Below are 69351 nucleotides of genomic sequence, written 5' to 3' on the forward strand. Positions count from 1 at the left end.
TCGCTGGAGGCAATGAACTAGCTGAGCCGGTCTGGGCCGTGGACACCTGCCTCACTGCTGGGCAGCCCTCCCCTCAGCAGCACAAAGCCTGGACTGCACCGGCCAAGAAATCAACCTTCCTTTCACCTCTCACTGTGAAAATTCACGGTGGACCTACAAGGGAGGTGAACAAGAAAAAGGCACGCCCCCGACAAGTTTAAAATGAGAAGCCAGCGGCTGGGTCCCCACCGGCCCTGAGGAACATCCAGCCGCCAGCGGTGGGACCCTGGGCTGACAGGAGAGCGCCACGGGACACAGGAACACTCCTCACGACTGCGCCCGCGACGGGCTCCATAGCGCCAGCACCTCCAGGGCGCAGGCGCGGGCCCCGCCGCCCCATCGACGGCGTCTCCCTGAGAGCTCTGCGGCGGCGCTGACCTGGCCGGGGCCACTCTACCCCGCCTCTCCCAAGCGCCGAGCGGGCGGTCGAGTGAACCGTGGCTCAATTGGCCCCTGAGGCTGCCTGGGCAGGTGAGCCCTCTCCTGCAGCTCCCTTAAGTTAGCGGGTGAGGGCCGCCTTGAAATCCGTTTTGACCAGGGCAGTGATTCTCAAAACTTGTCTCTGGAGGCAGTTAGATTTTCGGGCCCACCCCGACACTCAAAAGCAAGGGGTCTCGCGTGACTCGGAGGTCTGCACTTAAGCTTCCCGAGGAATTTTGACCCCGGTAGCCTGCCGGTCTACGCGTCGCACCCGATATAAGCTTGATTTCCACTAACGGACCTAACGATCTCGCCCCTAAGGTTTCTGGGATCTCGGGCTCGCGCGACGGTCCCGTCTCCCTACCCCAATTGGCCCCTCCTTCGTCCCGCCCTCACAGGCAAATATTTCCTTCTGACTGGTCAGCGGTAAGTGCGTGGCTAAACCTGACCCAATGGGCGCTAGAGTTCTCAGAACGTAATCCGGCAGTTGGTCCTGAGCAGTTCCGATTGGTTGTTGACGCCTAACGCGCGTTGAGACTTCCGGCGTGTGTGCCGAGCGCGGAGTCCAGTGAGGTGAAAGGCGTGGAGCTCAGGTCCTGTTCTAGGGCGGTCTTGGCGGGGGCGGGCCAAGGGGCGGTGCGGCGGCGCCTGCGAGCAACTGAGGCTCAGGCGCAGGAACCGTTTGCGCCCGGGTTGGAGCCAGCTTTCTCGGCCAGGGTTTGGAGCCCCGGGCCACCTGGCTGTTGCCGACTCCAGCCATCCTTGCGCTGGGCCCGAGGCGTCTTCTTTGGCGTGCGCAGCTGGTTTCGCGGCCAAGGCGGTCTGGGGGCCTGAAGATGGCGTCGGGTCCGGGTTTCCAGGACCGGGAAGGGCTCCTGATAGTGAAACTGGAGGAGGACAGCGCCTGGAGCCAGGAGCTGCCCCAGCCAGACCCAGGTCCCAGCCCGGAGGCCTCTCACCTGCGCTTCAGACGGTTCCGCTTTCAAGAGGCCGCTGGGCCCCGGGAAGCCCTCAGCCGGCTCCAGGAGCTTTGCCACGGGTGGCTCCAGCCGGAGATGCGCACCAAGGAGCAGATCTTGGAGCTGTTGGTGCTGGAGCAGTTCCTGACCATCCTGCCCCAGGAGATCCAGAGCAGGGTGCAGGAGCTGCACCCGGAGAGCGGCGAGGAAGCGGTGACTCTCGTTGAGGATATGCAGAAAGAACTTGGAAGACTGAGACAGAAGGTAAGATAAAGACCTGTTTTATATGCGGTTTGTTTGGCCCCAGTTGCCCATACGAGTTTACTTGGTTGCCCTGAGTAGATCTTAGATGGGCAAGAAGACTTTTTGTAGATTAGTGAGGAACTCTCATTCTCCAGATTTGCCCCCAGTTGACAGACAGTGAAGAGTGCCCTGTTTCCACCTGGAGCAGTGTCTCTTGAGTTAGAGTAAGACCAGGAGTTAGCTTGCCAGGTTCAGATCCTCCCTCTGCTTCACACTAGCTTTGGGACTTTGGGCAAGTTACTTAATTTCTTCTGGCCTCAGATTTGCTGCTGGTAAAATGAGAATGTTAAAATACTTCTCTAAGGTTGTTTTGAGGATGAGAGAGAGAGCAGCGTGTAGTTTGATCACGCTCTTGGCTTAGAGTTAGTGCTTAATAGCTGTTAGCTATTGTTACATTACAGTCTGCAGTCTAATCTTTACAAAGCTGAGTGGCAGTTAATAGTGGAATTTTAAAAGTTTGCAACTGAAGCTCTGAGGCCATATGCCCCAGGGCCACCCAGATTTACCTTATCCAGTAGTGAGGAGTGGATGCATCTAGAAGAAGTGGGTGAAAGTGAGAGTGAGGTGGGTCAGGAGCTGAGTGGGGAAGGTGTGCCCTGGGAGTGAAATGCCCCCGAACCCCACCCCTCACACACGTTTTCTCAGGTGTACACAGGATCAATAAAGTTTGGTTTTAGTGTAACTTATTCTTCTCTCGCTGGGTCTAAAGGGTTTGCCAGTGGTTCTCTGTTGAAGGCTTGCCCTCAGAATTCTGTATTAATGTCCCTTCCTTTTGGGCCCTGTTGTGATGATGAGTGATGTGGGTTGGTTCCCAGGTCACAAACCGTGGGCGGGGAACAGAAGTGCTTTTGGAGGAGCCTTTGCCTCTGGAAACAGCACAAGAGTCACCGAGCTTCAAGCTGGAGCCCATGGAGACTGAGCGAAGCCCTGGCCGCAGGCTGCAGGAGCTGCTAGGCCCCGGCCCCAAAAGGGACCCTCAGACTGTAAAGGAGAGGGGTGAGGAACAGTTATCTGGGCAAGTGGGAGGGAGGAGGGGCTTTGGGGTTGCCCCTGACACTGGCAGGATGCAGCCTCACTGCCAAGGAGGGAGTGTTTCTAACCTGAGGGTCCCCAGATAAGAGTAACAGAGCTAGAAGTGGTTTGGATTCCTCTTGGGGTGGGTGAAGGGAGGGGGATCTCTTAGGAAGTCTTTTTGTATGCAGAAGAGAGACTTTTAGAGCTCAGTGAATGAGGCTTGAATGCTTGGGCCAGCAGGAAAGACTGCTGGTACTCTGTTGTTTTGGATGCCGCTGTATTATCCCTCCGTTGCCTTCTGTTCAGTTTTGGGTTCTCCTAGCAGAGTCTGGGTGTCAGACCACAGTGGACACTGTGTTGTGATAATCCTTGGGTTGCCAAGATTTAAGAATGCCATTCTCATCATCATTTCTGTCACCTTCAGCATTATCTGCTCCCTGGCTTTCTCTCTTTCCTCCCGAAGGAAACATGGAAGACAAGGAGCTGACTGGGCCCCAGGTGATGTGGAAGTTCTCATTGTCTCCCCCCAGTTGTTCTTGTGGGAGTGGGGTCCTTTTGCCACTTAGAGAGGATCCTTACCACCTCACCACATGCACCTCCCCTCCTTCTTTGTCTCCTCCACACTTCACTTGTAGGCCTAACACCCTTCTTCCCCATGAAATGACTCCTTGGCACCCCTGGGTTTTGCCCTTTAACCTGTGACTCTGCTTGAATTGTTCTTGGTGCCTTAGGGCCTAAAGGTGATCTTGTGCTATTTCAGTTGCCTGAGAGCTTAGAGGACGTGGCTATGTACATCTCCCAGGAGGAGTGGGGGCGTCAGCATCCTAGTAAGAGGGCCCTCTCCCGGGACACGGTGCAGGAGAGTTATGAGAATGTGGACTCACTGGGTAAGGACTTCTTTTCCAAGGATGAAGACTGAGCCATTTCTGACCAGGGTCCTGTCCCTTAGCCACTTGTCTCCTGTGTGTTAAATTCTGAGTTTGGCCAGGAGACCTGCTTTTGCCTAAAGTCCCTTGGACTAAGATCAGTTAAATATTTGTCAAGTGCCACAGTTGGCACACTTAAGGGCCCCAGCTGTCAGAGATGAGGGCAGGGAGTCTGAGCTATGATGAACTTACCAGGGCAGAACAAGTCAAATCCAGTGATGCTCACCACCACCCCCATCCCCACTTCCCACGCATCACCCACAGAATACTGTGGGGCTCTAAGTTCCTGATGCCTTGAAATTTTAAAATGCCTATTCTTCCAACCGCACTTATGTTTTCTGTGCTCCATTAGTATTTCTGGGCTCTTCCACAGAAACACAGGTTTCGGGGCATTGGCATCAACATTCTAGCTTAGTGACTGTCCCAGTCCTTGAACATTGAGGAAGGGGGAAAGCTTTGTAGAAATTTGGAAATGATATATATTTAAAGTGAGTGTAACTAATTTAAACATAAATTAAGGTGCGTCTTCATGTTGAACTATTATGCAGAGAGAAAAAATGAGGTCTGTAAAACAGGGCCAAAAACTGATTGTTGGATTAAGTGGAGAGTGTGTGGGCATTGAATAATTCCTTCATCTTTTCTGCATGTGTAGAAATTCTCATAATAAAAACTTGAAGAAATCTTGAAAAAAAAAAAAAAAAACAGGACTGTGTATGTTACCATTGTAGCTATCTTGATGCATACCTGGTAGAAAAGAAGTTTGGTTGCCTGCACAGGGGCCTTCTCCAGGGTCTCTGTCATTGTGCTGTGGCTTGGCATCCTAAGTTGAGCACAGTTCTTTCAGTGAGTGCTAAATAAGAAGAGTTCAGATCACGAGTTCTTGGGACTAACCTTTTTAAAAGTCCATGTTTGATGGAGTTGGAGTGAGCATAACACAGGATGGCTCTTTTGGGTTTTAATCTCAGAGTCCCAAGTCCTTTTCTGATTGTCCATCATATTACATTTTTTCGTTCTGGAATTGTCCCAGCTTAGTTTCATAAGGGTCAAGGCTCTTTCACAGTATTTGATTCCTCAAGAAACTGACCACTCTGACCATGTGCATTTGAGTGTTGTTTTAAATACAAAAGTTTTACATTGTCATTGCAAAAAGTCCCAACTACCACACAAGTGTACGAAGAAAAAAGCCATAGTCTCCCTCATCTAATTTCTTTCTCTGGAGGTAACAGTGGGAATAGTTTAGTGTATGTTCCAAGTAATTGCTGTCAGACTTACTGCACCTTCCGTATCCATCCACTGAAGGCAGGGAGCAAGACTATCTTTGTTTCTCTTGTCTGGTTGAGGAAAGTGGTGACATAGAAATCCTTTTCTTTCATTGTGGTCAGAGTCTCAGGTTCCCAGTCAGGAGGCCCTGAGCACCCAGGTGGAACATGGAGGAAAGCCCTGGCACCCCAGTGTCCAGACTTGCAAGGAGGGTCTGAGCTCCAGGACCCCGGCTCCAGGTAAGAAAAGCAGCTGAGCAGCCTGCCCAGCCAGTCTCCAGCTGTTGGGAATAAGGTATTTGAGGGTCTTGGTGTAAGGCTAGCCTGTCCCCACTGCCCACTTCATCCCAGTGATGGCAGGTGAGGTTCCTAGGGTGCAGAGTGTAAAAAGGCATTCATTCCTGGGTTCACTTGGCCACTTTTGTCCCAGTCTTGCTCCATCCCACACTTTTCCCAAAGGACAGAAGCCAGGGGCTCAGTTGGAGAGGGAGGTCAGGGCCCCCACAAGGGAGTTCAAGGCAGGTTTGAGCTTTCATTCCTGAGTGATGTCCCCACGCCTCATATGGCTTCCTGTCTAGAGTGAGTTACCAAAATGGGGAAGATGGGAAACTGAGGAAGGGCGAGGCCTTCTGGACTTTTGACCTACAGGCAGTATCATGCATGGGATTTCCTTTTCTCCTGCATAGACATAACATGGGGGTTTGATTTCTCTTGCTCTTCCAGGGGAAGAGAAATCTGAGAACCAGGAAGAGTGTGCTCAGTCTGTTTCCCCTGAGAGCATCCACCGTCAGGCGCTGCTGCCTGGCCAGGCCAGAGGGGAGGTACCCTGGAGTCCTGAGCAGGGAAGGCCTCGGGACAGGGCAGAAAAGCTTTGGGAGCCTCCCACAGAGGATCGAATGGAACAGTCCTTAGTGGGGGCCACAAGTTGCAAAAAGCTGGGACGACCAACAGAACTGCAGCCGAAGAAGCTCCACTTATGTCCTTTGTGCGGCAAAAATTTCTCTAACAACTCGAACCTGATTAGGCACCAGAGAATACATGCAGCAGAAAGACTGTGCATGGGTGTGGAGTGTGCTGAAATCTTTGGTGGGAATCCACACTTTTTATCGCTACACAGAGCACACCTGGGAGAGGAAGCCCATAAGTGCCTTGAGTGTGGAAAAAGCTTCAGTCAGAATACCCACCTGACTCGCCACCAGCGAACCCACACAGGTGAGAAGCCCTATCAGTGTAATGTGTGTGGAAAGAGCTTCTCTTGCAACTCCAACCTCCACAGGCACCAGAGAACGCACACAGGCGAAAAGCCCTACAAGTGCCCTGAGTGCGGGGAGATCTTCGCTCACAGTTCCAACCTCCTCAGGCACCAGAGAATTCACACGGGAGAGAGACCTTATAAGTGTGCCGAGTGTGGGAAAAGTTTCTCTCGCAGTTCACACCTTGTTATTCACGAAAGAACTCATGAGAAAGAGAGGCTGTACCCCTTCTCTGAGTGTGGGGAAGCAGTGAGGGACAGCACGTTCTGTCTTACAAATCCTGGGACCCACCCCAAAGCAGAGAAGAAACTCTTCCAGTGTTTGACTTGTGGGAAAAGCTTCCGGCAGGGCATGCACCTCACCAGACACCAGAGAACACACACAGGAGAGAAACCATATAAATGTAACCTCTGTGGGGAAAACTTTTCTCATAGATCCAACTTAATCAGGCACCAGAGAATTCACACGGGAGAGAAACCCTATACCTGTCACGAATGTGGGGACAGTTTCTCTCACAGCTCCAATCGGATTCGTCATCTGAGAACCCACACGGGAGAGAAACCTTATAAATGTTCTGAATGTGGAGAAAGCTTTTCCCGGAGTTCACGCCTTATGAGTCATCAGAGAACTCACACTGGATAGAAACGATGGGATTTCTTTTGGGCCCAGAAAAGGTGGCCTGTTTAGAGGGACCTGTTATTCAGAGTTCATATTCCTTACCCATCGAGTAATTACCCTGCCCCCGCAGGGCAGGGTCCTTCTGAGGGAAGTACAGAAGCAGCAAAGGATTAGCATAAAACTGAAAAGGAATTCTGTTGGAATTAGTGAGAATAGCAAGTCTTTGAGGCTACCCACTCAGGGTGGAATTCTCTGTGAAGTACTTCCTGTCCCAGGACATTATCCCCCTCGGCATATTTAGCCAGCTTGTGACATATTTAGCCAGCTTGTGACATGGGTGCCTTATTCTGTCCTGTGTCCATCCCAACAACTTTGGGAATCCATGGACTTACTGCTTCCTCACTTGGAACATTCATCAGGAATATTTGGGCTCCTGAGGCCCTTGAGAGCAAAGAAGAGTGATCAGGTCTCCTGGGAAAGCAGGAGACACCAAGATACTGGTGGTGAGTTGCAGCTCTTCTGAAAGCCTGGCTGGGAAGCTCATAGGCAGTCCCGGGCACCCACGGTCAATGGCCTGACCATATTGGTCATTGGCAGGTCCTCACCTCAAACAAAAAGGAACAAGAGACCTAAGGGAAATAGTAAGACAGAATTTGCAGGTCTGCCTGGAAATAGGCAGAGGAAACTATATAAGTCTGAATTAGTTTACCCTTTGCAGAGATCAAGTCTTCAGAAGGTTCACGGAAGATGGGTTCCCTGGGAGACTTTGAAAACATGGATCCTGGGGAATTAGGAATCATGCCCACCCTTGTTGAAAATGGGGTTGGATGTTAATAAATATCTTCAGGAAACATGAACGTGTGACTCATCATTGAGGGCCTTTGTCTTGTCTGCCATGTTGATCTGTCTTTGTCCACTTTGGGAGGAGGACCTGCTTTCTCTTTGTGGTCTTAACTTGTTGCTAAGGAAGGTTCTGAAAAAGGTGACAACAGGCGGAGGGAGGGAGGGTGGGTGTGGCCCTGGCTGGCTCCAGGCTGAGGTGGCTATATGGAAACAAGGGTCAAGCCCAGTGGCTGCTTCGGGTGATGTCATAAAGGTGTCCTTTAAATTTGTGTGTGTGTTTTTTCCTTCTCTAGTGTACAGCAGTGAACATGCCTTTTGATTGTTTAGAATGTTTGCTTTCTTGGCAAAGTAAAGATTTGGCTCTTCAAAAACAAGTTATTTTGGTCTAGGAAATGGTTGCCAGGAAAAAATGGTCCCGGTATGACTGAGTTATTGCCCATGAGTGGAGACAGACTTTGGAGAAGGCAATGGCAACCCACTCCAGTACTCTTGCCTGGAAAATCCCATGGGCACAGTCCATGTGGTCGCTAAGATTTGGACACGACTGAGCAACTTCACTTCCACTTTTCACTTTCATGCATTGGAGAAGGAAATGGCAACCCACTCCAGTGTTCTTGCCTGGAGAATCCCAGGGACGGCAGAGCCTGGTGGGCTGCCGTCTGTGGGGTTGCACAGAGTCAGACACGACTGAAGTGACTTAGCAGCTGCAGCAGCAGCAGGAGAGAGACTTGAGGGAGAGGGCAAAATTATTAGGGAAAAGCATTACATTTTACAATGGGGAATCAGGAATAGGAATTCAGGAGTGTGTTTCTGTGGAAAAGAGGATACCAGAAAGATTCTAAGAGTGGGAAATGCCGATGCCAGGAAAACATTGCAGGTTTTGACCCTGGAGGAAGATACCAAATTAGCTGTTCTTCAGGAGGAAAAGATGAAATATTCCATTGGCAACAGACTATTAAATATAGCACTGTTAAGTGAGGGAGGTACCCCTGCATGCTTCTCACCCTTTCTTATATCTGTCTTTCATTTCTTTCCCCTTGAGAGCAGTGGTAGTGTGGGGCTTGGGCACCGGGGGAGGGAGGTGAGGATTTGAAAGAGATTCATATGGGATGGAAGGTGGTGGGAGCAGGTCAGGCTGCTGTGGCTGTCAATGCCATGAAATGGGTGGCTGGTATAAAGTTGATGTTACTAAGCACTCTGGTTAAGACGGTAACTTATGTGGGTTGTGAACCTCATAAAAATGGAAAGCACTAGTTTAAAACCCCACTTACCCCTGAAGCCCCATAATATCACCCATACAGATCTCATGATGTGCTCTAACTGGCATTGCTCCTACTTGGGAGTACTACAGCCAGAGCAAGAGGCCCCTCATGTGTTCACCCCTGGCACAAGAAGGCTTTCCAAGAGGAGACTTCACCGAGTCCGCAGTCCAGCTCCCCTTCTGACAAACTCTCATGCAGAGCATGAGATGGTGTCACAAAGTATTGCATGTAAGACACTTAGCACAGAGCCTGGTATATAAAATACTCATCTGTTTGTGCTACTTGTGGACATATAAAACTGGGAAATTGCTTTTCTTCTAAATACCTGGAACTGAGATCAATGTAAGACCAAGCCGGAGAATTCCCTGGCGGTCCAGTGGTTAGGACTCAGTGCTTTCACTGCAGTGGCCCGGGTTCAAACCTTGATTGGGGAACTAAGATCCTGCAAGCCACTCGGGTGCAGCTTGGGGGAAAAAAAGACCACGCTGGCAGGAATATTCAGGTGGTAGTCTACTGTTACAGGCAGGATTGATGCCTATAGTCGTATTTTTTTTTTTTTGAAGTCATATTTGAAAAAGCAGGTCAGAGGTCCTTACAGTAGGGTTCCATGAAGGCATTGCAAGGGAAGGTTAAGTATATATACTTTCACGTTACTCCTTCTTTTACCCCACTAGTCGTCTTGGGAAAGAAACCAGAAGAGATCCCAGCTGGCTTTTTTCTCAAAAAGAAACTAACACTGGGGGCAATAAGACCCCTGCCCTCGCAGTCCAGATGGGTACAAAGGAGGCCTGGGAGATGCGGACTAACCCTGAGCAACAGTCTCATACCCTTGTAGCAAAAGTAGTGCCTGAAATCAGCAGAAAGGCTCCTGGTACCATGCATAAGCAATGTGAAAAAGCCTGGCACAGGCCATCTAGAAGCATTAGGTGTGACAATGGGGATAAAGCCCCATAACACCAGAGACCGGACAGAGTGATAAAACAGCACTAAGTTGTTTAGTTTTTATTTCCAGGAAGAGCCATCAGCAATCACTGAGTTTTTACCCCATTTATGAAAGAACCTATCTTCCCTGGTGGCTCAGACGGTAAATCGTCTGCCTACAATGCAGGAGATCTGGGTTCAATCCCTGGGTCAGGAAGATCTCCTGGAGAAGTAAATGGCAACCCACTCCAGTATTCTTGCCTGGAAAATCCCATGGATGGAAGAGCCTGGTAGGCTACAGTCCATGGGGTCGCAAAGAGTCGGACTCGACTGAGCTACTTCACTTTCACTTTATGAAAGAACACGTTTCAGTGCAGTTAGGAGACAGAATGGTCTAGGGAAATTCAACGACAAAATGGTTAATGAAAAATGACTCAGGCCTACCCCCACCCCCCCACAACATCTCTGACAAACAAGTGAATGTCCTTAATTCATCACTGAAACACTTTGAGCATCCCAGAAACTTCTGTGTTAAGAAACCAAAACTGGTGGCTCACCAGGATCCAAACCTGCTTCAGGGAGATGGTGAGATTTCCCCAGGTGGAAAGGATGAGAAGAGAAAATTCTAAGTTTCTGAAATGTAGGCAACGGTAACCCACTCCAGTATTTATGCCTGGAAAGTTCCAGGGACAGAAGGTGTTGAGCCTGGCGGGTTACATCCATGGAGTCTCACAGAGTCGACGCGACTGCGCACGCTGCACACCGTACGCAGGCACGCCAGGGTGTGTTTAGGACCTAAAGAGGAAACTGTCTGTCTCTCCATCCCAACTTCCCCTCTAGGTAGGAAAACGTTCTAAATCCTGGGTGTGGTTCCCCATCAGAGGGTGAAGCTTCTCTTGAGGCTGTTTCCCAGTCTCTTGGGAGGGGATCCAGGTTAAGTCTGGGAACCCTGCCACAGCCACTGGAACAAGAGCGAGGAGCCTGGGTTTCTCTGAGGACCTCTCGTCTTCAAGATTTCTAGAAGCCAAAACGTCAGTCCTTTCTCGGGTTTAGGCAAAAAAACGAGGCTGCGGGTCCCACAGCTTAGCATCTGGCGGCATCTGGGAGCGGGCGCAGCGCGCCTAGGACCACCTGAGCCTCACTAGCATGGTCCCTTCGAGGATGGCTCCCAAGCCGGCCGCAGAGGAGCAAGAACAGCGGGGTGTGTGTTGGGGGGGCGGTGCTCGACGGCCGCGTCCCAGCAAACCTTTCCCCCTCCTCGAGGGCCTGGGGCCGCCTTGCGCAGCCAGCCCGCACCTGCCGCACTCCGCGCGCAGGCCCCCCAGGTCCTTGCCGGGCCGCGCCCCTTCTCAGGCCCGCCCTCCGCGCAGGCCTGGTCCCGGCCGCCGCGGACCTCGCCCAGTCTTCGGCTCCGACTCCTGGTCCAAGGCCGGGAAGGCCGAGCAGCACAGTTTTCCTCTCCTTCCACCGCAAGCAGTTACTGGCGGCGCGACTACACTCTCCGAAGCTTCCTCGTCCGCAGGTGCGCGCGCTAACCCGCAGTCCGACCCTCTCTCGTGGGCCAGCAGGAGGCGCGCTGGTACGGGTGGGCAGGTCTCGGGCGGGGAAGGGTGGGCCTAGCGGCCCACGGCTCACTGGGAGCACCTCTTCAATTTTGTTTTAGTTCGCTGTCTCTGGCCACTGGATGGGGAACTGATGGGAGAGGAGACCAAGAAGACAGCTGCAGAGTGTGATGCAACCTGGACTAGGAAAGGGGCAGTAAGGAGGGAGAAGTGGAGACGAGGTCAGACCTTCAGGATGCAGAGCCTACAGGACTTCACGTGGGTTCCGGCCGAACTCTTAAACTCTTCGGATGACCTCCAGGGCATTGAAAATCTGTCCCTGGTTTGTCTTTGCTCCTGTCTCCACTAGTCGCCCCTACCGCAACCATCCAGGGACCTCGATGCTTCCCAGGGACATACATTCTGACACCACAGAGCCTGTGCTCACTTCCCCTTTGCCTAGACTGCCTTTTCCCCTGCTTCCCCCACACTTTAAAGGCCAGCTCAGAAGTCACACTTGCCCGTTCCCTATTGTCCAAGCACTCATAAAGCCCTCTGTGAACTCATTTGGGCTCTCACATACCCAACTGTGGCTTGTTCCTATTCCTAAATACCCAGCACAACAACGTGAAATTTGCACAATCAATGAATATTGTTTTTTCGCGGGGGGAGTGGGGGTTGCTATTCGCAGGATTTGTGGGGTCTCAAATGCCGACCAGGGATTGAACCTGGGTTGTAGCAGTGAAAGTCTGGAATGCTAACCACTAGGCCACCACGGAACTCCCTCAATGAATACTTTTGAAAAGGGTATGACTGCAGGTCATATATTCTGAGACTTTATGAACACTGCGGTAAAAATGGATGTTAATGCAATGAACTTGAGAGCTATCCAGTATGCTCATCTGACATTCCCCCTCAACTTCTTCCACCATCCATTCTACCCTAGGGATTGAAAGATATCTCAACAAATGCTAATTTGTAAATAACAAAAATGTTAATAAAATATAAAACTGTATTTACAATGTAACTTACCTATTTTAAAGATACATGTAATATACTAAAGTGTTGAGAGTCCATCATTAGTCAATAATATTTGAGTGCTTTTATCTTTTTTATGTTATCTTTTAGAATTGGCATGTTACTTCCACAATAAGAGAAAAACAAACACTAAGTAGGTGGTAACCCATTTACAGGAGCAGTGTGTCATACCATTAAATTGAAGAGTCTGTCCTTACCTTCTTAAATAACTAGTCAGCATAAATATAGCTGCTTTGTTATATGCTATGAATATATTTAGATTTTAATGCTTTCCCCACATCCATTCCACCCATAATCTGGGACAGTAATTCCTTATTAAAGCCTTTGCCTTAAGTAGAAATGGATTAAATAACGTATTTATACATAAAAAACCCCAAATTTATTCCTTTCAAATTGTTTATTTTATAAACAATATAAATGGGCATTGCTATGCAAAGTGAGGTCAGTTGATAAAAACAATGACAATCCACAACAGGTCTAGTTCATGTATCATCACAAAACTGCAGAAATCTTTAAACACAACATCTAATTATTACAACCAGAAGTTGAAGGAATACTGAAGGAATACTTAATATTATGAGGCCTCGGTTTCAAAAAGCTACCAGTTCTAGAATGGATTCTATTCTGGAACTGTTTCTTGATTATTTCTTGTTGCATCTCTTTCAGTGTAAAATGGAACCTTTGAAACTCAGGTGTGACATCGACAAAGTCAAGTAGGTAGTCCAAACTCTTTCCTACAGCAGATAACTTAAATTCATCAGCCTCCTCTTCAGCTCCTTTTTGAACAACTTTCTTTGTAATTCCACCTTTTGCTTCTGGGGGGCTACTCTTTTCTTCTTCACCCACATTGAACCATACCCTATTGTCATCCAGCTTGGTTTCCAACTCCCTACATTTCTCAAGAATTTCTCTATAATCCCCATCTTCTAAGCCTTGAAGATCATATTCATGTTCCTTTTTGTAAAGAAGATTTTCCCATGCATTTGCTATCGTTATTTGCTTTACTTCATCCCAACTCTTTGCCCAGTTAAAAACTGCTCTTTTTAGGCTGTAGACTTTAATCTTGGAAACTACTTTTTCTCTTTTTTCTTGTTCATCATCACTTTCTTCAAAAATTACAAGACTTTCCTCAAGTTGCTTCCACCTGTAAAGTCGTTTGCAGCTCAAGATCACGCCTTGATTCATTGGTTGAATTAAGGTTGAAGTGTTATGGGGAAAGAACATGCATTTTATTCGACCATCCTCACTGGTTAGTAATTCAGTAGAAGGGTGAACTGGAGAACTATCCAGAAGTAACAAGGCCCTGACATCCTCCTCTTGGAATCTTAGAACATTAAGTTGGAAGTGCCTGACCTCAGGAACAAAGTTTTGAAAAAACCATTCTGAAAACAATTCTCTGGTGAACCAAACATCTTTACTAGGTTTGTATATCACAGGTAATGTACATGTGTCCTCTTTTACACTTTTGGGCAGCTTTGATTTTCCAATAATGATTGACTTCAACTTATGAGTACCATCTGCGTTTGCACATAAAAGAGCAGACAATTGTTCTTTGTTTATTTTCCTCCCTGGCAGGCAAATATCTTTTCTGCTTGCCTGAGTATTTTCTGGCATTGACTTCCAAAAGAGGTCAGTCTCATCCCCACTGTACAGCTGAGCAAGACACAACTTCTCTTCTTTGATAAGCATGGACAGTTTTTGTCGAAATGACTCAACATTTTCCGAAGCTGAACTTAGGACTTGTTCCGCACATACTTTTCGGTTCCCAATTGCATGCCTATTTCGAAACCTAAAAAGCCAACCAGTGCTAGCTTTGAACTCTGTTCGCCCAAAACACTGTGCGAATCTCTCGGCAGCAGCCTGAAGCTCCACACCTCTCACAGGGACACCAGCAGAGCATTTCTGTTGGTACCACATGTAGACAGCGTTGTCCACATCGCCATATTTGGCTCCAGTTGTTCTCTTTCTCTTCTCAGCCCCTACTAATGGCACATCCTGCTTCAGTACAAAGTCCAAAATCAATTTCTTATTCTTTTTAATGTCATAAAATGTTGACTTACTGATTCCAAATTCATCCATTACAGTTTTAAGAGATCTTCCAGCTTCAATCCTATTTAGAACCTTCATTTTCTCCTCCAAATTCAGTGTTGTATATTTCCCTCTCTTATTCATACTGAATTTGGTTTCAAACAATCGATAGGGGTAAAAAGAAAGAAGCCTTACTTAATTAGAAAAAAAATGAAAAAAAAAAAACCCATCCCTTCCAAAAACTAGCACAAACTCCCAGAAGGCACAGGCGTTTATACTGAAGGGTACACATACCCCTAAAAGGGATAAAGGCTCATGTAGTTAGTGCTGGTCTAGAGGTAAAGGTCTGAACTCAGAGTTATCACTGCTAACGTCCTGTCTAGCTGTTGCTACTGCAAGACATGGATGATCAATCTTCAGAACCCTGCTTCTGAATGCTGCTGCTTCTCTTCCTCTCTCCTTACAGTAGCACCCGTCAGGAATAACAGGAATACCTGCATACTCTTCCTAACTGAATATAGGAAAAGACACAAAAGGAAGAAAAAAGTGAGATGCGCTCACAAGAACAGACTTGATAAATAAGTAAGATAAATCTCAATAAAAAGTAGTGCTTCAGAAGGGAGTATGAAAGCCTAAAAGGCAAGGACAGAATAATATTGTGTAACAGAAGCAGTGTGGCTTCTCTCCTGAAACAAGCTGATTTTCCTCACTGCCAGAAAGGAAAGCAGTAATCATATTGCTCTACCTGGCTCTACCCAGTGTTCACTGGGCAGCAGTCCGTCCACCTGGATAAAGACTAAGCCACCCTGACAGTGAGATGTCTGGAGAGTTGGAATTCAGGAACGGTAGTATAGAATCTTTAGGCGAAGAAGAAAGTTAGTAGGTTCTGTTGTCCATATGAATGAAATCCAACATTTACTGCATTCAATACAGCATTCCCAAAGACTAAGCTTTAACTTGAGTGTTTCTTATGTTTACCAAAGTAATCTGTTAAGTTTATAAATAATGTGTGTTATTGGCACTTTTCCACTCTCAGATATTCTTCCTTGTATACATTTTGTGTATTTTCAAGTGTTATTTATAACTAAAATTCTTCCATATTTGGGATATTGTCAAGTTTCAGCATCATGGCAGTTCTTAGAGATGAGCCCAAAAGTTTTATAAAAATTTTACAATAGTAAAAAATTTAAAAGATCTGTCCTTGAGATTGTTTTCCTAAATTTACATTGAGTGTTCAGTAACAAATTTTCTCCATTTGAGATTTCATTTGATTTCTCTTCAGCATAGATTTTACTTAATTTGACCCAAGACTCAGTTTTTCCACAGCTTGAAGAAATTTAAACGGTTTCTCTATTGATGATTCGTATCTCTGTTTCCCATAAATCCTTTCTGTTCGCAAACTCTTCTATAGCTCTGCACCCTCAAATATTCAAGTCCTCCTGGTGTTGCCCAAAGCCATTCATTCCATGTCTTTAGAAATGTCCTACTCTAGGTTAATTTCATGGTTCTCCTTCCAGATACACAACCTCATGGGAAGTAACAAAACTGCCACTTTTATCCATTCCAGGTGCTATGAAGAAAGAAAAGTATGTCAGAGAAATGAGAAAAAAGATTGGTATTTCAGTTATTTTTCTTCTCTTTTAGGGCAAAGCCTGACTGACCTTCATTCATTTCTTGACTACACAGGATTCTCAAAAGCCTCTCACCTAGAAGAACCCAGACCACTAGTTTTCCTCTAACATTTGTTGCAAGAAATGTCAACTGCTTTACAGAGTACTAAGAGGCTCAAGAAAGAATAAAAAAATGAATAGGGTGTGAAGCCAATGACAAGCTAAGCTCAAGCAACCTTCTAAAAAAAGGCAGCTCTAACTAAGGCGATTACTATTAACCAAAAAAGGAAAGAGTGTTTGTTAGCCAACACCACCACCATTAAACCCAGCCAAAACATTCAGCCTGCTATGGCAGTTGTATGATGTCTCAGAATAAACTGCATGCTTTCATTGCTTTCCAGCTGTACATTCATCATTTCTCAAACTGTGCCCAGGCAGAGAAAGGTGAAATCAAAAGGGAAGATTTTCAGGGGACTTTAGTGGGTTCCTCAGCAAGAATAAGGAACTGTGGCCCTTATCCTTAACATTCAAACAACAACAGTCATCAGGGGCCCTCATTCACAATTCAGTATTTTGTGCTTTCTTTCCTTTTCTTCTTTTCAGAGGGTCTCTTTTTCCACTTTCTCCTCCCTGTATTCAGTAACCAGCTCCCTACCCATGTTATGACTCAGGCCTGCCAGTGACACTCAGGGGCACAGCTGGCAGAATTCCATTTATTCAGTTTAACAAATTCCAATTTTATGTTCTGCTTGGTCCAGATGATGAGGATCTCAATGCTCTGAGTTACATGTGGCAGACTTCTTGCCCAGTGGTTCTGAGAAACTGGAAACAGCAACTACTTTGAAGAGACTAAGTCACAACTTGAAGTTCTAAGGAAACGAACCAGCTTTGAAACATATTCAAGTGACTTAGACAGATACTTTTTTTTTGGCCATGTTGCATAGTTTGTGGGATCTTAGTTCCCCAACCAGGGACTGAACCCATGCCCTCAACAGTGGACACAAGGAGCCCTAACCACTGGACCACCAGGAAATTCCCAGCAGATACTATTATCGCTTCTGTTTAATCCTTTTCTCGCACTCAAAAAGAATCAAGATCTATGCCTTGGAGTGTAACACCAGTGTACCTAAAAGCAAAAGCAGCATAATGACCTGGTAATGGGCTCTTATTTTTGTTCCCACCTTAAACTTAGCTCCAGATGAGCTGCCCTGGAAAGGACCTCCCTCAAAAACCCTCAAATGATACTCTTTATTACTTTATTTTATTAAATGCAATCTCTTCCATTCCAGGCTTTTACTCTAAATATACCCCAATTACATTGAGTAAAAAAAGAAAAGAAACAACTAAAGATTTTCTCACATGCTCATCTCTGAAGCTTTCAAGACTGCTCTTACCTTTCTCCCTGCCTGGAATATGGCCCCACTCTCTGCTGCAGGGCAAATCCCTCAAGGACTTCTGTAACTTTTCCCTACCCCCAAATCAACTTTCACTTCCTTGGAACTCCCACAGCGTTCAGCTTATGTGTTACTCTTTCCAACCTGTGTTACCAATATTTGTGAAATTGCCTCAGTCCTTTTCCCAGATTTCTTGAATCAAAGGCACCGTCCTACCGACTCTGTAACACTGGCTACATGTGGTAAACTTGACTAGACTAGGCTGATACTATGAAAACAGACAATTGAAAGAGGACAACCTGATATACTCAGATTCCTATAAATATGACTCAGTAAATATTTATGGAATGCCTACATTACCCAGGAAACTCTAAAAGACATAAATAAAGAAGGTTGCCATCCTCCGGGGAGTGCGCTGTGGTGGAAAAAAACATAAGACAGGAAAAAGGACCCTAAATTCCATTGGAACACCCCCATTGGTGAATTACCTGACGTTGAACAAGTCACTCTTTAGCTCTCAATTCTCTGTCAAGGAGCTCTACGAAAGGAACACTACTGCACAAGGATAAACCTACCTCACAAGAAAAAACAGAATTGTGTGAGCACGCACGCCCTGAAACGGGTACACATCCCCCAGGGGCCGTTGATCCTGACCGGGACAAAACGGGCTTGTACTGGCGGAGACGCCACGAGCCCCGGGACCGCAGCTCCGACACGGCCCGCTAAGCCGCGGGAAGGTGGCGGGCCCCACGCGCGGAAGGGGACCCTCAAAGACGGACCCGGGTCACTAGGCTCCGCCGGCAGCCCGAACGCGACACAGGGACGACCTGGACGCACGGGCCTCACAGAGCTGGGACGAGAGACAGCGACACCCGAGCGTCAAGTCGCGCGCTGGGCCTTCTAGGCTGGACGGACTTGGAGACTCGGCGGTCAGTAACCCTTTCTTGCTGCCAAGGCTGAATTCTGAGCCGAAGGAGGTACCCCGGCACCGCCTGGACCCGCAGCGCTAGCGCCCCAAGCGGGGCTACGAGGGCCCCTCCCCGGAAGGGCGTCACTTCTACTTCCGGTTGGAGTGCTGATCTTGGCGCCAGGCGGACAGCAGGAGAGGTAGAGTGGCTGGGTGGGCATAAGTGGTTCCAGGCCTGAGCCCCAGGACCCGCCTCTGAGTGGCGTGGAGCCGGCGGTTGTGCTCCACAGAGCGGCGGTTAGACGCTTGGCGGCTTGCGGTTGCACCCCGGGAAGAGGGAACGGCTTCCACGAAGCCAAGCTGTCTGAGGTAACCTGGAAGCGACTTCCCCTTCGGCGCCGGCTCCGGAGCCGCCGAGAGACGCCTGTCACTGCTCGCGGCCGCTGCAAGGCAGCTGGGGCCGTTTCGGAGCCTGTCGGCCAGACCACCCCGGGCGAGGCCCGACGTCAGGCTCCTGAGGCCGCTCTGCACCCTTGCGCGGGTGGCGCCCGGGCCCGCGCGGCTGAAACCCGCTCGGACACTGCCTGCAGGCCCAGTGCTCGCGGACGCGCCCCGAGTCGTGTCCACTTTCCCGCCTCCGCCGGCGTTTCTTTTACTGGCTGATGTGACCGCGGGAGAAACGAGAGTCCTCGCCTCAGAGATGAGCCTCTGTGATGCAAAAGTTCGTTAAGTGTCCCCCGTGCCCCCTGAGCCGAGTGGGCATAGAGAGCCGGCCTTTTGTAGGCGTCCGGCTTCCTGGGCAGAATTTCTGTGCCATTTCTGCTGGGTCACCTCAGGGAAATTGAGATACACGAGGCCTCGCTCAGAGGTCTAAATGACCCTTGGAAAAGCTGAAAGTAATCATCACCAACTCACATGCTCTCCTTTTTTATCTGCTTGACATTTGGATAAACATTTTGTGAACAAGGGTCACCTGTAATTTTTCCTAGATCAAAATACACGTATAAATCTTCTGTATAGTTTTCTTTACACATCTTGGAAAGAAATGCCAAGATGAATGTTTTCAGTTAGTTGGTTTCTTGTGGGGAGCCTTTTTTTTTTTTTTGCTTTACTTTGGGGAATATGAGATCTGAATTCTCTGAACAGGGATCAAACCCTTGCCCCCTGCACTGGAAGTGCGGTTTCTTAATCACTGGACCCACAGGAGACTCCCTTGGGAGATGCTTTTTTCAAGAAAATAAGGCTCCAATTTTCCTAATTACTTTCCTTCTACTCTGGTCTCATAGTTTCAGCTCTCCTGGCAGTAATCACAATGGAAAGTAGCACCTCAAATGGTCCAGGAAGTGAAGGTTTCCATCTCAAAAGGATGAAGGGTAATACAAGTGTACCCACTTACCAAAGACAGAAGACTAGGATGATATGTTGACATTTTAAGAGAAACTCAAGAATATTCTCCTAATCTTTCCTTGACATGGAGAGGATGGCATAAGAAGTGCATGAGTTAAATATTTGGATAATCCCAAAACTCGTGGGAGCCAGTGGGTACTAGGTTTTTCACCTGCTAACCTTTCCTGATTTTTTTTTTTTTTGGAGGAGAAGTGACTTATTGGAATTTGTCTTTAGTAAGCTGTCTGTGTTCAGTTGGTTAATAGAAAAGGAGCAAAACACAGTCCTGGCAGTTGATTTTTAAAGTTCATTTTTCTTATAATAAGTAGCAAGTAATGAAGTTCATGTGACAATATCTTACTGACATGAGCTTGTTTCTGCTCTCAGTGCCTTAGGAAGAAGATCCTTTTATTGATTTTATTCAAAACCAGATCGGGCCTCAGTTGTGAGAGGTAGCCACTGGTGGGGTGTCTAATACAGGAGCAGAATTGTTCCTGGAGAAGAATGATGACAGTAGATCTGAAGGTGACTGACTTCTTGAACCCTCAGATCAGAGCTCTTTGGGAGACCAAGGGACCTGTGGCAGAGAACGCCAGTCAGCATAAGAAACATGCCCCACAGACGGACAGTCTCAGTCCTGAGAGGTCTCACCAGCTTTTCCGGAACTTCCTCTATCATGAAGCAGCTGGACCCCGGGAGGTGGTTGACCAGCTTCAAGAATTATGTCGTCGGTGGCTGAGGCCAGATATCCATTCAAAAGAGCAGATCTTGGAACTTGTGGTGCTAGAGCAGTTCCTGACCATTCTGCCCGGGGACACCCGGACTCTCATAAAGAAGCACCATCCACAGAGCATCGAGGAGGCTGTGGTCCTCGTAGAACACTTGCAAAGGGAAACTGGCCAAACAAGGAATGGGGTGAGGAGAAAGATTCTTGATGTGCAGTGAGATAGAGTGAAGGTGGATATATTGGGGCAGTTAATTGGGAGAAAAAATGGATTAGGCCACTATTGTAGTGCTCCTTTAGCACTTGTGAAGCAGGACCTGAAAGCACAGACCTGCAGCCTTAGTCAGCCCATAGGATTCAGAGATCCTGGCAGAGACTTCCCTGGCCTTAGGGACAGAGTTGAGTTTTGCTCTTTTTGGAGCCAGGGTGTGTTGAGGGTAATGAGCCTCGTCTGGCTTGGCCAAGGAGATGGACCTTAAATTCTTAGAAACATACAAAAAGCACTAAGGAGCTGGAGAGTTCAGGGCAGATCAGAAAAGAAAGGACTCTGAGAGACCAAAAGAGAGCGAAGATATGACAGAGAAGGAAAAAAATCACAAACAACTAGGGGACGACTGCCCAGGAAGGGGAAAAAGTAGAAAGAACACAAAGAAAGATTTGAAATCCCAGCAGAGTAGCTGAGAGAAGAAAGACTCTGAGGGATAGTGTCCTCTACCATAGGCGAGAGCCTCCACTGCCCTCTCTCAGTGGTTGCTCCTGGCTCTGCTCTGAGTGGGGATCCAGGACGTGCCCTTGGGCAGGTGACAGCTCACCAGCTGGCCTCAGGCCCACTGTGAATACCTGGAGGGCACATTTTTTTTATCAAAATCATTTGGGGATAGGACAGAGCCATTACTCTTACCCGCTTTTTTCTCCGTTTCATCCCCATTGTCTGTGAGAATCTTCCCAGACTATGTGGAAAATCTGGTTGACAGGACAACTTTTAAATTCAATTCCTTAATCTTTTGAGAGAATTAGAAGACAGGAGACCACTAAGGCAAGGATCTAAGTTGGGAGAGAAAGCCTGTCAAGGCAGCACGAGAACAGGTGGCCTGTGCAAGCCTGTTAGTGGGCCGAACTGGGCTGAGTTCAGAGGGTGGGACTGCTGTCTTGGAGAGCTGGCAGTAACCACACCCTTTACTGGTTTTTCCCAATTTTCCCGAGTTTATGGATCTTTCTTGTGGAAAATTGGTGGCTGGTATCTCTAGGTCTTTGTGTCATTTCCTTCAGTGTCTCCCTCTTTCCCCACAGTCTGCACTCTGCTTTTTCTTCCCTCTCCCATCAAGCCCAAACCAAAAGTCAGTTCTGTGGTAACAAGTATGGGGGTTATTTCTAGGTTGCAGTCCAGGAGCTGGGAAAGGAGGCAGTGCTCTTGGGAGAAGCAGCAGAGGCCCCAGGCTTCCAGCTGAAGCCAGCAGAGTCCCAGCCAGTGGGCATGTCCCTGGAGGAAGAAGTTTGGAATATACAGCAGGGTCTACAAGAGCCACTGAGCAGGAATACCCACCAAGAACCTGAGCCCGTATGTGAGAGGGGTAAGGATCTTCATGTTACTTTTCTCCTGGAGGTGGGATATAATTTAAGCCAGAATGTGTGAGTACTTTCTGGTTACCCAGCCCTGTGGATCTACTAATGCAGCTACATTAGCAATTAGGATGCCCCCAGGTGGCGGGAGAATAGGTCAGGTGGGGTTGAGGGTGGAGTGTTGGCCTAAGATACAGAAATCTCCCAACTGCAGAACCCTGGTAGTAACACCAGCAATTGTTTTTAGAAAGGTAAAGATGGTCTGGCTCACCTCATCCTGAAAATACAGAAGAAATCTGAATCAGAATGGGTGGTTAGTGACAGAATGTTAATAACAGAATGTGTATACTACTGTGTACCAAGGAAAAAGTAATAAATGATTTAAAAACAATCTTCTACTGTACACTGGAGTCCTTGAATACTTCATTTGCAAATATGTTTAAACTTTCCCAAGGTGAACAATTTATGTCATCAGAGGAAAGTAATAAAAAGAGTTTTCTTTTGTTAATTTTGCTTGTGGAAACTGCGGCACAGCCTTGTAGAGGCTGGTAGATACTTGGTTCTCATTAACAAGGAGAAAGCCATTTCTGGGCACCACATGCTTATAAGGCATCTCATCAGTCCTGAAAAAATCGGGGTCTTCTGTCTTTTAGAACTGAATATAGTGTATTAGAAACATAAGCAAGAAATATTTACTGTGGCTCCATTTCACCCACAGTGGTGCCTGCTCACCGGATCCTAGCCTTTCCTGAGCAGACAGACACCAAAGACTGGACAGTGGCACCTGAGCTTGTCTTGCCTGAGTCCCAGGTGAGCTGTGCTTTCGAGATTCTTGGCCTACCTCTCCCTGCTGCCCATGACCCACCCTGCCCAGCAGATGCTCAGAGGACTTAACCCAGATTTTCTCAGGACTTTGGGCACCTGTTTGCTGATTCCTTGCCTACTTCCTTTCTACCATCTCACTTAAAATTAATTCATGTGCTGTTAGTTCCTTTAGTGACTGGCTTACCATGCAGTTCATGGCTCAGAAGGTTGGGCCGCTTTTGAAGGGGCAAGTACCTGGCTAAAGTCCATTCTCTTCTTTAGAGCTTGTTGACATTTGAAGAAGTGGCCATGTATTTTTCCCAGGAAGAATGGGAGTTACTGGATCCCACTCAGAAGGCCCTCTACAATGATGTAATGCAAGAAAACTATGAGACTGTCATCTCTCTAGGTAAAGTTTCTTTTTCCCCTTCCCTTTGCACAGCAGTGGACTAATCTGTCCTGTTTTGGGGGTACTGAGAATGCACCCTTGTGAGAGACTGTTCTAGTAGCTGACTGGTTCTCAGCTAGATGGTGTGGGCAGGGAAAAGTTACACCAGATCACCAGCAAGCTTTTAACACGTGTACATTCTCATTCCTTATCCTAAATCTTGATCCTTCTCTTTTTCCCTCAAAATTGCTCTTCTATTATCTTTCCTTCACCCATTATTTTAGGCTAGAAACTTGTGGTCATCCTTTGCACCAATCTATTCTAACCCTCATAGTACTAATGCATCACTAGCTCTCTTGGCTCCACTTTACCATGTGGCCTGAGTCCAACCAAGTCTCAGCTTCCTGTGCTTTAGCATTGTGGTGTAAGCAGTGGCAATCTCTAATAAGGTCCACCTCCATACTTGGCACCCCCTGCCAGCATTCCTCCCTGCCTGCAGTCTGTTCTCCACACAGCAGCCAGAATCCTATAAAAAACCAGTTCATATCAGAACATGGCTCGACGTCAAAGCCTTACCATGATTTTTCACACATTCAAAATAAATCCAAACTTCTTATAGAGGCACCCAAGAACCCCCAAGTTCTGGCCCCTCTTCACTTTCCTCCCATCTGCCACTCCTGCCCTGCTCAGTCCTTTTTAGCCACACTGGTCTTCTTGCTGTTTCTTGAACTCACCAAACTCATTCTGACCTTTGGATTTTCTGTACCTGGCACACTGGACTCAGTACTGCATTGTACAACACCTCTAATTTTTGTCCACCTCTGAAGAATTCATGTCATGTAAAGAAAAAAACAAGATTTCCTTTTCTTAACTTCACTCATGAAAATTGAAGAGTCAACTGGGAAACCTGTCTTAGGGGCTAGCAGATGCTTGTTTAAAATGAGATGGCTATTTCTCAGTACCATGTAACACTTGTAAAGTTTTATCTCAACTGAAAGAATCAGGATCTTCTATACTTTTGAATTAAGCCTAGGATGTTCAAAGATGGGAGGGAGAGAAATTTTCTTGTTCTTCCACAGCTGTGCCTGCTCACCAGCTCCTAGCCTTTCCTGAGCAGACAGATACCAGTGAGTGGACAGTGGCACCTGAGCTCATTCTGCCTGAGTCCCAGGTGAGCTGTGCTTTCCAGCTTCTTGGGGCTGCCTCTCCCTGCTGCCCATGACCTGCCCTGCCCAGCAGGTGCTCAGAGGTGTGTTAACCCAGATGTTCCCCCTGGGGAACTGAGTATTTCCTGGGCTGTTTGCTGATCCCTTGCCTACTCTCTACCATCTCGCTTTAAAATAATTCATGTCTTATTAGTTCCTTTAGTGACTGGCTTACCTTGTAGTTCATGGCTTAGAAGATTGGGCTGCTTCTGTAGTGGCAAGTACTGAGCTGAAGCCCATTCTCTTCTTTAGAGCTTGTTGACATTTGAAGAAGTGGCCATGTATTTTTCCCAGGAAGAATGGGAGTTACTGGATCCCACTCAGAAGGCCCTCTACAATGACGTAATGCAGGAAAACTATGAGACTGTCATCTCTCTAGGTAAAGTTTCTCCCCTTCACTTTGCATAGGAGTGGACTAAACTGTCCTGTTGTTGGCATACTGTGAGTGCACCCTTGTGAGAGTCTCTGTCTAGTAGCTGACTGGTTCTCAATAAGACGGTGTGGGCAGGGATCACCAGATCAACAGGGAGCTTCTCCCCAGTACACATTCCTTATACTGTTGGAATTCTTGCTCTCTTTTTCCACCTAATCTTGCCCTTACATCTTTCTCATCTCTGTAAAAGGCATCCCCATTCATCCACTTGCTCAGAGCAAGCAATGTCCGGTCATCCTTTACCTTGATCTTGCCATAAGGCCCCACTACGTCTAGCACTCTTGCTTCTGCCTCACAGTGTAGCCTGAGTGTCACATCTCAGCTTCTTGTGCTTGTAGCATCCTGGTCTCTGGTAGCAGCATCTCTATCGAGGTTCACCTCAGTACTTTCTTCCTGGCACCCACTGCCTGCCCTCTCACAGTCTGTTTCCTACATGGCAGCCAGAGTCTTTTAAAAACCTGGCCAGATCATGACATTTTCTGCTTCAAACCTTACAATAACTTCTCATAACGTTCAGAGTAAATCCAGGTTCCTTACCAAGACCCAGGACCCTCCAAGTTCTGGCCCTTCCTCATCAATCTGCTGTCGTCTCCTGCCACTTGTGCCCTTGCTCTGGACTCTAGTCACATTAACTCATCTTGTTTCATGGACTTAATGTGCTCATTTCTTCCTCCTTCCCTCTGCCTGGCCCACCTTTCTGCCTCATGACAAAATCCTCATTTTAGGGTTCTGCTCAGATGTTACTTTCTTAAGGAGATTTTTTATACAACTTTATATCTCAAGTAGCTTCACAGAAGCAGAATCTTAAAATGTTCTCTTACCCTCTCTTAGTTTTCTTCAAAATGTGTATCACTTCCTGACATTTTATTCGCTTGTCTGTTGATGTTAGATTGTTTCTCTCTGCACGAGAATATAAGCTTCATGAGATCAGGGGACTTGGTTTATTTAGCACTATGTCCCTGGCACATAGAGGGTGCCTGGTGCACCATAGCCACTCACTACGTATTTATGAGATGACTGAGTGATGAATACCTTCCATACTTGGCAGTAAGATTTTGACAAAGTCCACTAAGTAATTCTTGTCTGTTTCTTCCACCTGGATGTGAACCAGTGAGCTATGGGAGTGGTAGAAATCTTTCCTAGTCCAGTGTTTGGTGCTTGAGAACTAAATAAAAAGTTAGTTTTATTTAGTTATTTTATTTAACTTTTACTAAATAAAAGTAATGATGGCATGTATCATTTATGCCTGATGAGCCCACCCATGGACCTTTGCATTGACTTCCCTGAACCTGGACTTATCCAGTTTAAGTCTTCCTGTTTTTGAACTGTGGTGTTGGAGAAGACTTTTGAGAGTCCCTTGGACCCAAGGAGATCCAACCAGTCCATCCTAAAGGAGATCAGTCCTGGGTATTCATTGGAAGGACTGATGCTGAGGCTGAAACTCCAATACTTTGGCCACCTCATGCAAAGAGTTGACTCATTGGAAAAGACTCTGATGCTGGGAGGGATTGGGGGCAGGAGGAGAAGGAAACGATAGAGGATGAGATGGCTGGATGGCATCACCAACTCGATGGACATGAGCTTGGGTGAACTCCAGGAGTTGGTGATGGACAGGGAGGCCTGGCGTGCTGCGATTCATGGGGTCGCAAAGAGTTGGACACGACAGTGACTGAACTGAACTGAACTGAATAGTTAATAGGACTAGTGTGTGTATTTCTTGCAGCCTTTGCAGTTTGATTCTACCTTAGTAGAATGTGGGATATTCTTGGTAGCAGAAGATGGGGATCATGCACTGTATTCACATGCCCTATATCTTTTTCACTGGTCCAGCTCAGGTTTATTTCTCAGTCTCCGCTTTGCATATCCATCCACCAATGAAGTATGTTATAAACCTGATACGAGATTTGGTGTTGTGAACTATTCAAGCATCCTTTGCTGTTCCTGAAATAGTTTGAAATTAGTGAACTGTTGTTAAGTTACCAGTCTTTGACCTCAGTTTTTCTGTTTCACAGCATTATTTGTGCTCCCCAAACCTAAAGTCATCTCCTGTCTAGAGCAAGGAGAAGAGCCATGGGTTCAAAGACCCCTGGAGTTCAAGGACAGTTCTGAAGAGCTGCCTACAGGTAAGTAGACCATGGGAAGAAGGGAAATGTGCCATGATAGGAATCTTTGTAAGGATTTCAAATTTTACAGTTCTGCTTATCTATTTTTTTAAAAACTAGTGTTTGTCCAGTTTTTCTCTTCATTTACTGTGGCTTACTTGCTCTGACATATAGTAAGCTGTTTCTCGCATTTATTCCAGCAGGGCTGAAGCTTAAAAATGACACTGAAAATATTCAGTCTCTATGTCTTTCTGATGTGGAAATACAAGCACCAGTAGCTATAGCATCAAGAAAGGCCAGATTGAAATTTCCCCAGAAAACAATTGGCAAAGAAAATCATGGTGATGTGCATAGGGTGGGGAAATTGCACCGAGATTTTCCGGTGAAGAAAAAAAAGAAACTTTCAACCTGGAAACAAGAGCTGCTGAAACTTATGGATCTTCAGAAGAAAGAACGTGCAGCAGAGAGGCCTTTTAAGTGCCAGGAATGTGGGAAAAGCTTCAGAGTTAGCTCTGACCTCATTAAGCACCAGAGAGTTCACACAGAAGAGAAACCATATAAATGTCAACAATGTGATAAGAGGTTTAGGTGGAGCTCAGATCTTAATAAGCACTTAACAACACACCAAGGAATAAAACCATATAAATGCTCATGGTGTGGGAAAGGCTTCAGTCAAAAGACAAATCTCCACACACACCAAAGAACTCACACTGGAGAGAAGCCCTTTACTTGTCATGAATGTGGGAAAAAATTCAATCAAAATTGCCACCTTATTAAACATCGGAGAACTCACACAGGTGAGCAGCCTTACACCTGTAGCACGTGCAGGAGAAACTTCAGCAGACGCTCAAGCCTTCTTAGACACCAGAAACTCCACCAGTAAAGGGAAGTTTGTTCAGTGTCCTCAGTCTAAAGAAATTTATCAAGTGGAGCTTGACTTTAAAGTTAAGAAAAATACAAAATTATGAAGCATGAAGAATTTTTCATCAGGAAACTTTGAGATATAAACATGTTTCATAGAAGGAATCAAGGTTCAGTCTTCAAAAGATTTGTTAGTAGTTGCACTACTTGCTGTTTTTACTAAAAGCTTCCAGGGAATTCCTTAGCAGGAGAGGTGTTCTAAGAACATTCTGAGTAAAGCAAAAAGCTGTTTGGGGCTTGTATATAGCAAAACAGCAAATTCAGCTTTGCATAGCAGATACAGCTATGAAATAATCTTCTTTGGCCACAGAGGTAAATATTGTTGGTTTGCATTAATTTTCCAAGGCACTCAAACTTAATATGATGGAAACATTTGTATTATAGCATGATCTTCCAAAACGAAAAGCAATAATATGCATGTTAAGTTGCATACCATTGTCTTCCAGGTTTGCCAGTTTCCATAATCTCATGGGCAGAAATGAATTCTAATGTAAAACTTTTGAAGAACCAAATTGTATTTTCTTAACTGTCCCATCATTGGGTGTTATTCACAAATTTGGACATTGAGCACCTTGTTTAACTTTTTAGCAAATTCAGCTCTTGAATCCTATTAGTACAGTTTTTACTCAGATGAAATATTTTCTTCAGCAATATCAATTCTGTCTAGATGAAGTAATCACTATTTTATGCCTCTCTGCCTGTGAATTAATCACTATTATGCCTCTTAAAAAGGGAGAGCACCTCTAAGAAGGAGATAAAATGGAAACCGGTTGGAATCTTTAGTCATGTAAAGAAGAACTTTTTGCAGTAAAAGAAACTAGACTCTTTATATCACAATATCAATAGGATAAAACAGCCATGAAAATGAGCACTTTTTTCCAAGGTCTAAATGGAAATTAATGGGAATTCAGGATCATCTTCTCAGGTTTTTATCTGTTTGCATTTTAATTTGGTTTTTGTTTCTTGTTAAGAACAAGGAGAAAGTTACATTTGTGTGGGAACTAGAGTGTTTTCTGCACCAGGATCTTGTGGCTCCCTGGGCATGTTATTCTGGGAATCCAGTGAGCTGGAGACCAAGTTCCCAAAAGGGGAACTAATGCTGGGTGGCAGGCAAGGATGAACAAATGCACCTCTACATTGGTTAACTTACACTGTAACTGTTAAGCAGGCAAGGGCATCCTACTTCTGTTTTCTCCATCCTTACAGGTAACAGCCTTAGGTTAGGAATTTGATAGACTGCTAGAAATCTCCTGAGGTTGTGAGTTTTCTTGTAACTCCCCCTTTTATCTGCTCAATGATGCAGGTATGTTCCTGGTAGAGCATTTAGGTGTAATCAGGAAGGAGTTAAATTCTCTCTCTCAAATCTCTGACTTTATAAAGTAAGGAAATTAGGCTTAAAGAGATCCAGAGGCTTGTTACAACCACATAGTTAGTGGGTCTGTGAGCTGTCACTTAGCTGCATCAGTCAGGCCTGAAGGCAGGATCAGCAGGACTGATCTATATGTTGTTCTGGTCCAGCCAGCCTGGATGATATTGTTCCTAGCTAGTAAAACATGCCTGTTTCTTGATTGGTTACTGACACATTCTTAAATCTCCATTTTCTCTGTGAAATAGAGATAATGCTTAACTCAGGGTTCTCTGGGGATTAGAGGGATTGATGAAGGAAAAGCACCTGATAATCTGACTGATAGTGGGGTCTCAGACACTGTGCGCATCCTTCTCTTTCCTCTGATCCACAGTGGTGTGTTGGGTAGACTGACCACATTGAAGGAGCAGATCCATTTGTGGCTGTTGCAGCTTCTTCCAGGAGCTGAGCACTTACTGTGGTGGTGGTTTGCTCAGTTGATTTGTTCCTTGGCTTCAGTGCTTTATGGTGTAAGCCACCTGACCTGTTGATGTGTCTTTCTCAGCAGAATTTCATTATCTTCCCTAAGATGAACTCTAGCAAGTATTATTTCCTAAGTGCAGGTAGCTTTGCAGCTCTGGTCTGTATGGATCTTATTGAACATCCTTGGTCTTAAACCCCTGGGACTCTTGTCTCTTCTCCCAGTATATACAAGTTTGGATTTCTTGCTGGTGCTACATTCATTCATTCAAGTTAATGAAATCCTGTTATGCGCCCAGGTACTCTTCTAAAGTAAGGATACAGTAGTGGACAAGGATACAAAATGCATATCCTCATGGACCTTGTATCCTAGTGAACAAAAAGAAGGGACTGGTTAGCTGTTTTTGTTTCTTGCAGTTAGGGTCCAGAGAGTTTTGAGCAGTGGGTTGTGTGCAGAGGTCTCACTTCTTGGCTGAAACATTTATTTGTTGGTGCAGGACCCTAATGCTGTCTTTTCCTGCCTCAGCCATGTAAGCTTATAGAGAGAGGAGACAAAATTCAGAACAGTCTGGAATGCCGAGCACCCAACATTGGGGAGCAGTACCTGTTCTGGAGAGTTCCCTAGACCTGTAATGGACTTTGTAGGAAGGATTAATAAACTTTTGTTGTGTTAAAACACTGGGATGTTGGTGCTGTGTGCTTCTGCAGCATAACCTGGCCTGTCTTGTTGGAAACATTAGAACAGATCCAGCACTTGCTGGATGGCACATGTAACCCAGTAGGTTTGACAGTCTTCTTGAAACAGGAGAAATGTGAGCCTTAGAATGAAGCCAGCACCACAGCAGACAGCGCAGGGTGATAAATACTCAGGTTTTAGAGACACCATTGAGCTGTAGGATCAAGCATCACCTGATACCTAGAATTGCACTGGACTTTTCAGCTACATAAATCTATACATTTCTTATTATTTAAGCCAGTGTGATTGGCATTTCTGTTCATTGTAACTGAAATAATTCTAATATAGAGAGCAATAACTGATTTAAGATAATATATGTAGGAGAGGAACAGTGTTCTTATATATATACTTATTTAATTCTTTCATTATGAAATTTATCAAAATATCTAAAGTAGAGAAAATAATATGACCCTTATATAGGCTTTAACAATTTTGCCAGTTTTTACATTTACCTACTCCAGTGTTTTGTTTTTATTTTGTTTGGGATGGGTGTGTTTTGGAATATTTGAATATTTGGAATATTTCGTTTTAGAATATTTGAAGCCAATCTCAGACATTATGACATTTCATGCATAAACAGTTTCTTTGTTAGAGATAAAGAATCCTAGATAGTCTCTGCCCTAATCCGTCTATGAGAAAGAATTCCCAGTCAACAGAGGCTGTCTCCACATGGCACAGGCTTAACTGAGAACATGGGAGCTGTCTTTTCTTCCCTCAGAGGGCTACCAGAACTTGACCAACAGCTTCTCAATATGACTCTCTAAGAGGACCCTCTTGGTCTCCTCCACACCCCACGGTATTCATTTATGAGAACCAACAGGCAGCCCTAATGCCTCATAATTATAAGGGTGGTCCACAAGGAATCCTAGATTCCTGTAGTGATCACTTGAGCAACTTATTAAAAATTGAAACTTCATGATCAACTGCTAACTTTTAACAAGCCCCAGTGATTTACTCATTAAGAGTTCAGTAGTAATAGTTAATTGTTGGTTTCCTAGAAGCCATCAAAGAACAAAATAATTGTAATTACTCTTTAACATTTTCATATGGGACATTTACCCTGAAGCTCAAAAAGTGCCCTCATTTACCTACTTTTCATTGGTGTTCTTTTTTTCTTGAAATAATGTGTAAATGAATACTAAAAATACTATAGTAAAAATGCTTTTTACTATAATTTGTAATCTACTTCCTTCTAAGCATTCCTGTTTGATTGTATTTTTTACAATTAGCATTTAACCATAACATTTCAATAACTGCTAAGATGAAAAATGAAGTGGATATTTAATATTCCTATTCTAGTTTCCTCCTTATTTGGTACGATACATTCTCTTAATGAAGTTTCTCTCCTTTTTCTGTGGTTGGTGTCCACTTGTTCCCTTGATCCCCTTTCTGTTGTTCTAAGGTTGTTATTCTGTGCTTCAGCAGTCAGTGTTCTAATAGTCAAGAAGTGTGGTGCAAACTACTTTGACAGATGCCTTCATGGCCAGTTCAGCTTACCTTACTTTATAACTATTGACTTAATCAACAAAGTGTTCTTTGCAACCAGTCCTGGTGCCATAAGCTAGGATTTATCACCTTTAATTCCCAAATTGATGTATTAACCGTGCTGCCAAAAACTAGTTCTGTCTTTATCTCTGCCTGTGGATGTTTGCTCCCTAAAACTGTTGGAGAGATATGTACTGTGAATGTTCATTTATTCATTCAACATCAGATATTGATATAGAGCACTTATGTGCCAGGAGCACTGTTTTAGGTGCTGAGATTTTATGTTTATGAACATTTTTGGTTTTGCATTTTTGCTTCTAAAGAATGCTGGATTGGGGATAAAGTGGGCATTCTTTAGGCTCCTTCTCCATGGTTTAAACAACTTGTATAATATTTGTTGTATTCATTTGTTTGGCACTTTGGCTTTCCATGGTCAGTTTCCCACTCTCCCTTACCTTCTAGACCAACCACAGCTTCCCGAAAACAGAATAGGAAAAACACAACTCTACTGTCTTACATACCTTAATGTTTTGTTAGTTTTTTTTAATGTGGTTGGGTTGATTTAAGCTCTTTACATTTTGAGAGTGAATTTGCACAATTTGGAGAGCATCTCCAATAATTTTTAAGAAAATATTATAAGTAGAGACATAATTAGAGCATTAGAGCAGAAATAAGAAATCTAGATACATTCTCAGTAAGTCATGAAGACAGAAAGCCAACTCCTATGAAAAGTTGGGCACTTTAGTATATCACCAATTATATCCTACTTGCCAAAAGAGTATTTTTAAAGCTTGTGTCAAGTTTTTATAACTACAAACCCCCAAATGATGAGAAACATCATCTCAGGAAGCATTACTTGACACTAAAGAAACTCAGTGGTAGAGAGATTATTATTGAAGAATTTGAGTAGACATTTCTCACAATAAGATATACAACTGGCCAGTCAGCATATAAACAGGCATTCAAAATCATTAGCCTTCAGGGAAATTCAAATCAAAATCACACTGAGTGAGTTCCCTGGCAATTCAGTGGTTAAGGCTCTGTGCTGTCACTACCAAGGGCCCAGGTTTGATCCCTAATTGGGAAAATAAAATCTCACAGTTCACCAAAGAAACAGAAAAACATTGAGATACCACTTAACCTCCCCTAATATGGCTATAATCAAGATTAATACATGTTATCAAGGATGTGAAGAAATTAGAACCCTCATACACTGCTTGTGGAAATTTAAATTGTACAGCCATTGAAGAAAACATTTGACCAGTAACTTCAAAAGTTAAACATAGAATTTCCATTTGTCCCAGCAATACAGCTGTTAAGCATTGTATATACCCAAGAGAAATGAAATCTTATGTCCACAAAAAACCTTATATATGAATATACATAGCAGCATTATTCACAGTAGCCCTGAAGTAGAAAGGGCCCCTAAATCTACCAACTGATAAATGGATAAAAAATGTTATAGTTGTACAATGGGATATTATTAGCAATATAAGAATAATGGAAATATGATACATGCTATAACATGGATGAATGTTGAAAACATGCTAAGTGAAAGTAGTTAGACATAAAAGTTCACATGTACTACATATCAAGAATAGACAAATCTTTAGAGAGCAAAAGTGAATTAGTATTTTCCAGGAACTGGAAGCTGCAGGGGGTCGAGTTTGCTAAAGATACGGGGCTTTTTCAGGGGATGATGAAAATGTTCTGAAATTAGTGATGATGAAATGTAAATATACTAATAAACTGATGAATTAAATACTTCAAATTGTGAATTTTATTATGTACCTTATATCACAATTTAAAAAGTGACAAGGGATGTAAGTATGTATCATAATGCTGTTTTGATCTGCATTTCCTTAATGACAAGTATACTTCCAGTATTAATACTAGCAGGTGGGACAGGGAAGAAGATTGTGGACAACAAAAAAAGGAAAATAAAATATAGCCTTTGAAAAGAAGTAAACTAATTTATGAAGATTTTCAGAGGCAGGGCTTAGGTGTCAGAGTGGAGAACCAGTAATATAGGAAAGAAAGAATATTGTATGTATAAAGATTGGAAAAGCACTAGAAAAACTAATAGTATTAGGGTTCCAGCTCTGGGTAAGTTGAAATAAGCATGCTTCACCTTTTTTCTCACGTAGACAACAACCCTAAAATCTGGGTAAACTGCATGGAGCAGCTATTTGAGAACTTTATTAATCGCAGGTGAATTGTAGAACAACAGTAGAATTCAAAGCATCACAGAACTGATAGTGAATTTACAATTTATGTTCTCTGATATTCCTTTACCTCAGATTAGCACAACTAGCAACCTGGAAATGAACACTAGTAACATGGAGACAAAAATACAACATTTATTTATGACAAACTCAGGGAACTAGGAAAAGAATGGAACTTCTTCAACCTATAAAAGAGCATCTATTTTTATAATTAATTTTCCCACAGCTTATGGGATCCCAGTTTCCTGGTCAGGGATTAGACCCATGGCACTGAAAGCACCAAATCCTAATCACTACGTCACCAGGGAACTCCCAAAGAGTATCTACTTTTTAAAAACCCATTGTAAGCACCCGGCCCCTGTACGCTGAGACTGCGGAGATGCGCTGAGGAGCGGAGGTGGGCGTGCAAAGCCGCTTCGCCCCTCATAGTCCGGAGCCCGGCCAGGCCCTGCTGCAGGGAATATGTACTTTTCCATTCCTGAAACCGAGTCACGCAGCGGGGAGGGGGGCGGCTCAGCCAACGTGGTTTATAACATTCACGTGAATGGAGTCCTGCACTGTTGGGTGCGCAACACCCAGCTCCTGGGGCTGCTCGAGCAGCTTCGGAAGGAATATGGGGCCAGTGTGCTTCCTGCATTTTCCCCAAAGAAGCTTTTGGCTTTGACACCGGCTGAGGTGAAACAGGAGAGAGCAGTTAGAGAAGTATATGCAAGCTGTTCGGGAAGACCCATTGCTTGGGAGCAGTGAGACCTTCAGTAGTTTCCTGCATCAGGCACAGCAGGAGATACAACACGTCCTCACAGAAGAGATCTCTTTGGAAATGCTGCTCGGCAACGGGCAGAAAGTTCTGGTCAACATGCTAACTTCAGATCAGACTGAATATGTCCTGGAGGGTGTGGCTGCAAAGCTGGATATTCCAGATGACTTGATCGGCTACTTCAGTCTCTTTCTAGTTCGAGAAAAATAGGATGGAGACTTTTTGTTGGTACGGAAGTTGCAAGAGTTTGAGTTGCCTTATGTGTCTGTTACCAGTCTTCAAAGTCAAGAGTATAAGACTGTGCTAAGGAAGAGTTATTTGGACTCTACCTATGATGACAATGTCATGGAGAACCGGGCTGGCCTGAACCTGCTTTATGCTCAGACGGTAGCAGACATTAAGCATGTGTGGATCCTGGTCGCCAAGGAACAGTAGTAGCTCAAATCACTGCAGGAGGTCTCCAAGAAGGAGTTCCTGCTGCTGGCCCAGACACTGCGGCACTATGGCTACTTGTGCTTCAATGCCTGTATGGCTGACTTACCAGAGGACTGTCCGTCTGGTGGTGGTGAGCGCAGGCAACAGTGAGGCTCCGCCTGCCTGGCCAGCAACTCCGTGAAGTCTCCTTCCCGGTCACCCGCATGCGATGCTGGTAGGTCACCTCCTCTGTGCCACTGCCCAACCGAGGCACAAGCAGCCTCGGCCAGGGTGAGGTGCGCCTGGAATTGGCTTTTGAATACCTCATGAGCAACGACCAGCTACAGTGGGTCACCATCACCAGCCCCCAGGCTATCATGATGAGTATCTGCTTGCAGTCCATGGTAGATGAACTGATGGTGAAGCAATCTGGCGACAGTATCAGGAAGATGCTGCACCGGCGGGTGGGGGGCACCCTGAGATGCTCAGCCAGCCAGCAAGCCGTGAAGTCCCCACCGCTGCTTGAGTCACCAGATGCCACCCGGGAGTCCATGGTCAAACTCTCAAACAAGCTGAGTGCTGTGAGCCTGCAGGTGATTGGCACTCCCGGTACAGATGCCAGTGCCAGTGCTGTCCATGGCAGTTTCGCCTTCAAGGGCATTGGAGACGAGTACTTGTGATCTCCAGCGCTCGGATGTCTGCCCTTTGCCCTGGGGGAATGTTCAGAAACTAGCCCTGTGCCTGTATCCCACCCTGCCTCCCAAACGGAGTATTTTCCTTTGTCTTGTCCCCTTTTCTCTTCTCGGCCAGGGGCCTCCTAACCCACCTCTTTTTCCCCCTCTCTCCCCCATCCTAGGGCTGGCTACACAAAGGATCACCTAGAGCCGGCCCTCAATGCCAAATTAGCATGTAGTATTTTGCACAAAGTCCACGGGACCATGGCTACCTGCCTGGGAAGGAACTACAGTTCCCTCCAGGCTGCTCCTGGCTTCTAGGGGCCATGAGCCAAGGGGATGGGCAGAAGTCTGTGTATGGTCTGGCCCAGCTCCCCATCATTAAATTCAGCCTGATTGCTGCCTAAAACAAACAAACAAACAAAACCTATTGTACATATCACACTTAATTGTCAGAGACTGAATGCTTTCCCTCTGAGATAAGGAACAAAACAAGAATACCCACTCCTGTCACTCCTGTTTAGCATTGTACTGGAAGGCTTGGCCAGTCCAATCAAGAAAGAAAAGGAAATATAAAACAGCCAGATTGGAAAGGAAAAACAAAACGCTCTTATTCACAGGTGACATGATTGTCAATGTAGAAAATCCTAAGACCCTACCAGAGTTTCTGGAGTAAGTACATTTCGTTAGATCACATGATGCAAAGTCAACAAATTCTCTTTCTATACACTGGAATTAATATAGTTTACAATAGCTTCAAAAAATTAAATAGTTATAAACCTAGTGAAACATGAAGTCAAACAAGTCCTAAATAAATGGGAGGAATTAACCATGTTCATCTGTTTTGATCTTTACAGTGTTCCTGTTTACTGTATTCATTTTATAGATGATGAAACAAAGCGTGAGAGAGATCCACTGGCTACCACAGCTAATTATTTGCAGACAACAACAAGGTACCCAAGTGTCTAGGTTTCTGACGTTCTAGGATATCTTCCTGCATTTATTTATTTAACTAGCTGAGCAGGGTCTTAGTTGCTGCACGTGAACTCTAAGTTTCAGCACGTGGGATCTTTTAGTTGCGGCGTGTGGGATCTAGCTCTCCTGCCAAGGGTCGAACCCCACACTCCCTGCATTGGGAGCGCAGAGTCTTTAGCCACTGGACCACCAGGGAATTCCCTGCCTCCCTATTTAGACAGCAGGGTAACTGGATGGCTATATTGACAGGAAAGAGGTGGGTGGGGGAGAAAGGGACAGAATTGTGTTTGATTATGGGAAGAAGTGAAGGAAGAGCAGTGACTCTCGGTAGTAGTAGTACTACTGTGACTGTCGTCTGTAAACGGAGGGAGAACAGGTGCTACAAGGACCCTTCAAAATAAGAGAAGGGGAAGCGCCCAGTCAAACTGAAAGGTAGTAACCAATAGGAGGGAGTAACAAATAAGCGGTTTAAATAGGTTATGACGCAACGAGGATCCCGTCTTCTCATTGGGTAAAACTGCTGTCGATTAGCGAAGGGGCGGAGCCAGACGGGGAGGGCGAGGCGTGTTCCATGGCGCTGGTTTCCGGCTTAGTCTTTGCGCATGCGCCATACCTTCTGTAAAAGGTCGCGGCTTGCACGGTGGCAGCTTCCGGCCGCGCTCTGGGGAAAACAGCCTGGTGCTTGACTGACTGGGTTGAGGGCAGTTTTTCCGGTGGGGAGACTCTGCGGCTCCGTCCTCTCTGAGGCTGTAGTAGTGTCTCGGATCCTTGAACGGAAAGACACTCAGTGGCCATGAGCTACAACCTCCTCTGTTTGGAGAGGCCTGGGAACGCGGAAGCCTGGTGTGTGGGCCCTTTCGCCCTTCGCCCTGTCCCTCACTTTCCTCGTGAAGTCGCCTTTGAAAGGCCCTGAGCCTCTTGTTCTTGTGATTTACGCGAATAAAGCACTGGTTCACCAAGGCCTTATGGCACTCATGTGCTGGGCAGGGGGGACATAAAGACAGTTCAAAACTCCTTGTCTTCAGAGAGCGTCCAGACTATGGAGTAGATTACCCCGCAGAAACAAATTCTGGTGTTAAGGTGGGTAATGTAGTTGAGCAAGGGCTGTGTACCTGTGGCGCAGAAAGCCAAACTGACCGCAGGTGTTGCATAATAGAGGCGGGGCGCGCAAGACAACAAACACCTGTCCGGCCCCCAATATTAATAATGCTAAAGTTCAGAAATCCCACCTTAGAGCCACAGGAGTGAAAACGAAAGGGAGACCAATCTCAGGGACATCTCAGCCGAAACCAATTTTCATCTTCGTTTGTACTCTTAATAATGCTTAAGTATTGGACACCCAGTCAGTAAACCAGGTGTGAAGACCTTAGTCGTCTTTGTCTTTTTTCACCCATTTATTCATTTGCCAAATGTTTATTTTAGGACTGGACACTTCTTGAGGTGCTGCGATTCACCAATGAAACAAATTACCCATTCTTCAAGTACCTTACATTCTGTGGGGATGACAGATGTTAAACCTATTAATAAAGGTCAAATAGTGAGATATGCTTAAAATTCCTATAAGGTGGTACTTCTCTCACACCAACCCAGACCATTTACTCTGCACCTTCTAAGTGCCAAGCACTGGGCCAGATGCTATACAAATAGCATTTCTAATCTTTTTCTCTGTGCTGCATGGTATTGTTATGCTCAGATGAGAAATAGAGGCATAGAGAATTTCAGTATTCTCCCCAACATCATTAGTATGGGTTGAGCTGGGACTGGAAACTGTAGTTGATGGTCAAGGCCTGTTTGATTTCCATTAGGTAACTCATCTGTCAGCCTGATTATACCCACGTTGTGGGGATTGAATTTGGCAACTTGGAGACCTCCCACCAGGTCTTTCAGACTCTCCCATTATCAGCAACTGCTGGGCCTCACAAGCTTTCAGCCAGCTCTGGGAACCTTGGTCATGATGGTTGGACCCCAAGCCGCATTCAGGTATAGGATCCTGGAGCTGAAAGTAATTCATGATGGTTCTGCACAGGGAGATCCAAACCTGAGTGAGAAGTGAAGCACTGAGAAGGCAGTGAGCTTGGTGTAGCATCTGGAGTGAGAACCCAGCAGAGGAAGGAATGGTGAGAAAGGGAGCATGGAAAGAGAATGGAAATCAGATTGGAGATGGCCTCAGTGAGGGGACAGGCAGTTGAAAAAAGGTGGAGAAGCTTAATTTAGCTTCTGCTTAAGCACTTGTTTTCCTCATCGGTGTCCATGCCAGTTTTTTATTTTTGTTTCTCCGCGCTGTGCAGTATGTGGGATCTTGGTTCCCCAACCAGGGAGCAAACCTGTGCCCCCTGCAGTGGAAGTGCAGAGTCCTAACCACTGGATTGCCAGAGAAATGTTCATTCCCGATTTTAGGAGAACAGATTTCCTTTTCCCCTTTGAAGGAAGGAGGGAGAGTTCTTAACAGGTCTTGGTTGCAGAGAACAAAGGAAGGGAGGTATCTGTCCCTGTAGAACTCAAGCTTTCTCCCCACACATTATAATGATCCAAGCTATCTCTGTAAGTGTGAATCTTCTGGTTCTTGACGTGTCTTGTAAGACAGAGGGATTGCAGTGCCCAGTCAGCTGTGGGAACTTTGATTGCATCTCAGTGGCTAGCTTGCACCTCTCACAAAGCAGATTAATAAGACAAAACTGCCTTTGTGAAAATTACTATCTTATTTTAAATGGAATTAGAGCTCAAAGGAGCAGATATCATGCCCCACCTCTAGACATCAATTGCATCAGCAACAGGAAGGTTTACTTTTCTACCCACCAGAAGAATTTCTCCTGGCCCAGCAAAAGACCTGCCAATGGGAGATTGTCAAAATTCAGCCAATGAAAGCCCACTACACTCCTAACTCCCATTTTCCTCCTCTGATTCTTGAGTCACGTTCGCCAGACTTGCTAACGGTTGCGAGTTTACATATTCCAACCCTAAATTGTCCCCAATTAATTTTTCTGACAAAAATAACAGGCTATTTTATTGTTTTAGGTAAACACCAGGTAGTGGAGGAGGCTGTGAGAAGCGGCGGGAGCCCAGCTCGGGTACCGGCAGGGATGGTGGCCGCACCCGGCGGGACGATGGGTTACCGCCCGCCACCCGCAGCGATGGAGGAAGAAATGGCCGCGAGAGGGCGGCGCCCATGCAGGGACCCCAGGCTCCAAGGGCCTGAGATTACGTGGCGTCAACTCTTTCCCGCTGACAGGCTGCTCCCTCAGTTGCAGCCGTGATAAAGCAATGGGCGGTGCAGAGCCCTCTCCGGAAACACGTCACTTCCCCTTCCGGTTGGCCGGGTTTTCCGGCCCAGGGGAATCTAAGTGGAACCCGGCATTCCCCTCTTCCCCCCGCCTCTAGCCTCTGAGTGGCGCCCTAGGCGGCGAGGCGAGGGCGGTCCTCCTCAGAGCCGCCGTTAGACTGGAGGCGACTTGCGGTTGAGCCCTGGGAAGAGGGAGCGGCTTCTGCGAAGCCAGGCCGTCTGAGGTAACTTAGAGGCGGCTTCCAGTTCGGCACCGGCTCCGAAGGCGCCGAGAGACCCCCGCTGCTGGGCAGCCGGGGGCGTTTGCGAGCCGGGCAGCCGACTGACCGGGGCTAGGCCCGCCGTCAGGCTCCTGAGGCTGCTTTCTGCACTCTTTGCGCGGGTGGCGCCCGGTGCCGCGCAGCTGGAGGCCTCTCGGATACTGCCCATAGGCCCAGTGCTCGCGGGCGCACCCCGCGTCGTGTCCACTGCTGCCTCTACCGGTGTTTCCTTTACTGGCTGATGTGACATTCAGGCACTGGAGAAGGAAATGGCAACCCACTCCAGTGTTCTTGCCTGGAGAATCCCAGGGACGGGGGAGCCTGGTGGGCTGCCGTCTATGGGGTCGCACAGAGTCGGACACGACTGAAGCGACGCAGCAGCAGCAGCAGCAGTGACCGCGGGAGAAACGAGAGGCCCAGGCTCAGAGATCAGCTTCTGTGTTGCGAAAACCTGTTTAGTGTCCCGTGCGCCCTCTGAGCCGGCCGGCCATCGGGAGCCGGCCGTTTGTGGATACCGCGGCTTCCTGGGCAGAATTTCTGTGCCCTTTCTTCTGGTTATCTCAGGGAAAGTGGGACAGACAGCTCTTTCCCCCCACCCCCACCAGCATCGCTTAGAGGTCTAAAAGACCCTTGGAGAATCGAAAGGAATCAGTAGCAGTTGAATGTAATTAATCTCTTGACTGTGCTGGGTCTTTGAAGCCGGTGAGCTTTCCCTAGTTACCTGTTAGACTCACTTGCCCTGGGGCGTGTGGTATCTTTGTTCCCTGACCAGGGATAAAATCCAGGTCCCCTGCAGTGGAAGGCGGATTCTTAACCCCTGGACCACAGGGAAGTCTCACCACTTGACATTTGAATAAACAGTTTGTGAACAAGGCTCAGCTGTAGTTTTTTCCTAGGTCAAGAGAAACTTAAAATACGGATATAAATCTTCTACATAGTGTTTTTTATATGTCTTGCAAAGAAATGCCAAAATAAATGTTGGAACAACTAGTTATTGAGGGATGCTTTTTCAGAAGAATAAGGCTATATTTTCCTAATTACTTTCTTTCCGCTCTGGTCTCATTGTTGCAGCTCTCCTACAAGTTTTGATACAATGGAAAGAAGCACCTCAAAAGGTCCAGGAAGTGAAGGCTTTCATCTTCCCAGAAGGACAAAGGTTATAGAAGTTGTATCTACTTATTAAAGACAGACTAGGACAATATGTTAAAATTTAAGACAAACTCAGAATATTCTCCTGATCTTTCCTTAACAATAGAGAATGACATAGGAAGTTTTTCAGTTAAATCTTTGGATAATCCCTGAACTCCTTGCAGCCAGTGGGTATTAATTTTCTCATCCATATATTTTTTCTGATTTTTTTTTTTAAAGGCAAAGTGATTTGTTGGAATTTGTCTTCAGTAAGCTATGCTGTATTGTTGAATAATAGAAAGTAGAAAAACACAGCCCTGGCAGTTGATTTTTAAAGTTCATCTTTCTCATTATAACTAGCAGATAGTAAAGTTCATCTGACAGCATCTTACTGACATGCACTTTTTTCTGCCCTGAATGCCTTAGGAAGAAGATTATTTTATTGATTTCGTTCTGGACCAGACTGGGCCTCAGTTGTCAGATCTGGAGCTGGTGGTGTATCCGGCACAGGAGCAGAATTGTTCCTAGATCAAAATGATGACAGTAGATCTGAAGGTGTGTAAGTACTGGAATGCTCATTTCAGGGCTCTGTGGGAGACCAAGGGACCTGTGGCAGAGAACGCCAGTCAGCATAAGAAACATGCCCCACAGATGGATAGTCTCAATCCCGAAAGGTCTCACCAGCACTTCCGGAACTTCCTCTGTCATGAAGCAGCTGGACCCCGGGAGGCTGGTGACCAGCTCCAGGAATTATGCCGTCGGTGGCTGAGGCCAGATATTCATTCAAAAGAGCAGATCTTGGAACTTGTGGTGCTAGAGCAGTTCCTGACCATTCTGCCCGGGGACACCCAGACTCTCATAAAGAAGCACCATCCACAGAGCATCGAGGAGGCTGTGGTCCTCGTAGAACACTTGCAAAGGGAAACTGGCCAAACAAGGAATGGGGTGAGGAGAAAGATTCTTGATGTGCAGTGAGATAGAGTGAAGGTGGATATATTGGGGCAGTTAATTGGGAGAAAAAATGGATTAGGCCACTATTATATTGCTCCTCTAGCACTTGTGAAGCAGGACCTGAAAGCACAGACCCGCAGCCTTAGTCAGCCCATAGGATTCAGAGATCCTGGCAGAGACTTCCCTGGCCTTAGGGACAGAGTTGAGTTTTGCTCTTTTTGGAGCCAGGGTGTGTTGAGGGTAATGAGCCTCGTCTGGCTTGGCCAAGCAGATGGACCTCAAATTCTTAGAAACATACAAAAAGCACTAAGGAGCTGGAGAGTTCAGGGCAGATCAGAAAAGAAAGGACTCTGAGAGACCAAAAGAGAGCGAAGATATGACAGAGAAGGAAAAAAATCACAAACAACTAGGGGACGACTGCCCAGGAAGGGGAAAAAGTAGAAAGAACACAGGGAAAGAAAGATTTGAAATCCCAGCAGAGTAGCTGAGAGAAGAAAGACTCTGAGGGATAGTGTCCTCTGTACCATAGGCGAGAGCCTCCACTGCCCTCTCTCAGTGGTTGCTCCTGGCTCTGCTCTGAGTGGGGATCCAGGACATGCCCTTGGGCAGGTGACAGCTCACCAGCTGGCCTCAGGCCCACTGTGAATACCTGGAGGGCACATTTTTTAATCGAAATCATTTGGGGATAGGACAGAGCCATTACTCTTACCCGCTTTTTTCTCCATTTCATCCCCATTGTCTGTGAGAATCTTCCCAGACTATGGAAAATCTGGTTGACAGGACAACTTTTAAATTCAATTCCTTAATCTTTTGAGAGAATTAGAAGACAGGAGACCACTAAGGCAAGGATCTAAGTTGGGAGAGAAAGCCTGTCAAGGCAACACGAGAACAGGTGGCCTGTGCAAGCCTGTTAGTGGGCCGAACTGGGCTGAGTTCAGAGGGTGGGACTGCTGTCTTGGAGAGCTGGCAGTAACCACACCCTTTACTGGTTTCTCCCAATTTTCCCAAGTTTATGGATCGTTCTTGTGGAAAATTGGTGGCTGGTATCTCTAGGTCTTTGTGTCATTTCCTTCAGTGTCTCCCTCTTTCCCCCCAGTCTGCACTCTGCTTTTTCCTCCCTCTCCCATCAAGCCCAAACCAAAAGTCAGTTCTGTGGTAACAAGTATGGGGGTTATTTCTAGGTTGCAGTCCAGGAGCTGGGAAAGGAGGCAGTGCTCTTGGGAGAAGCAGCAGAGGCCCCAGGCTTCCAGCTGAAGCCAGCAGAGTCCCAGCCAGTGGGCATGTCCCTGGAGGAAGAAGTTTGGAATATACAGCAGGGTCTACAAGAGCCACTGAGCAGGAATACCCACCAAGAACCTGAGCCCGTATGTGAGAGGGGTAAGGCTCTTCATGTTACTTTTCTCCTGGGAGGTGGGATATAATTTAAGCCAGAATGTGTGAGTACTTTCTGGTTACCCAGCCCTGTGGATCTCCTAATGCAGCTACATTAGCAATTAGGATGCCCCCAGGTGGCGGGAGAATAGGTCAGGTGGGGTTGAGGGTGGAGGTTGGCCTAAGATACAGAAATCTCCTAACTGCAGAACCCTGGTTATGATACTAGGAACTCAGTTCTTTAGAAAAGTAGAGAGGATTGCTCCCACCTGTCCTTGTAAAAACAGAAGGAATTAAGGGATTATCAGTGACAAAATGTGAATAAAATTGTGTACAGGCAAAAAGTAACAATAAAAAATTTTAAAAAGCTAAAGCAACTTTTCTTACTGTACGCTAGATTCCCTGAGTATTTTGTTCTCAATTCATGTCATGACTGGATAACAGGTTTTTTCCTTTCATAAATTTTCTCAGGAAGATTAGTGAACCTGTTTTAGGGGCTGGTAGATTCAATGGTTTTTATTTACAAGGAGAGAGCCATTTCTAGACACCACACACACTTGTAAAGGTATCTCAGGTATCAATCCTGAAAACATGGGAATCTTTTACGTTTTAGAAATGAGCCTAGTATGTTTAGAAACAGAAGAGAAATTCTGTGGTGCTTTTTCACCCACAGTGGTACCTACTTACCAGATCCTAGCCTTTCCTGAGGAAACAAACACCAAAGACTGGACAGTGGCACCTGAGTTCATCTTGCCTGAGTCCCAGGTGAGCTGTGCTTTCCAGCTTCTTGGGGCTGCTGCTCCCTGCTGTCTGTGACCCACCTTGCCCAGCAGGTGTTCAAAAGCATGTTAACTCAGATGATCTCCCAGGGGAACTGTTTACCTCCTGGGCTTACTGATCCCTTCCCTCTTTCTTTTCTGCCTCCTCACTTTAAAAAATATCATGTGTTGTTCCTTTAATATCTGGCTAACATACGAATCATGGGCCAAATGGTTGGGCTGTGTTTCAAGTGGCAAGTTCTGAGTTAAAGCCATTCTCTTCTTTAGGGTTTGTTGACATTTGAGGAAGTGGCCATATACTTTTCCCAGGAAGAATGGGAACTACTGAATCCCACTCAAAAGGCCCTCTACAATGACGTAATGCACGAGAACTATGAGACTGTCATCTCCCTAGGTAAAGATTCTCCTCTTCCCTTTGCATAGGAGTGGACTAACCTGTCACATTCTTGGTTTACTTTTACCCCCGTGAGAGTCTCTGTTTCAGTAGCTCGTTGATTCTCAGATAGTGGTTCACCATGGGAAAGGTGTATCCGGATTCCCTGGAGTTTCTGCCAAGGTCACATGTTCATTCCTTATCCAAAATTTTTGTTCCTTTCAATTCTGCTTTGCTCTACTCTATCCTGTCTCCCTGAAAGACACAACCATTAATCTAAAGTTCAGGCCAGAAAACCCCTGGCTCATTTTTTACTGTGATGTTGCCATCATACCCTACTACTAACACATCGCTGATCATCTTGGCTCCACAATCACAGTGTAGTTTGAATTGGATCATGTCTCAGCCTCTTGCGCTGTTCACATCCTCATCTCAGCCACAAGATTCACCTCAGTACTTTCTTACTGGCACCCATTGCCACCGCTCCTGCTCTCCCACCCTCAGTTTTCCACACAGCAGCCAGGGTCTTTTAAAAACCTAATCATGGGGTATTTCCTGGCAGTCTATTGGTTAGGGCTTCTCCTTTTCAATCCCAAGAGTGTGGGAATCCCTGGTTGCAGAACTAATATCCCGAAAACTGCATGACCCGGCCAAAAAAAAAAGCCTAATCAGATCATGACATTTTCTGCTTAAAAACCTGTCATAGGAGAAGGAAATGGCAACCCACTCCAGTATTCTTACCTGGAAAAGTCCATGGACAGAGGAGCCTGGCAGGCTGTAGTCCATGGGGTTATATGACTGAGCACATGTGCAAGAGGGTGGAGGAAGATGGGTTGGTATCAATAAGCTGGTAGAACTTTAAAGGAAAAAAAAGAACAACCTATGATAACTTCTCAATATATTCAGTTTTAGAACCAAATTCCTTACCACGGCCCCCAGGATCCTCCAAGGTCTGGCTTCTCATCTTCCTGCTGTCATCTCTTGCGACTTGTGCTCTTGCCTCATTCTTCACTCTTGTGATCTTGCTGTTTCATGGACTTCAAATGCTCATTTCTTTCTCTTACCCTCTGCCTGGTACACTTTTCTGTCACATGACAAAACTCACCTTAGGGTTCTGCTCAGATATCATTTTCTAAAAGAAGCTTTTTTCACAGTCTTATCTAAAATAGCATCACAGAAACAGAATCTTAAATGTTCTCTTACCCTTCCTTAGTTTTCTTTAAAACATTTATCACTTCCTGACATTTGTTTGTCTGTTGATGTTAGATTGTCTGACTCTGCATGAGATGATAATCTCTGTGGTAGCAGAGGATTTGGCTTATTCTCCACTATGTCCCTGGTACATAGAGGGTGCCTGGTGCAACATAACCACTCAGTATGTATTTATGGAATGACTGAGTGATGAATACTTTCCATACTTGGCAGTACAATTTGAAGTAAGTTCATTAAGTAATTCTTGCCTGTTTCCTCCACCTGGATGTGAACCAGTGAGCTATGGGAGTGGCAGAAATCTTTTCTAGTCCAGTGTTTGGTGCTTGAGAACTAAATAAAAAGTTAGTATAATGATGGCATGTATCATTTGTGCATGATACATGCCCATTGACCTTCACATCGACTCACCTAAACCTGGTCTTATCCAGTATAAGTCTTCTTGAAGACATAATAGCACCAGTCTGTGCTTCCTGCAGGCTCTGGAGTTTGGTTACTCCGTAGTTGAATATGGAGAATTGGTGTCAGAAGATTTGGAACTTGCACTGGATTCCCGTCGATCTAGCTTAGGTTCATTTCTCAGTCTTTGCTTTTCATGCCCACTCACAAATGCAGTATAGTGTAAACTTAATATTGAATATGAGAGTATCCATTTAACCATTCAGGGTAACAAACGGTTAAAGTATCTTTTGCTTTTCCTGAAGTAGTCTGAAATTAGTGAACCATTATTAGTTCTAGTTGTTGACCTCAGTTTTTTATTTCACAGCATTATTTGTGCTCCCCAAACCTAAAGTGATCTCCTATTTAGAGCAAGGGGAAGACCCATATATTCAAGGATCTCCAGTGTTCAAAGACAATCCTGAAGAGCTGCTTTCAGGTAAATAATACCATGGGAAGAGGAGAAATGTGCCTAGATTAGGAACCTTTCCAAGGGCTTAACATTTTAAGATTCTGCCTCCTTATATATATATTTTAAAATCAGTGAATGTTGTGCTTTTTTTCTATCCCCATAGTTATCTTGCTGTGACATACAGTAGACTGATTCTTATGTTTATTCCAACAGAGATAAAGCTGAAAAATGACATGGAAAATCATCAACTCATGTGTCTTTCTGACTTAGAAATACAAGCACCAGGAGACATAGTATCAAAAAAAGCCAGTGTGAATGTTCATCAGAAAACAACGGGCAAAGAAAATCATGGTGATGTGCGTAGGCTGGGGAAATGGCACCAGGATTTTCCAGGGAAGGAAAGAAATAAACTTTCCAACTGGTGGGAGGAAGAGCTGCTGAAACTTATGGAGCTTCATAAGAAAGAACGTGCAACAGAGAAGCCTTTTAAATGTCAGGAATGTGGGAAAAGCTTCAGAGTTAGTTCTGACCTTATTAAGCACCAAAGAATTCACACTGAGGAGAAACCGTATAAATGTCAACAGTGTGATAAGAGGTTTAGATGGAGGTCAGATCTTAATAAGCACTTAACCACACACCAAGGAGTAAAACCATATAAATGCTCCTGGTGTGGGAAAAGCTTCAGTCAAAATTCACATCTCCACACACATCAAAGAATTCACACAGGAGAGAAGCCCTTTACGTGTCATGAATGTGGAAAAAAATTCAGTCAAAATTCCCACCTTATTAAACACCGGAGAACCCATCTATAACATGTGCAAGCGTCAGTGAATGCTCAAGACTTTGACACCAGAATTGACACCAATGAAGAAAAGCTTGTCCAGTGTTCTTAGTCTAAAAAATTTACCAACCAGAGTTTAACCCTAAAGTTTATGAAAAATTTCAAAATTAAGAAGCATAAAGAATTTTTTACCAGTGGAAAATTTGGTGATATAAACATCATGTTTCAGAGAAAGAAATTAGGGTTGACTGTGAGAGGAAACAGTAGTGGTTAGTTGTACTACTTACTGTTTTTACTTAAAACTATCACTGAATTCCTTAGGAAAATAGGTGTTCTAAGAACCTGAGTAAGGGAAAAAGCTTTTGGGATTGTAGCTGACAGAATAGCAACACCAGTTTCAAATAGCAGATGCAGCCATGAGTCACCAGTCTCCTGTGGTCACAGAGGTAAATATTGTTTTTCATTGATCTTCCAGCCACTGTTAAGCTCTTATGATAGAAACATTTGTAGCATAGTTTTCCAAAATAAAAAGCAGTAATATACGTGTTTCATTACATACATTGTCTTTCAGGTAGCCAACTTAGCAGTTTCAATAGTCTTTTGGGGCAGAAATGAATTGTAATATAAAGTTTTCCAGAAACCAAGTTGAATTTTCTTACTCTTGTCATTGGACAGTGTTTGCAAAATTGACATGGTTTTGACTTCCTTTATGAATCTTTATTTCTATACCTCTGAGATCCTTTTAGCACAGTTTTTACTGTGATGAAATAATTTACTGGTGGAGAATCTGCCAGGTAAACTGATGCACCATCATACCTCTCATTAGTGATGTTTGAAAAAAGAGTATTTCTAATGAGGTCATGTGGACATGAATTGGAATTTTTACCATTCAGTCTATATTACATGGCAGGCTACAGGGCATGGGGTCGCAAAGAGTTGAACACGACTTAGCAACTAAACAACAACAACATAATAGATGTAAAGAATTTTCTGTAATAAACTAGACCCCTTACCTCACAATGCCAGTAGGATAAAAGAGCCATGAACATGAGTACTTTTCTGAGGCCTAAATGGATATTAATGGGAATTCAGGAACAATTTCTCAGTTTTTTGTTTGTTTGCATTTTAATTTGGCTTTTGTTTGTTACTAAGAACAAGGAGAGGGTTATGCTTGTCTGGGAACTGGAGTGTGTGCAGTAGGGAGGATCCTGTGGGTCACTGGGCATGGTGCTCTGTGAATCCAGGGAGCAGGAGACCGAGTTCAAAGGTTTGGGAGCTGATGCTAAGTGGTAGATGAAGGTGGGTGAACCCACACCTCCCTTGGCTCACAATAAACAAATTGTTAAACAGATGAGATCTTCTGTTTCTGTTTACTCCAGCACAGCATAGACTGCTGAGAATCTCTCTGGATTCTGGGTTTTCTTATAATACCTTTTTATCTACAGCCCTGATTCAGATGTATTCCTTCTAGAGCTTTCGGGTAATGTTAGGAAAGGAGTTAAATAATGTCTTTAACATATCTCTTAGAAACAAGGACGTTAAGATCAGAGAGATTTAGGGACTTGTTAAGACCCCATAACTAGTGGATCCGTTGGCTGTCACTTAGCTGTAACTAGTCAGGCCTGAAGACAGAATCAGTTGGACTGATCTGTATGTTGTCCCTGGCCAGTCAGCCTGGATGACATTGGATCTGTTTCAAGTTTGCAAAACTGTAATTTCTTGGTTACTGAAACACACTTAAGTCTTCATTTTCTCTATGAAATGGAGAGAAAGCTCAACTCAGGGTTTTCTGAGGATTAGAGGGATTGATGAAGGAAAAGTATCTAGTGGCCATGCTGGTAGTGGGGTCTCAGACAGTGTCCACGTCCTTTCCTTTTCTCTGATCCGCAGTGGTGTGTTGAGTGGACTGACCACACTGAAGGAGCCAGTGCATCTGTGGCTGTTGGAGCTCCTGAGCACTCATTGTGGTTTGCTCAGTTGATTTGTCCCTTGGCTTCAGTGCTTTATGGTGTAAGTCACCTGATCTGTTGGTGTGTCTCTGTCAGCAAGATTTCATTTCCTTCCCCAAGATGAACTCAGTCAAGAATTATTTGCTAAGCACAGCCAGCTCTGCATAGATCTTACCCAGCACCCTCAGTCTTAACACCCCTGGAACTCTTGTCTCTTCTCCCAGGATACACCTATGGATTAGTTGCTGGCACTGCATTCATGTATCTGTTTTAATGAGGTCCTATTATGTGTCCAGGTACTTGGTTTTTTTTGAAGAGCAGACTTTCAACAAGCCTTTTTTTTTTTTTTCTTCCCCTGTGGTGGGTCTTTGTTGCAGTGTGCAGGCTTCTCTTGTGGCGAGCAGGCTTAGTTACCCCAAAGCATGTGGGATCTTGGTTCCCCAACCAGGGATTGAACCCACGTCCTCTGCATTTGAAGGCAGATTCTTAACCACTAGACCACCAGGGAAGTTCCCACGTACTCTTTGCAGCTAAGGATATGATAGTGGACAAGGAGACAAAATGCTCATTGTTGTGGAGCTCGTATCTCAGTGAACAGTAAGAATGGGGTGGTCAGGACTTCTGGCGGTCCAGTAGGACTCCTCACTTTCACTGCTGAGGGCCTGGGTCCAGTCCTTGGTTGGGGACCTGGAATCCTGTAAGCTAATGTGGGACAGCCATAAAAAAGTGGGGGGGAAGGGTGGTTATCCTTTTTTGCTCCTTTTGGTTAGGGTCCTGAGGTAGTTTTGAGCAGTGGGTTGAAGCACTTGTTGGTACAGGACTCTTGTGCTGTCTTCTGCCTCAGTCATGTAAGCACAAAGGAGCCACGAGATCAGAACAGTCTGGAAAGCTGACCTCCCACACTGGGGAGAGGTATCTGTTCTAGACGGTCCACCAGACCTGTAATGAACTTTGTAGGAACAAGAAATAAACTTTTGTTATGTTAAATTACTGGGATGTTGGTGCTCTGTGTTTCTACAGCATAACCTGACCTGTCTTAATTGGGCTGGCTCTTCTGGTAGAGCTCAGAAACCTTTGTCATTCTGCCTGGTCTTTGGTCCTCGGAAGAGAGCTAGTTTCCTCTGGATGCTCCACTGAGATGATGTAACTGTAACACCAGTGGAAACACTTGGGAGCTTACAAGATTGTAGGTGATGGGAAAGAAAGACTGGATTGCTTACCCAAAACAAACAGGTCAGTTGTTGAAGTGGATGAGGCAGCCATCTCTCCCTCTCTCTGACCTGATTCCACTTTGTCTTTGTCCTCCACTGCACCACTGCTCCATTGGCCCCTCATGCACTGGAAGGGTTTCTGTCCATCAGTGGGCTTGAGAAGGGGTAGGGAGTTCCTTCCATTCCTCATGTGAATGTAGTAGACCTCAAGTAATCGTTTGTTAAATACCTCTTGTGTCTTTTGTGAGTTGTGCCTCAGAGAACACAGGACACAAGTCACCAAATTTTCCCACAGTATCAAGAGGAATGTGGCTTCTCTCCCTGGACTGAAAGGTGACAGTTGGGAAGAAACTTGGACAGGAACACAGCAGTACAATCCAGTTGGGGAATGAGAAACCTCCAGTGGGAAAGTGTTAGCCACTAGTTAGCAGCATGGTGTCTTATTCCTTATGTTTGGAATTTGGGTTGGATGTGTGCAAGTTAGAAGAAGGCATTTCTATACCTCATCACAGGAATGAGAGCTGATTACTAAAACAGCAATATAAAACTAAAACTATTGAACCTTGGTTCAAAATGAATTCAGACTTGACCTTGGGTTCAGTCTTGCTAATGTGACCTTTGTAACCAGATGATTTCTAGGACAAACCAGAAGGTGCTTTATTTTTTGTGTGTTCCGTTAAGAGTCTTACAAGTGGCTCCAGGGTTGCTTCTGAGAAGTAGATCACTGATCTAGTCTAGCCTCCAGATCTCCGACACCCTCTCTGCACTGATCCATCCTAGTGGTCACACTCTCAGGACCATTTCATGCCCAGAGTTCTGGCCATTAAGCTGACTGTAACCTCAAGCTGATCTTGAGAACTTTCACTCTCTTGACTGGAGGGGAAGTACAGGAGGAGAGCTTGGAAACTAAAACGCTGGTGTTTTGATCAGCTTTTGAAACTATGAGAATAGTGTTTAATTCTGCTGGAGAACTTGAGACAAAGAATCCTAAGTAGCCTTTTCGATTCTTCAGGATAAGGTAAGGATGCTTGGAGCTCTAGTTCTTTGTTCTAGCGACCATGTTTTCTGCTGTACTTAACTCTGCAGTGTGCTTATGTGAATGAATGATGCGCCCTGCGCGAGGCAAGTGAGAAGCCCTGCTCTTTGGTTCTGCAGTGACCTCTTATGGCAGAAACCCTGTCAGGGGTTCATACCAACCTGCCAATGGACTTCCCTGGTGGCTCAGACAATAAAGTGTTGCCTATGATGCAGGAGACCCGGGTTCAATCCCTGGGTCGGGAAGATCTGGAGAAGGAAATGGCACTCCACTCCAGTATTCTTACCTGGAAGATCCCATGGGCAGAGGAGCCTGGTAGGCTACAGTCCATGGGGTCACAAAGAGTTGGACACGACTGAGGGACTTGAATTTTCTTTCTTTTCTATCCATCTGGACAGTTTCCCAATGCAGAAGATTTGAACACTGTAAAGGGTTTTCCAGACATTCACTGAACCATTTCACCACAGACCAGTGTTTACTGAGCACCTTGTGCATTCTCTGACTCATTCCCACTCACATGTAATGGATCAAGGCTGCCCATTGTTATTATCTCAGGAGTGTTCCCTCCAGGGCTCACAGTGATTATTTGCTGAAGGCCTCCTCAACATTGTGGGTTCTCTTCCTGTGTAGTCTCTAAAGTGCCCTCAGTAGAAAGTGTTGAAGCTTTAGCCACACTCTATTTCTAGGTTTCTTTTTAAACAAGTTATAAAAGCATATTGTTGCTGAATCTCTTTCACACTTGGAACTTTTATAGTTTCTTCCCTGTGTGGTTCAGTGGGGAGCAAGGCTGGAGCAGTGTTCAAAATATCAACCAAACCCAGTGTACACGTAGGGTTTCTTTGTGTATGAATTCTCCAGCGGACAAGGGTACTGGGCTGCACTGAATTTCTTTCCACAGTCAGGCATCTTGTCAGGCTTTCCTCCTGTATAATTCATCCATGATGATAGTGCCTGCACTTCACTTAAAGCTGTTTTCCCATCTGGCTCTTGTGAGAGGAATTATGCAAGCCAGCTCTTGTCTTTTACTCAGTTTCAGATGTAGGAAAGCTACCAGAATCACTTTTCATTTCCACCACTGTAGGATGATGAATCTCAAACTGCTCAGGTCTAAGCACTAGTACAAAAATGTAAAGGTTTATTGTATTAGAATATACTGCATCTTCAAGGAGGAACTCAGTAAGAAGTCTTTCTGTTGAATTTTTAAGCCAATAAATGTAACATTTCCAACACTGTGATTTTCACACTTAAGTACTTGTCTGTGACTTGGACAGGGAAGCCTGGTGTGCTGCAGTTCATGGGGTTGCAAAGAGTTGGACACGACTGAGTGACTGAACAACAACAATGACTTGTACACCAAACAGTTTCAGAGCATCTGAAAAAAATGTAAAAGTGACGGATATTTAATGTTCATGAAGAGAAGAGTTCGGTATTTTAAGCTTTAAAGCAATCTTTTTAAAAATGTTAGTAGATTGGGACTTCCCTGGTAATTCAGTGGCTAGGACTCTGCACTCCCAAGGCAGGGGGCCTGAGTTCAATCTCTGATCAGGGAACTCAATTGCACATACCAAAACTGAGTTCACATGGTGCAACTGAAAGATCCTATATGCTTCAACTAGGACTTGGCGCAGTCAAATAAATATGCATATTTTTAATGTTAGTAGGGTAAGGAACAATAGTTTCGTTTTTGACTGCATTGGGCAGCTTGCAGGATCTTGGTTCCCCAACCCAGGGTCAAACTTGCCTCCCCACCCCCTGCAGTAGAAGCAAGTACTCTTAACCCATGGACTCCCAGGGAAGTACCTCCCACCCCTTTTTTTTTTTTCTTTTCTGGTTTTTTAAAATTTAGTTTCTTACGTGGAGTTTGGGAAATGTTTTAAATGTTTCCTTCATCCTGTAACTATGATAAGCATTACCCAACATCAAAGCTATTTATCCTCCTTAAAGGAGAGGCTCATATTTCCGGTCTTTTATCTGTCTGGCTGCACCATGTGGCTTGTGGTATTTTACTTCCCCAACCAGGGATTGAGCCTTCACCCTTGGCGATGAAAGCCTGGAGTTCTAACCACTGGACTGCCAGAGAGTTCCCAAGTCTTACTCTGAGTTAAGAGGCACTTGTACAATATTCTCCTCTTGGCTCTCTCCACAGCTCCCACATTTTGAAACCCAAGCTTGCACAAGGGCTTTATCTTCTCTTGACCTTCACTCTTGTTCAGTCAGTCATATCTGCCCTCACTACTCTGAGTGCTGTGCTTCATAGCATGCATCACAAAGTAGAGTTACTTTGTTGTTTTTGTCTATCTGCATCCATTAGAATATAAGCATCAAGAGGGCAGTGGCTTTGTCCTGTGTAGCCTTGACTCTTAAGTGTTGGGCACAAAACTGACATAATAAATATAAGAATGAAAATACAGTTGATTCTTGAGCAACACATGGAGTAGGCTGGGGGTGCCAGCTGCTGGACAGTTCAAAATGTGTGTATGACTTTACTATTGGCCCTCTGGATCCGTGGTTCTGAACTTCAACCTGGCATGGATCATGTACTTTCATACCGAGTTATTCAGTAGGCTCCACATGTGAGTGGGGCCTCACTGTTCAAACCCATGTCCTTCAAGGATCAACTTACATCAAACAGAAAAAAGCTACCATAGGCACCAAACATTAGCTTTGGTCTCTCAGAGTACCCCTGTCCCAGTGTTCTCTCTTCTTTAGGTATTGACTGGTTGACAGATGTGTGATGGCTGTGAGTTCTCATCTTGTTCTTCATCAGAAAAGATGGAAGCAAAGAGCTTGTAGGTCTTGTCAAGGAACGCACAGAGGTGTCCTACATTGGGTGCCTTGGAATGTCTGAGGCTGTCATTCCAGCTGCCTGAATGCTCTAGCTTGGAGCTCAGGGAGCTTCACCCTGGGGTAGGAAGACTGGATTCCCTGTGCACCCCAGGGAAAGCACCTCCACTCGGGTTGCCTCTCCTCCCAGCATGCTCTCCCACCACGTCTGCTCTTCAGTGCTTGCACTGGACCCGAATGCAATTCATCAAGGGCCTGAGTGCACACACAGTCCTAGGGGGTCCTTCAGACCCTTGGCACGGCTTCCCAAGGACTCTCAACACTGAGGCGTGTAAAAGGACCTGGAAGGGCCTTGGAAATCTCTTCTGTCAGTGGGTCCCGAGCTGGTAGGCAGAGAACACTGAGATGTGCAGAACTATTCCGTGACGGATGTGTTATGCACCCAAGTCAGTCGGGACAGTGGGTTAAAGTCCAGTGTAAGATCTTTCAACTTCAGAACTCATTTACTCCCCAGGAGTTTCTCCGTCCTTGGTTAGAAAGATGGCTCAGGATTAGGCCTATGACCTTAAGCCGATCCCATCACAACTTGTTGGAAACACTAAACAGATCCAACACTTGCAGGATGATACATGTAACCCGGCAGATGTTCAGTCTCCTTGAAACAAGAGATGTGAGCCTTAGGATGAAAACAATACCACAGAAGGCAGAGCAGTGATATATATGATGCAGGTTTTGGTGACACCGCTGAGCTGTCAGATCAAGCATCACCTGACACCTAGAATTGCCCTGGACTTTTCAGTTACTAACAATAAATCTATAGCTTCATTTTATTGTTTAAGCCAGTGTGAATTGTAACTGCAAAGAGTACTAATACATAGAGCAGTAGCTGATTTAAGATAATAAATATTGGAGACTAATAATCCCTTTATATATATATATTCTAAAAATTTCATTATGAAAATTATCAAACATATAGTAATTATATGATGAACCCCTATGTAGACTTCACCAGTTATCAACATTTTGTCTATTTTGTTTCACTTATCCAGTTTTTGTTTTTATTTTGTTTTGGAATATTTTAAAGCAAATCTCAGATGTTATGACATTCAATGAATAAATAGTTCCTTTTAAAAGAGATCAATAAATCTTGACAACCATACCCTAATCTGTCTATGAGAAAGTATTCCCACTCAACAGAAGCCCTGTCTTCACAAGAGGCAAGCTTAATTAAAAACAAAGGAGCTGCATTTCCCTCCCTCAGAGGGCAACCAGAGCTAGACCAACAAGTTATCAAGATGACTTTGCAAGAGACCCCTCCTGATACACTCCCCCTCCCGAGGATATTCATTTATGAGAACAACAGGCAACCCATATGCCTCTTAATGAGGGTGGTCCACAAGGAATACTAGATGCCTGTAGTGATCACCAGAGCAACTTATTAATAAGGTGAAACTTCATGATCAACTGCTAACTTTTAACAAGCCCCAGAGTGATTCATTGAGTTAAGTGGCAGAAAATAATAATAGCAATAACTCTCTAACATATTCACATGGGACATTTCCCCTGGAGCTCAAAGTACCCTCATTTACCTACTTTAATTGGTTTTCTCTTTTCTAATTGAAATGATGTGTAAATGAATACTAAAAGCATTAGAATTTATTATAATTCCCTCTAACCATTCCTGCTTGATTGTATTTTTATTAGCATTTAACCATAACATGTTGGTAACAGCTAAGATGAAAAGTGAAATGGAAATTAAATATTCCTATTCTATTTTTGTCCCTATTTGGCACCACACTTCCTCAAATTTTCTCTTCTTTTTCTTGGTTGGTGTCCATTCCTTCCCTTGATTCTCTTTCTGGAGTTAAAGTAGTTATAGTGTGTTTCAATACCCAGTGCTCTGATAGTCAAGAATTGTGTGTGGAAAATGCTTTGAAAGATCATTGCATGGCCAAATAATACTTGCTGTAATTTAACATTTATAAAAATCAACAAACCAAGTGTTATTTGTAACCAGCATTCCTGGTGCCCTTGTTGTTCAGTTGTTAAGTTGTGTCTCACTCTTTGCAACCCCATGAACTGCAGGACGCCAGGCTTCCTGTCCTTCACTGTCTCTCAGAGTTTTCCCTGAACTAGTAGTGTTTGCCACTTGCAGTTCCCAAATTAACACTTACGTAAACCTGCTGCCAAAAACGGGTTCTTCTTTTATCTCTGCCTATAAATGTTTGCTCCTGAAAACTTTTGGAGAGATATGCACTGTGAATGTTCATTTATTCTTTCCACATCAGGCAAATGTTTATTGGGCACTTTCTGTGTGCTGGGCATTGTTTTTGGTGGTGGGATTTTATGTTCACAAACATTTCGGGTTTTGCATTTTTGTCTCTAAAGAATGCTAGGTTGGGGGTAAAGTGGGCATTTTCTAGGTTTGTTTATATGGTTAAAACAATATGTATAATATTTACATCATTCATTTGTTTGACAGATTGGCTTTCCAAGGTCAGTTTACCACTCTGCCTTATTTTCAAGACCAATCGCAGCTTCCCCAAACTAGAATAGGAAACACTCTACTGTCTTACAAAACTTAATATTAATTTTAAAAAGATGTAATTAAACTGGCGTAGGCACTCTACTTTTTTGAGAGTGGACTTTAGCATTCACATTTGGAGAGTATCTTTGATATTTTTAAGTTTTTAACTTCTTACGGATAACATGACTAGAGCATTAAAGGCAGAGACAAGAAGTTCAGATGCATTTTCAGTAAATGCAGAGAAAGCTACAAAAATTTAGGCACTTTACTAGTCAAGCAATTCTACTTGCTATAAGGGGTTTTTTGCTTGTTTGGCTTTTGTTTGGGTCTGTGTCTTAAATTTTCACAGCCATCAACACCAAGTGGTCAAAGCTTCATCTTAAGCAGCATTATTTAATCCTATATGAAAGGAATGCAGTGGTAGAGAATTTAATATTGAGAATATTGAATTTAATATTGAATAGGTGTTTTTTATAATATTTATTTATTTATGGCTGCATCAAGTTTTAGTTGAGGGCACGTGGGCTCTTTGTTGCACAGGCTTCTCTCTAGCAATGGCACAGCATCCAGAGCACAGGGTCTCTAGTTGCGGCACATGGGCTCAGGGATCAAATCTACATTCCTTGGACCACCAAGGAAATCTTGAAAAGGGCAAAGCTTTAAATAGACATTTCTCACAATAAGATACACAAATGGCCAATCAGCATATAAAAAGGGACTCAACATCATTAGCCACCATGAAAATGCATATCAAATCCACAATGAGATACCACTTATATCCACTAACATGGTTATAATTTTAAGATAATAAGATGTGTTTTCAAGGATGTGAAGAAATTAGAACCCTCATACACTGCTGGTGGAAATTTAGATTGTACAGCCACTGTAGAAAACATTTTGGCAGTAACTTCAAAAGTTAAACATAGACTTACTGTTTTACCCAGCAATTCCTCTGCTAATTATATTGTTGTTGTTGTTCAGGTTTTAAAAGTGATGATGAAATGTAAATATGCTAATAAAACCACAGAGTTAAATACTTCAAAATGGTGAATTTTATGATATGTGACATATCTCAATTTAAAAACTAAGAAGGGACTAAAGCAGAGGGTGACAAATCAGCTTCCAGGTAACAAATAGTAACAGGCAGGACAGGGAAGAAGATTGTGGACAAGAAGAAAGAAAGACTAAGGGAAGGCTTTGAAAAGAAGTAAACTGATTTGGGAAGGCTTCTGTGGAGTCAGGGATTAGGTATCAGAGTAGAGAACCTGTAATATAGTAAAAGAAATAAAATGAATAGAGATTGGAAAGGCACGAGAAAAACCATTGTGAATATTATTCGGGTTCCATTTCTAGGTAAGAAGTAAGCATGCTTCACTTTTTCTCTCACCTAGACACAAACTCTAAAACCTGGGTATAATGCATGGAGCAACTGTTTGAGAACTTCAAACCGTTAATAGCAGTAGGTGATTTGTAGAATACCAGAATTCAAACTACTACTGAATTGATGATGAGTCTACTGTTTATGTTCTCTGATACCCTTTTACTTCAGCGCAGCACAACTAGAAACTGAAACTGAGCACTTTAGTGAAAATGGAGACAAAATACATTTATGACCAAAATTCCCAGGAAACTAGGAATAAAATGGAACTATTTCAACCTGTAAAAGATCATCTGCTAGAAAACACGTAGGACTTCCCTGGCAGTCCAGTGGTTAGAACTCTGGTTCTGTGTAGGAGGCACAGGTTCAGTTTTTGTTCACGGAACTAATACTCTGCATGCCACATGGCCCCCGCCCCCAACAAGAAAGACCAAAATCCCTATAGCTCATGCTGCTGCTGCTAAGTCACTTCAGCCGTGTCTGACTCTTTGAGACCCCATAAATGGCAGCCCACCAGGCTCCCCTGTCCCTGGGATTCTCCAGGCAAGAACACTGGAGTGGGTTGCCATTTCCTTCTCCAATGCATGAAAGTGAAAAGTGAAAGTGAAGTCACTCAATCGTGTCCAACTCTCAGCAACCCCATGGACTGCAGCCTTCCAGGCTTCTCCGTCCATGGGATTTTCCAGACAAGAGTACTGGAGTGGGGTGCCATTGCCTTCTCTGCCTATAGCTCATATCACACTTAATTATCAAAGATCAAATGCTTTCCCTTTTGAGATAAGGAACAAGAGAAGAATACCCACTCCTGCCACCCCTGTTTAGCATTGTACTAGAAGACATGGCCAGTACAATAATGAAAGAAAAGGAAATTAAAAAACAGCCAGGTTGAAACGGAAAAACAAAGCTGTCTTTTCACAGATGACATGACTAAATGTGGAAAATCCTAACCCTGTGAAAATTTCTGGAGTAGAATAAGTAAATTTAGTAAGATCACAGAATGCAAGGTCAGTAAACAAAACATTCTATTTCTGTACACTGGAAACAATGTAATTTACAATAGCTTCAAAAAATAAATGTTAGGCATAAATCTAACAAAATATGTACAGGTTATATATACTGAGAACCATAAACCACTGGTGAAATATATAAATCAAAGGAGTCCTAAATAAATAGGAAAACAAATCACATTCATAAACTGAAAAAACTCAACATAGCAAAGATGTCAGTTCTCCCCAAACCAGTCAATAGATTTAATACAATGTGGAAAGATAAAAGAACTAGAACAGCCTAAATAGTTTGAAAAATAAGAAAGAAACTGAAGAAATTACATCACTTGATTATAAGACTTTCTCTAAAGCTATGCTAATGAAAAGTATGGTCTTGGTAAAGGGGAAGACACACAGATCAATGGCATAGAATAAAGAGTCCAGAAGTAGACCCACATAAATATGGCAAGTTGATTTTTTAAATTAATTTATTTATTATACTTAAAGGCTAATTACTTTATAATATTGTGGTGGTTTTTGCCATATATTAGCATGAATCAGCCATGGGTGTTCACGTGTCCCCCTGTCCTGAACCCCCTCCCGCCTCCCTCCCCATCCCATCCCTCAGGTTTGTCCCAGTGCACCGGCTTTGAGTGCCCTGCTTCATGCATCGAACTTGGACTGGTCATCTATTTCACATATGGTAATATACAGGTTTCAATGCTATTTTCTCAAATCATCCCACCCTTGCCTCCTCCCATGGAGTCCAAAAGTCTGTTCTTTATATCTGTGTCTCTTTTGCTGTCTAGCATATAGGGTCATCGTTACCATCTTTCTAAATTCCATATATATGTGTTAATATACTGTATTGGTGTTTTTCTTTCTGACTTACTTCATTCTGTAAAATAGGCTTCAGTTTCATCCACCTCATTAGAACTGACTCAAATGTGTTCTTTTTAATAGCTGAGTAATATTCCATTGTGTATATGTACCACAACTTTCTTATCCATTTGTCTGCCTATGGACATCTGGGTTGCTTCCATGTCCTGGCTATTGTAAACAGTGCTGCGATGAACATTGGGGTACATGTGTCTCTTTCAGTTCTGGTTTCCTCGGTGTGTATGCCCAGTAGTGGGATTGCTGGGCCATATTGGCAGTTCTATTTCTAGTTTTTTAAGGAAATCTCCACACTGTTCTCCATAGTGGCTGTACTAGTTTGCATTCCCAACAGTGTAAGAGGGTTCCCTTTTCTCCACACCCTCTCCAGCACTTATTGTTTGTAGACTTTTTGATAGCAGCCATTCTGACCAGTGTGAGATGGTACCTCATTGTGGTTTTGATGCAAGTTGATTTTTATAGGCAAATATTTAATGAGGTGACAGTCACATAAAGCAAAATTGACCATTTTAAAGTGAACAGTCAAGTGGCATTTAGTACATACATAATTTTGTGCAACTGCCACTTCTGTCTAGTTTAAGAATATTTTCATCACACCCAAAGAAAACTTCATTCTTGTTTCCCCATAGTGCCTGGCAAATCATAAACCTGCATGTTGTCCCTCTGGATTTCTCTAATCTGAACATATAATTTAAACATAATGTTATATGTGACACATTGGACCTGATTTTCTTTCACTAGAATAATGCTTTTGAAGTTGATCCACATTGTAGCATGTATCGATCAGCAATTCATTCCTTTTTGGCTGAATAACACAATGTGTTTATCCGCTCATCTGTTGATAGACATTTGTTTCTGCTTTTTGGCTATTGTGACAGTCCTGCTGTAAATGTACATATACAAGTATTTCTTTGAGTATTTGTTTCAGTTCTTCTGGGTATATATCCAGAAGGGGTACTGTGGGGACATATTTTAGTTTTATGTTTAACTTTTTTTTTTTTTTTTTTTTTTGCTGTACCACCAAGTGACTTGCAGGATCCCAGTTCTCCGACCAGGTCTTGAACCTGGGCCACGGCGGTGAAAGCATCCAGTCCTAATCACTAGCCCTCCAGGGAATTCCCATGCATGCTCAGTCACTTTAGTCATGTCCCACTCTTTGCAACTCTATGGACTGTAGCCTGCCAGTCTCTATCCATGGGATTCTCTAGGCAAGAATATTGGAATGGGTTGCCATGCCCTCCTCCAGGGGATTTTCCTTATCCAGGGATCAAACCCATGTCTCCTGCATCTCCTACACTGCAGGCAGACTCTTTTACTGCTGAACCACTGGAGAAAAGGTTAGGAAATTCCCAGTTTTATGTTTAATTTTTGAACAACAAACTTTTCTATTGGGTCTGAACTATTTTTGTTTCTCACAACCCTGTGACAGCAAATCTAACAGCACCATTATCCCAACAACATTTTCTCACTTTTTGTTTCTGTGTCACATTTTGACAGTTCTCACAGCATTTTAAGCTGTTACATTAGTATATTTGTTATGGTGATCTATGATCAGTGATCTGTTACAACTGGTACTGTTGTCATTGTTTCAGCATTTTTTAGGCATAATGCTATTGCATACCTAATGGGACTTCCCTGGTGGCCCAGTGGTTAAGACCTCACAATTCCAACTCAGGGAGCACAGGTTCGATTTCTGGTCAGGGAACTAAGATCCAAAAAAAAAAAAAAGATTGCAGTATTCTCTAAATATAACTTTTATATGCACTGGGAAAACAAGAAAATTCTGTCACTTTCTCCGTTGTGATGTTTGCTTTGTTGCAGCGTCTGGAACTGAACCCTCAGTATCTCTAGGGTATGCCTATATGTTCTCATCAGGGGTTCCTTTTTTTCCTTTCTTCTTGCCAACACTAGCTGTTTTTCTATTTTGCATTATTATTGTAGCTATTTAAATGAGTATAAAGTGCTTTTTCATTAAGTTTTTGATCTTCATTCCCCCAGTGACTAATGATGTGAGCCACTCTTTATATGTTTGTTCTCTTCTTTGAAGAAATGTCTCTTTGAGTCCTTTGGCCATTTTATTTTATATAGTTTTATATTTATTGATTGATTGATTTGCTGGCTGCACTGGGTCTTTGTTGCTACTTGTGGGCTTTCTCTAGTTGCAGTGAGCAGGGCTCCTCTCTAGGTATGGTGCTTGGGCTTCTCATTGCAATGGCTTTTCTTGTTTCTGAGCACAGACTCTAGAGCACGGGCTCAGTAGTTGCGGTGCACAGGCTCAGTTGCTTCACCGCCTGTGGCATCTTCCCGGACAAGGGATCCAGCTTGTGTCCTCTGCCTTGGAGGCAGACTCTCAATCACTGAACCATCAGAGAAGTCCTCTTTGGCCATTTTAAAATTGGGTTGTTTGTCTTTTTGAGTTGTAGAAATTCATTGCTACTGCTGCTAAGTCGCTTCAGTCGTGTCCGACTCTGTGCGACCCGATAGACGGAAGCCCATCAGGCTCCCCCGTCCCAGGGATTCTCCAGGCAAGAACACTGGAGTGGGTTGCCATTTCCTTCTCCAATGCATGAAAGTGAAAAGTGAAAGTGAAAGTGAAAGTGAAGTTGTGTCCAACTCTTAGTGACCCCATGGACTGCAGCCTACAAGGCTCCTCCATCCATGGGATTTTCCAGGCAAGAGTACTGGAGTGGGGTGCCACTGCCTTCTCCAGAAATTCATTATATTTTCTGAATATTAACCCTTATACAATGTATGATTTTTAAGTACTTTTTCCTTTTCTGTAGATTTTCTTTTCATTTTCTTGACAATGCCCTGTTGTACACAAAGCTTCAAAATGTTGATGAGGTCCAGTTTATCTTTTTTTTATTTTGTTGCTGTAGCCTTGATGTTGTATCTAAAAACCCATTGTCAAATCCAAGTTGATGATGATATACCTGTATGTTTTTTTCTAAAAGTTTTACAGTTTTAACTCTTATATTTAGGTCATGGATCCATCTTTGTTAATTTTTGTGTATAGTATGAGGTACTGGTCCAACTTGCTTCTTTTGCATATGGCTATGCAGTTGACCCCAGAGAAGGCAATGGCAACCCACTCCAGTACTCTTGCCTGGAAAATCCCATGGATGGAGGAGCCTGTTAGGCTGCCAGTCCATGGGGTCCGCTAAGAGTTCGGCACTACTGAGCAACTTCACTTTCACTTTTCACTTTCAGGCATTGGAGAAGAAAATGGCAACCCACTCCAGTGTTCTTGCCTGGAGAATCCCAGGGACGGGGGAGCCTAGTGGGCTGCCGTCTATGGGGTCGCACAGAGTCGGACACGACTGAAGCAACATTAAAAACCAGAGAGATTACTTTGCCGACAGAAGTCCATATAGTCTAAGCTATGGTTTTTCCAGTAGTCATGTATGGATGTGAGAGTTGGACTATAAAGAAAGCTGAGCGCCAAAGAATTGATGCTTTTGAACTGTGGTGTTGGAGAAGACTCTTGAGAGTCCCTTGGATTGCAAGGAAATCAAACCAGTCAATCCTAAAGGAAATCAGTCCTGAATATTCACTGGAAGGACTGATGTTGAAGCTGAAACTCCCAATACTTTGGCCACCTGATTTGAAAACTGACTCATTTGAAAAGACCCTGATGCTGGGAAAGGATGAAAGCAGGAGGCAAAGCGGATGACAGAGGATGAGATGGTTGGATGGCAATACCGACTTGATGGACATGAGTTTGAACAAGCTCCAGGAGCTGGTGACGGACAGGGAAGCCTGGCATGCTGCCTTCCATGGGTTGCAAAGAATCAGACATGACTGAGCCACTGAACTGAATTCTATTCTAGATGTCTATATATCTCCCCTTAGGTCAGTACCATGTCATTATGATAGTAGAAATTTTAGTTCTCTGACCAGGGATTGATTCTGTGCCCCCTGAATTGTGGGCTCAGAGTTTTAACCACTGGACTGCCAGGTCCCCTAATCATCTTCTTAATGAGCTGTTGGATCTGGTTTGTTAGTATTTTGTTGAGAATTCTTGTATCTGTATGCCGAAGAGATATCGGCTGGTAGTTTTCTTTCCTGGTGGTATCTTTGTAGCCAGTGTATTTTTGACAAAGATGCAAAAGCAAGTCAGTAGAGAAAGGTTAGACTTCAGTAAATTATGTTTGGACATCCATATGCAAAAAATGAATCTCTGTCTAAACCTCACACAGAAACTTCTCTGGTGGTCCAGTGCTTAAGAATCTATCCACCTTCCAGTGACATGCATGGGGCAGCTATGCCAACGAGCCACAACTACTGAGTTTGTGTGCCACAGCTAGAGAGAAGCCACAGGTGGTAACTAGAGAAGCCCACACATTACAATGAAAGATCTGCATGCTGCAACAAAGGTCCCTCTTGCCACAAATAAATGAATGAATGTTAAAAAATAAAGCAGGGACTTCCCTGGTGATTCAATGGCTAAGACTCTGAGCTCCCAATGCAGGGGCCCTGGGTTGGATCCCTGGTCAGGGAGCTAGATCCCATATGCCACAAGTAAGAGTTCACGTGCTGCAACTAAAGACCTGGCGTGGCCAAATAAATAAATATACATATAAAAATAAATAAACCCCACACCTTATACAAAAGTAACCCATAATGGCTCATAGTCCCAAATATAACATCTAAAATAATACAACTTCTAGATGTACACATGAAAAAAATCTTTGTGACTCTGCCATTAAGCCAAGAGTTCCTTGACATGACACCAAAGCAAAATACATAAAAGAAAAAACTTTGTTAAAATTTTTAAAATTTCATATGAAGGACACTTAGAATAATGAGAAGCCTGCTTTGAAAAGAGTCTGGTAGCTCCTCAAAAGACTAAACATCTATATGACCTAGCAGTTCCATAACTATGTATGTATACAAAGGAATGAAAACGTATCTACACAAAAAGCCACTGACAAATGTTCATTAGCAGCATTTTTTATGATACTCACTCAGAAATAAAGGAGTAGAATACTGTTAAGCCTTTAAATGAACAAGCCTTGAAAGCATTATGATAATGCAAAGAAGCCAGTCACACAGGATCACATACAATATGAATCTTTTTACATGAAACGTCCAGAGTGGATAAATTTCTGTGGGCAGAAAATAGACTGGTTGTTATCTTGAGCTGAGGGAGAGGGAGGAATATTGAGCAAGAAAGGTAATAGATATGAAGTTTCATTGAAGAATGATGAAAATGTTCTAAAATTTATTATGCAGATGGTTTACACAACTCTATAAATATCCACAAATCTATCCATTGTATAAATAGGTGAATTGTATAGTATGTGAATTATATCACTAAATCTGTGATAAAAATAAGAATAAAAAGACAAGCTGTTGACAGGGAAAATATATTTGAATATCACCTATCTGACAAAAGACTTGTATCTAGAATATATGAAGCAATCTCAAAACCCAGTTTTAAAGTGGGCAAAAACTGTAAACAGACATTTCAACAAAGAGGATATACAGATGGAAAATTAGCAAATGGTAGTTATCAGTATCATAGCTATCAGAGAAATGAAATTAAAACCACAGTGAAATATCATGATACACATACAGAATGAGCAAAAAAGAAAATATTGACAACATCAATTGCTGACAAGAATGTGGAAAAACTAGATCAACTCATCCATTGGTGGAGGTAATAAAATGATACAACTATTCTGGAAGACAGTTTGGTAGTTTCTTATCAGTTCAGTTCAGTTCAGTCATTCAGTCGTGTCCGACTCTTTGCGACCCCATGAATCGCAGCACGCCAGGCCTCTCTTTCCATCACCATCTCCCGGAGTTCACTCAGACTCACGTCCATCGAGTCCGTGATGCCATCCAGCCATCTCACCCTCGGTCGTACCCTTCTCCTCCTGCCCCCAATCCCTCCCAGCATCAGAGTCTTCCAATGAGTCAACTCTTCTCATGAGGTGGCCAAAGTACTGGAGTTTCAGCTTTAGCATCATTCCTTCCAAAGAAATCTCAGGGCTGATCTCCTTCAGAATGCACTGATTGGATCTCCTTGTAGTCCAAGGGACTCTCAAGAGTCTTCTCCAACACCACAATTCAAAAGCATCAATTCTTCAGCACTCAGCCTTCTTCACAGTCCAACTCTCACATCCATACATGACCACAAGAAAAACCATAGCCTTGACTAGACGGACCTTAGTCGGCAAAGTAATGTCTCTGCTTTTGAATATACTACCTAGGTTAGTCATAACTTTTCTTCCAAGGAGTAAACGTCTTTTAATTTCATGGCTGCAGTCACCATCTGAAGTGATTTTGGAGCCCCAAAAAATAAACCCTGACACTGTTTCTACTGTTTCCCCATCTATTTCCCATGAAGTGATGGGACCGGATGCCATGATCTTCGTTTTCTGAATGTTGAACTTTAAGCCAACTTTTTCCACTCTCCTTTTTCACTTTCATCAAGAGGTTCTTTAGTTCCTCTCCACTTTCTGCCATAACGGTGGTGTCATCTGCATATCTGAGGTTACTGATATTTCTGCCGGTTCTTGATTCCAGCTTGTGTTTCTTCCAGTCCAGCATTTATCATGATGTACTCTGCATATAAGTTAAATAGCAGGGTGACAATATACAGCCTTGACGTACTCCTTTTCCTATTTGGAACCAGTCTGTTGTTCCATGTCCAGTTCTAACTGTTACTTCCTGACCTGCATACAGATTTCTCAAGAGGCAGGTTAGGTGGTCTGGTATTCCCATCTCTTTCAGAATTTTCCACAGTTTATTGTGATCCACACAGTCAAAGGCTTTGGCATAGTCAATAAAGCAGAAATAAATGTTTTTCTGGAACTCTCTTGCTTTTTCCATGATATAGCAGATGTTGGCAATTTGATCTCTGGTTCCTCTGCCTTTTCTAAAACCAGCTTGAACATCAGGGATTTCACGGTTCACATATTGCTGAAGCCTGGCTTGGAGAATTTTGAGCACTACTTCACAAACATGTGAGATGAGTACAATTGTGCGGTAGTTTGAGCATTCTTTGGCATTGCCTTTCTTTGGGATTGGAATGAAACTGACCTTTTCCAGTCCTGTGGCCACTGCTGAGTTTTCCAAATTTGCTGGCATAATGAGTGCAGCACTTTCACAGCATCATCTTTCAGGATTTGAAACAGCTCAATAGGAATTCCATCACCTCCACTAGCTTTGTTCATAGTGATGCTTTCTAAGGCCCACTTGACTTCACATTCCAAGATATCTGGCTCTAGATTAGTGATCACATCATCATGATTATCTGGGTCGTGAAGATCTTTTTTGTACAGTTCTTCCGTGTATTCTTGCCACCTCTTCTTAATATCTTCTGCTTCTGTTAGGTCCAGACCATTTCTGTCCTTTACCGAGCCCATCTTTGCATGAAATGTTCCCTTGGTATCTCTAATTTTCTTGAAGAGATCTCTAGTCTTTCCCATTCTGTTGTTTTCCTCTATTTCTTTGCATTGATCGCTGAAGAAGGCTTTCTTATCTCTTCTTGCTATTCTTTGGAACTTTGCATTCAGATGCTTATATCTTTCCTTTTCTCCTTTGCTTTTTGCCTCTCTTCTTTTCACAGCTATTTGTAAGGCCTCCTCAGACAGCCATTTTGCTTTTTTGCATTTCTTTTCCACGGGGATGGTCTTGATCCCTGTCTCCTGTACAATGTCACAAACCTCATTCCATAGTTCATCAGGCACTCTATCTATCAGATCTAGACCCTTAAATCTATTTCTCACTTCCACTGTATAATTGTAAGGGATTTGATTTAGGTCATACCTGAATGGTCTAACAGGTTTTCCCTACTTTCTTCAATTTAAGTCTGAATTTGGCAAGAAGGAGTTCATGATCTGAGCCACAGTCAGCTCCCGGTCTTGTTTTTGTTGACTGTATAGAGCTTCTCCATCTTTGACTGCAAAGAATATAATCAATCTGATTTCGGTGTTGACCATCTGGTGATGTCCATGTGTAGAGTCTTCTCTTGTGTTGTTGGAAGAGGGTGTTTGCTATGACCAGTGCATTTTCTTGGCAAAACTCTATTAGTCTTTGCCCTGCTTCATTCCGCATTCCAAGGCCAAATTTGCCTGTTACTCCACGTGTTTCTTGACTTCCTACTTTTGCATTCCAGTCCCCTATAACGAAAAGGACTTCTTTTTTGGGTGTTAGTTCTAAAAGGTCTTGTAGGTCTTCATAAAACCGTTCAACTTCAGCTTCTTCAGCGTTACTGGTTGGGGCATAGACTTGGATAACTGTGATATTGAATGGTTTGCCTTGGAGACGAACAGAGATCATTCTGTCGTTTTTGAGATTTCATCCAAGTACTGCATTTCGGACTCTTTTGATGATCATGATGGCTACTCCATTTCTTCTAAGGGATTCCTGCCCACAGTAGTAGATATAATGGTCATCTGATTTAAATTCACCCATTCCAGTCCATTTTAGTTTGCTGATTCCTAGAATGTTGACGTTCACCCTTGCCATCTCTTGTTTGACCACTTCCAATTTGCCTTGATTCATGGACCTGACATTCCAGGTTCCTATGCAATATTGCTCTTTACAGCATCAGATCTTGCTTCTATCACCAGTCACATCCACAACTGGGTATTGTTTTTGCTTTGGCTCCATCCCTTCATTCTTTCTGGAGTTATTTCT

The 69351-nt window shown here is 44.2% G+C and overlaps 5 protein-coding genes and 1 pseudogene across 11 annotated transcripts; 5 read left to right on the forward strand and 1 right to left on the reverse strand.

Moving 5' to 3' along the window:
- Positions 466–7648, forward strand: ZNF263 (zinc finger protein 263). Of its 2 annotated transcripts, XM_018040114.1 has the most exons (6): positions 466–1682; positions 2537–2717; positions 3160–3233; positions 3496–3622; positions 5044–5160; positions 5644–7648. In XM_018040114.1, exons 1-6 carry the CDS (start codon positions 1296–1298, stop codon positions 6813–6815), a joined length of 2058 nt encoding a protein of 685 aa, XP_017895603.1. In that variant the 5' UTR covers positions 466–1295; the 3' UTR covers positions 6816–7648. The 2 variants fall into 2 exon arrangements, with proteins under 2 accessions (XP_017895603.1, XP_017895604.1); XM_018040115.1 differs by lacking the exons at positions 3160–3233; positions 3496–3622 and having other exon boundaries at positions 469–1682.
- Positions 10107–12415, forward strand: LOC108633877 (chromosome alignment-maintaining phosphoprotein 1-like). Of its 2 annotated transcripts, none has more exons than XM_018040137.1 (2): positions 10107–11396; positions 11481–12415. In XM_018040137.1, the coding sequence occupies exons 1-2, from the start codon at positions 10964–10966 to the stop codon at positions 11726–11728; spliced, it is 681 nt and encodes a 226-aa protein (XP_017895626.1). In that variant the 5' UTR covers positions 10107–10963; the 3' UTR covers positions 11729–12415. The 2 variants fall into 2 exon arrangements, with proteins under 2 accessions (XP_017895626.1, XP_017895627.1); XM_018040138.1 differs by having other exon boundaries at positions 10107–11339.
- TIGD7 (tigger transposable element derived 7) lies at positions 12789–18453 on the reverse strand. The gene has a single exon (XM_018040127.1). It carries the CDS (start codon positions 14566–14568, stop codon positions 12922–12924), a length of 1647 nt encoding a protein of 548 aa, XP_017895616.1. The 5' UTR covers positions 14569–18453; the 3' UTR covers positions 12789–12921.
- On the forward strand, positions 18471–33675 carry LOC102178413 (zinc finger protein 75A). Of its 3 annotated transcripts, XM_018040116.1 has the most exons (8): positions 18471–20636; positions 21821–22016; positions 22724–22815; positions 23092–23218; positions 24277–24368; positions 24655–24781; positions 26848–26958; positions 27141–33675. In XM_018040116.1, exons 1-8 carry the CDS (start codon positions 20226–20228, stop codon positions 27818–27820), a joined length of 1836 nt encoding a protein of 611 aa, XP_017895605.1. In that variant the 5' UTR covers positions 18471–20225; the 3' UTR covers positions 27821–33675. The 3 variants fall into 3 exon arrangements, with proteins under 3 accessions (XP_017895605.1, XP_017895607.1, XP_017895606.1); XM_018040118.1 differs by lacking the exons at positions 24277–24368; positions 24655–24781 and having other exon boundaries at positions 18471–18704; positions 20109–20636; XM_018040117.1 differs by lacking the exons at positions 24277–24368; positions 24655–24781.
- LOC102181182 lies at positions 34592–35980 on the forward strand (annotated as a pseudogene).
- On the forward strand, positions 40260–50867 carry LOC102178686 (zinc finger protein 75A). 3 transcript variants are annotated; one of them, XM_018040128.1, is made up of 8 exons: positions 40260–40453; positions 41561–41645; positions 42044–42562; positions 43750–43945; positions 44613–44704; positions 44986–45112; positions 47067–47177; positions 47364–50867. In XM_018040128.1, exons 3-8 carry the CDS (start codon positions 42152–42154, stop codon positions 47960–47962), a joined length of 1536 nt encoding a protein of 511 aa, XP_017895617.1. In that variant the 5' UTR covers positions 40260–40453; positions 41561–41645; positions 42044–42151; the 3' UTR covers positions 47963–50867. The 3 variants fall into 3 exon arrangements, with proteins under 3 accessions (XP_017895617.1, XP_013830064.2, XP_017895618.1); XM_013974610.2 differs by lacking the exon at positions 41561–41645; XM_018040129.1 differs by lacking the exon at positions 44986–45112 and having other exon boundaries at positions 47364–47479.

The sequence above is a fragment of the Capra hircus genome, chromosome 25 (genome assembly GCF_001704415.2).
Source record: "Capra hircus breed San Clemente chromosome 25, ASM170441v1, whole genome shotgun sequence".
In the NCBI taxonomy this organism is placed as follows: domain Eukaryota; kingdom Metazoa; phylum Chordata; class Mammalia; order Artiodactyla; family Bovidae; genus Capra; species Capra hircus.

Excerpts from the sequence above, each read along its gene's own strand:
- TIGD7 (XM_018040127.1), bottom strand. The coding sequence starts at position 14,568 with ATGAATAAGAGAGGGAAATATACAACACTGAATTTGGAGGAGAAAATG.
- ZNF263 (XM_018040114.1), top strand. The coding sequence starts at position 1,296 with ATGGCGTCGGGTCCGGGTTTCCAGGACCGGGAAGGGCTCCTGATAGTG. Across the intron at positions 1,683-2,536 it reads TTGGAAGACTGAGACAGAAG|GTCACAAACCGTGGGCGGGG; the intron begins GTAAGATAAAGA and ends GTTGGTTCCCAG. Across the intron at positions 3,234-3,495 it reads AGGAGCTGACTGGGCCCCAG|TTGCCTGAGAGCTTAGAGGA; the intron begins GTGATGTGGAAG and ends GTGCTATTTCAG.
- LOC102178686 (XM_018040128.1), top strand. The coding sequence starts at position 42,152 with ATGATGACAGTAGATCTGAAGGTGTGTAAGTACTGGAATGCTCATTTC. Across the intron at positions 42,563-43,749 it reads CTGGCCAAACAAGGAATGGG|GTTGCAGTCCAGGAGCTGGG; the intron begins GTGAGGAGAAAG and ends GGTTATTTCTAG. Across the intron at positions 43,946-44,612 it reads TGAGCCCGTATGTGAGAGGG|TGGTACCTACTTACCAGATC; the intron begins GTAAGGCTCTTC and ends TTTCACCCACAG.
- LOC102178413 (XM_018040116.1), top strand. The coding sequence starts at position 20,226 with ATGATGACAGTAGATCTGAAGGTGACTGACTTCTTGAACCCTCAGATC. Across the intron at positions 20,637-21,820 it reads CTGGCCAAACAAGGAATGGG|GTTGCAGTCCAGGAGCTGGG; the intron begins GTGAGGAGAAAG and ends GGTTATTTCTAG. Across the intron at positions 22,017-22,723 it reads TGAGCCCGTATGTGAGAGGG|TGGTGCCTGCTCACCGGATC; the intron begins GTAAGGATCTTC and ends TTTCACCCACAG.
- LOC108633877 (XM_018040137.1), top strand. The coding sequence starts at position 10,964 with ATGGTCCCTTCGAGGATGGCTCCCAAGCCGGCCGCAGAGGAGCAAGAA. Across the intron at positions 11,397-11,480 it reads GGCCAGCAGGAGGCGCGCTG|TTCGCTGTCTCTGGCCACTG; the intron begins GTACGGGTGGGC and ends ATTTTGTTTTAG.